This window comes from Marmota monax, unplaced genomic scaffold (assembly GCF_021218885.2).
Source record: "Marmota monax isolate L192 unplaced genomic scaffold, Marmota_monax_Labrador192_F-V1.1 WCK01_AAM20220418_F8-fsc00019, whole genome shotgun sequence".
Taxonomy (NCBI): domain Eukaryota; kingdom Metazoa; phylum Chordata; class Mammalia; order Rodentia; family Sciuridae; genus Marmota; species Marmota monax.
Genome location: NW_026695242.1, coordinates 9,048,037 through 9,118,188, shown reverse-complemented (window position 1 = coordinate 9,118,188; position 70,152 = coordinate 9,048,037). Strand labels below are relative to the sequence as shown.

Sequence of the window (70,152 nt, the reverse complement as noted above, 5' to 3'; positions counted from 1 at the left end):
ATTGGCGCCTTCTCTCTCCAGTTCACCTTGGTCTGTAACAGGAATGCCCCTGGCTCAGTAGCAGGCAAACATGGCCACGGTCAAGATACCCTGCTTAATGGGGAAACCTTGTCTGCCATTCCCACACTGATTCAGACCACATCACCCTCCCATTCTTCACCCAGAGCATCAGTAGCAACTTCTATGGCCATCCGCTTCTCCATCTGCTTCTCCAAAAAAGTCCGAGCTTTGCGTTGACTGCCCACTTCAGCCAGTTTCTGGCAGCCAGTGGCTGGGAAGGAGATATCAGCTTCATCTTGGTGCAGCTGATGGCCACAAGGCACCATGAAAAAGAGCCAGTTTTGTTTTGTATGTACCGTCATGCACTGCGTCCTGACGTTTTGGTCAATGACAAGCCACATACGGAAGGTGCTCCCGTTTGATGATGTCACCCGCTGATGTCATAGGCGACTTAGTTCTTGTAAGCACACTCCACGATGTTCGCACAATGACGGAAATTGCCAGAGACCACGATTCTCAGAATAGACCCCCATCGTTAAGTGACGCCTGACTGTACTCTGGGCTATAACATATTTCTGATAATGTATAAGCAAGACAGGTGTGGTGACATACACCTGTGGTCCCAGGTCCTTGAGAGGCTGAGACAGGAGGATTACTTGGGCCCAGGAATTCAAAGCCAGCCTGAGTAACGTAGGGAGGCCCTATCTTAAAAAAAAAAATGGTCTGATCAATGCTAAGTTAGAGGATATTCTAGAGCAGTTGATTTGGCTTCACAGGAAGAATGAAATTGCAGGAAGATTAGGATCTTTACTAAAAGAATTCTATGACTCCCTCCACCCTGAGATGATTTTTATGGGCAGGTCTCCTGAGAGCATTTGTGATACACTAACTGCTAAGTAGCAGGCTAGCTGGATGCTCACAGCGAATCTTTCCCCAGCACCCCAATTCCACCCTCTAAGACATCTAGACCAGGCCGGGGTCTCTGCAGTCCTTATGAAATGCTGCAGGACATTTGCTGGCCCAGGGAGTGGGAAAACAGAGCTTGGAGTTTGGAGGGAAGTTTGAGGCTGTGGGAGGTAGACACCGGCCCCCAGCTCCAGGCCCTGCGTGGATTCTAAAGGGCTGGGTGACCTTGGGCACACTTGTGACCTATGAGGGAGGATAAAAGAGCAATGAAGTCAACTTCAATGTTGCCAACAGAGATTTATATTTTGCTATCAGAGGGACTTTCTTTCTGGGCAAAGCCAAGAGGGATTTAGGTGTGTAAGACAGAAAGTAGGTTCTGTAGCCGAGCTGAGCTCAGGAACAGGAAAGAGGAAGTTGGAATGCCCTGTTGGGAAATACAGGAAGTAGAAAGGAACCTCAAAGTCTGGGAGCAGAAGACGGACCCCTCCTGGGGTCCCAGCCAGGTTTCCGTGGAATGCCCAGGCCACTCGATGGCTGACAGAAGCCAGGGAAGGCTACCCTGCAGTCTGATGTGGGGCTGCCAGCAGGGTCAGTCAGCCTGCATGGCCCAGGGGACAGCTGACTCATGGCGTCCCTGTTTAGTGACCATCTACCTGTTCCCAGAACCTATGGTGTCATCTGGGTCTTTTCCCCTCATTGTTTCAACCATCCAGCAGGGAAGGGGGCACTACCCAAATAAACCTAGGCGTGCTCAGTGTTCTAGTAAGTGGGGTGAAAGTATTCGGTCAACAGTGAAGTCACATTTTGGGGGGTCCTAGGAACACCAGCCCACAGAACACTGTGGCTCATCACCTTCCCTGCCGCCTCCCCAGCAGATCCATGTTTTCTGAATGTAAAAGCCTTCCATCCCTCCTGCCTGCCTCCTCTGTAGCCTCACTCCTTACCCCTAGCACCTGTCCTTGGCCCCTGCTGTTATTGGAAGGTTTGGCCCCAGAGGTCAGGTGTTGGTTCCTAATCCCCACACTCATATGCTGATGGTGTTTGGAAGTGGTGCCTCCAGGAGATAATTAGGATTAGATGAGGTCCTGAGGGTCGATCCCCCAGTGGCAACAGTGGCTTCCTAAGGAGAAGAAAGTCCCCCTGCGTGATGCCCTGTGCCATGTTATGATACCTTAAGACCCTCACCAGATGCTCAGCAGATGCCTGCACCAGGTTCTAGCGTTCCCAGCCTCCAGAATCATGAGTCAACTAAACTCCAGTTCTTTATAAAATGGTGGGTCTCGGGTATTTTATTAGAGCAACAGAAAGCAGACCCCTGGCTGCCCTGGAAGCCCAGCAGCTCCTCCAAGGCTCCCCTTCTCCAGCAGCACCCAGCTTTTCCTGAAGCAGCTGCCCTAACCTCCCAAGTGACAGTGGAGCCGCCAGGGTACCCAGCTGCTCCCAGTGTGAGTCACACAGGCCTGGCCCAAGATCCTGTCCAGCAGAGCTCCTGGGTGGCTTTCCTCGGACGCCTAACTGCACCCCAATAAAGCAACCCCAGCTGGTGGCTGGTTCTGAGACCCCTCCTCTGTCAAAGCTGGGAGACCAGCCTGGATCCCCTCAGCTAGAGGGGCCCCTCTTCTCTGGGCAGAGAGGCTCCAGTGGAATTTTCTCAGCCTGTCAGTCATTGGCATTGGCCTCTTACAAGAATCCATTACTTAATTGGAAAATGTGCAAAGAACAAAAACAGGAAATTTACAGAACTACGAATGATCAGTCATCATGGTAAAATACACCCAGCCTCACCAACCGTCAGGGTAATGAAAATTAAAACACAAGAATATTTTTCTTTTTACAGAGCATCTTAAAGGCTGGTTGTAACATGGTGGTAGAAGGCTTGCCTAGCATGTGTGAGGCCCCAGGCTCCATCCCCAGCACTACCACCACCACAGATGATGATGATGATGACGATGATGATGATTTTGGTACTGGGGATTGAACCCAGGAGTGCTTAACCATTGAGCCACATCCCCAGCCATTTTTTTATATTTTATTTAGGGACAAGGTCTCACTGAGTTGCTTAGAGCCTCTCTAGGTTGTTGAGGCTGGCTTTGAACTCGTGATCCTCCCGCCTCAGCCTCCTGAGCCACTGGGATGACAGGTGTGCATCGTGATGCCTGGCCAACAAAATATTTTGGTGTACAATAGCACAAATGAAGAAAAGGATGGCACATGAATATGCATATGTGGACACAGGCCACTCCTCTTTTGGCTACACTTTCTCTCTCTGTCCATGTGGTGTTGGACACAGTGACTTCTGAAGGTCCTCCCAGCCCTGGACTCCTGGCATCCCTCTGTGCAGTCTTGCTTACCTCTAGTTTCCTTGGTGGCCAGAGGGAATTGCTGACCCTCTCCGTTTTCTCTGGTAATAGAACATATAAATACCTGCCCAGCCTGTCTTGTAGCACTGATCTAGATGGCTCTAGAGTTCTGGAGAAGAAAGCCAGTCTGCGGACAGACACCAAGACAGGGTCACATGGGGCCTGGAGGGAATATATTGTTGTGGTGACCCGAGCTCCTGCCCCACCCTAGGTACGTTGGTTCTTGGTGCACCCACCCTTGGGGCTGAACAGAGGCTTGTGAGCCATTGGCAGATTTGACTCCCTGTTTTTAGTACCCACTTTATTCCGGGCATAGTGCTTGGTGACTTCATCTGGTCACCTTGCAGGGAGTCATTTGGTTCTGGAAATGTCCCATTTCACAGACAACATGGGTGTCCTGAGAGGGGGACCAACATCCTGTGTCCTCTCTCAGAGTCAGCTTGGATGTGGTAAAGTGGTCACGTGATCTCCCTTTTGATGCTGAGTGTTTTCACAGCCTTGCGTATTGCCTTGTGTGTTGTTGGGTGGGGGGCTGGACCCTCCCTGAGCTGTCCCACTGGTCTGGCCCCTGACTTAGGGAATCCAATGGAATCAGGGTCTCTCCTTCGCTGGACAGCCTTCTGGTAGCTGGAAGTTAGCCCACCCACGTTTCCTGCACTTTCCTTCCTGTTTCTCTCCTTTTCCTAGGAGGGGGCAGGCTCCAGGCCCTGTCATCCAGGCTACCCCGCTCTGAACATCTGTGAGATGGGGGCAGGATGGAAAGAACCAGGGTGACCAAATTGTCTTGGTTTTACCCAGGATTTTCCCAGTCACGGCACCTAAAGTCCTGCATCGGGGAAACCCCTCAATCCCAGGCAAGCTGTTCTGGTGTGCTAGGGTCTGTCCTGATTTAGAAATGTAAAGTCCCCAATGGCTGAAGCCACCCTCAGTCTGGCTGATCACCCTAGAAGACATCTTTCCCGGGCATCCATCTCATTGTTACCCCAGAGATCCAGAGGGTGAGAGGTTGAGAAGGAAGAGAGCCGGCACCTTCAGGGGTCCAGGGGTTGGATCCCAGAAAGGATTCTCCCCCTGGTGGCCCTGGGGAAGGCCTGGCCAGCCTCTGTGCACCTGAAGTCTGGGCTCACACTCACAGTTGGGGAGTCTGGGAGGACTTCTGGTGAGGTTGCTGAACGGCTGCACCTCACACCATCTTCAGGAATGTGTAGCCGCAGGCCCCTGTCATTTCACTGAAGAGAGTTGCTGAGGAGTGAAAAAGTCCCAAAGCACCTGGGGCCCAGGCTGGGAAACTGAGCCTCAGAGGAGAGGACTGGACATCTCTCGGTTTTCCATTTGAGCAGAACCCTCCCCCAGCTTCTCAAACAGCTCCCCTTCCATAGAGGTGTGACCTCACCCCCACACATGGAGGGGAGGTAAGGGCAAGTTATGATCCTATGGAACTTACTGTCGGGTGGCCTGTTCTCCCCTCTACCCCACCATAGGATGAAATGGCCTTATGCTCTAATGCGCAATGATCCCCTAGGCAGCCCCCAACTCATGTACCCATCTATCATCAAGGGACAGTGGGCCTTCAGAGCCCACCCCCTCCCAACCAAGCTCACAGGCCTAGCTGACTCAGACACCTTCTGATCCCATTGCCAGCCTTAGGACCCCTCCCTGGAGTGACCATCTTTTGTAAGATCCACTTGCCAAATCCAGGACCCTCCAGTTTGATTCTCCGTGTTCAACCTGTGCCACTGTCCCCAGGACTCCCTAGAAGCCCCTTTCTGAAGGCCCACAACACTTCCTCTATACGCTCCACCCACCTCTCTGCTCTTCACATCCCCTCCTGGGGAGGGAGGCCAGAAAGCCTCACTGCAGCCTTGCAGCCCAGACACAGGGGACAGTAGGAGGGAGGGCCAGGGCCTCCTTGATCTCAATGGGAGGGAAGCAACTGTACAGTTGCCAAGGTCATGTCTCAGGAGGGTTGGTGGGGGGCAGGTGCAGTGGGCCTCTAGGACAGGGTGGGCCTCTAGGACAGGGCCTTTGGTCCTGGCTACTCAGAACGAGGCGGGATACCCTGTGGGGTTTTGGAGGCCCAGAAACAGACACGAAGCCCAGGGCTGGCACCTGGGCCAGGAGGAAGAGTGTGGCCCTGGAGTGACTGGGGTAGAAACAGCCTGGGGTAGGGGCCGCAAGGAGGGGTGTCAGCAGCCAAGGGCAGGAAAGAGGCCGTGGGGTGCCTCCTTTGGGGGCAGTCAGCCTCTGTGTAGAACTCCTGGGGCAGTGGAGGGGAGAGGGCCGGGGAGCAGGGCTTGTAGAGGCAGCTCTCCACAAATGGGAATCCGCTCAGTGAGCAGTCCCTCTGAGCAATGAGCATTTAGTGTTTGGACATTCTTGTCCTGGGTTTCCTTGGGCCTCAAAATCACTCATGTGCGCCTCACTCCATGCAGGGTCCTAAGGGGGAAGATGACAAACAGGTCTTGTTGGATAATCATAGCAGAGAAGATTGTATACTTTTGCTAAGTCAAGCACGAAATGTAAATAAATAGTCATTATTGCCTTTAACTTTCCTCTTAAATATGGAGAGTATAACTCTTTTTTTATTTAATTGATTTCATTTTTTTAAATACACGACAGTGGGAATGCATTACACTTCTTGTTACACGTATAGAGCAAAATTTTTCACATCTTTGTATATAAAGTATGTTCATACCAATTCATGTCTTTATATATGCACTTTTTTGCATTACAGTTCTTATTACATATATATACCACAATTTTTCATATCTCTGTTTGTATTGACACCCAATTCATGTCTTCATACATGTACTTTGGATAATAATATCCATCACAATCCACCATCCTTGCTAATCCCCTGCCCCCACCCTTTCCCTCCCACCCCTCTGCCCTATCTAGAATTCATCTATTCCTCTCATGGTCTCCTTCCCTATCCCACTATGAGTCAGCTTCCTTATATCAGAGAAAACATTCGGCATTTGGATTTTTAGGATTGGCTAACTTCACTTAGCATTATCTTCTCCAACGCCATCCATTTACCTGCAAATGCCATGATTTTATTCTCTTTTATTGCTGAGAGTATAACTTTGAGAATGTTGCATTAAACTCCTAAAGAATTAGGAACACGTTGAGGGGGAATGCGCATTTCCCAAAGCGCATTCTGAGGGAGGAACACAAGTTCCCTGAGATGTTAACAGCTGGTAAGCACTCAGTTCAGGGCACAGGATCCCAGTACTGTTATTAAAAATAAATAAATAAATAAAAGAGTTCCCACACTTATTTGGTCTTTTTTTTTCCTTTTTCTAAACAAAACCCTTAGTCTCATAAAACTGCAACTTTGCAGAAATTTACAATAACTGTAACTCTATGAAAGTTTCAACTCTAACCAGTATTGGACTCTCAACTGACATTTGAGCTGAGTTGCATAATCCTCCTGATGCAGACGCAGAGATCATTGGTTTATCAAAAATTCTAGGCTGGGCTTGGTGGTGCACACCTTAATCCCAGTGTTTTGGGAGGCTGAGACAGGAGTTCAAAACCAGCCTTAACAATGACAGGTGCTAAGCAACTCAGCGAGACCCTGTCTCTAAATAAAATTTGAAAAATAGGGATGGGATGTGGCTCAGTGGTTGAGTGCCCCTGAGTTCAATCCCAGGTACTCTTCTCCCTCCCCCAAAATAAATCTGTGCACCCTCAATACAGATGTTTTGATTTGGCCTTCTTTTGGACCTATCTTTAATTTTTGCAATGAACAATGTTTTAGACATATAATTTTTGAATAACTATATGATGAGGACATATCTGGGTTGCAATTAAATACTAAAAAAAAAAAAATTGGGTTTATTCTCTTTGTAATCTATGCTGGGGATACACGGAGTCCTGAGCATCCTGTTGAGGGAATTGGAGAGCCTTTGTTCCAGCAGTGAGAGCTCTGAGGAACGACTAGACTCTCCCAAGAGGTTCAAAGCACAATGGCCGTGAACCGTGACAGAGCCGGAAGAGGCTGTTAAGAGAAGTGGTTTTGTGGGAGGTTAGAGAGGTTAGTGGGGCAGATTCAGATATCTTTTGAGGCCATGAAATTGCCCTACAGCTGCTGAGGGCGCCATGGAACGACTTCAAGGAGTGTTCCAGGGAGACTTTTGCAATGTGAATAAAGTTTTCTGGCCAGAGACTTAGCTTTTGTGGAGTGCCATGCTACTAGAATGCACATTTAATTTTCCTTAATTTCCTATGTCACTTTGTAGGAATGGGTCCCCAGGAAAAGTGGAAACAACTGTTAAGGACATTTAAAATTTATAGGGGACCAGGATGACTGCTGGTGTGTTCCTGATATAGTGGCCTTGAGGCCTTTTGTTAAGATTTCGTGGTTGTTGCTTGTTTGGCTTTCTGACAAAATGGATAAATAGTTATTGTTAAAAGTTCAGAAAACATAGAAAAGTGAATGAATCACCCCAAAATGTCATAGATAGCCATGAACAGTTACCATTTTAATACATAATCCTCTGACTCTTTTTCAGTGCATACAGATTTGCAAATTTTTGCAGGATAATGTATTGGAATACCTTCCCAAAGTCTGTTCTATACCACATAGTCTTTAGCAGAAAAGTTTCAATAGCTCCCAGCTGAGGGCTCAAGAGCCCTGGGGAGCCAGGGGTTATACAAGTGTCCTGAAATCCAGATGCATATCCAACATTATCTATTTCCAGAACAAACTAATCTATCACACACACACATGTCCCACCATGAGGTAAACACGCAGAGATGTTATTCAACGAGATTAATGAACACAAAGTCATTCAGAAGTCCTCCTGAATTGGGGGCCACGTGCCACCATTGTGTTCATTCAGTGAACTTTCAATGAGTTCAAGTATTTTACATTAGGTCCACAGAAGAGCTGATGTCCCAAAGGGTCCTGTTGGTGAAGGTGAAAGAAAATCGGAGGAGAGCACAAGAGACTTGCGGAGTCACAGCTGTTTCCATATCACCCTGGAGGCCACCAGTTGTCTGCTCCAGAGCACCTCCTTTCCCTTCACTTTTCCTTTTTAGCTCCTTTTCCCTAAGGGGAAGCAAACTGCTGACCCTGTTGGTGATTCTTCTTCCATATTTGGATCAACAAACCTGAACTGTGTCACTACCTCCAGGAAATGAAAGATTCAACTCTCCAAGCAAAAATATTCTTGAAATGTGTGAGTGAAACAACTCAATGATGGCGATTCCCTCTTCACCCCAAGAGGACCCTGAGAGTCATGCAGCTAAATCCATATTCACTAATTGCTTCATTCTTTTTTTCTTTTTTGAGGGGTACTGGGGCACGCAGGGGCACTCGACCACTGAGCCACACCCCCAGGCCTATTTTGTATTTTATTTAGAGACAGGGTCTCACTGAGTTGCTTAGCGCCTTGCTGTTGCTGAGGCTGCCTTTGAACTCTCGATCCTCCTGCCTCAGTCTGCCAAGCCGCTGGGATTACAGGCTGTGCTTCTGTGCCTGGCAAGCTTCATTCTTACTAACAACTCCTGTAGTTAAAAATAATCTGTATGAAGAGAGCAAACCAATAACTTGAAAAATAAAACAGATTTCCCATTTGCCATAAAAATATTTCACATTTTATTAAAAAAAAAAAAAGCTCTTATGAAGGTCACGGATGACTCCCCATCTGTCAAAGCCAAGATTTATTCTTTGTTCTTCCCACACTTGACCTCTGAGGACGCAGTACAAGCCTTGGTGTGTGGAGGGAGACCCCGTGACACCACAGCCTGTTTTACTTCTCATTCAACTTCCCTAAGCACCCCAACAGCTCACTGGCTAAACAACCTCCCCCTCCTCCCCCTCTTCCCCCTCTGGCAGTACTAAACTGGAAATGCCTCTAGCCCATTCACAGAGCCTACAAGCATCTTCCTAATCTCTGACCCCGCCTCCTTCTCTCCCTGCAGCCCCAGGCTCTCTCCAGGGCGTCCTGTCTCAGGGACTTTGCACCTGCTGATTCTTCCATGTGGAAGCTCTTCTCCCAGATCTCAAGCAGGCACCGCATCTGATGCATCCGTTACTCTTTTCACGTGTGTTTTCCTGTGTTGCATCTTCCCACAACCCCCACTTCCCAAGGGAATAGGACAGAAATTCTTGTGGATGTTATTTGAAGCATCTCCCCAGAGCCTGGGCAGACTTGATTTTTTCTTGATTCCTAGTAGCATCTTAGGATATATTTTTCAACTGATCCATATCTGATCTACATCTGCAAACTGTGAGGATTCTATAATCCAAGATTGTCAAAGCTGGAATAGAATCCGCCCAACCCCATTGTTTCACAGATGGGAAAACAGGCACAGAGTCACGTGCCCAGCTGCACTGATGCGGATTTACCCAAGCAGGTCAGCCGTGCGTGATACTTAGCCTGCCCCCCCCTTTCCGCGCCCCCGTCAGCTGTCATAACCACAAAGGCAAGGGTTATTTGCTTCTGAATCTCCCTGCCGAGTTTTCTTGAACACAGATCTCAGAACACATTTTGCTGCCCATCTATAAAACATCTTTATTAGCACAAAACCAGTTCATATAACTTCTTCTGTAATATCCGTGCAGGCCCAGCTCTGAGTCCTTTAGTAGATCTATTACCTTGCAGGAAGGTTCTGCTCAGGAAAATATAACCTTCAACAGGCAGGATTGATCCACTAACGCGGGCATCAAGGTGATTTGCACCATCTCTAAGTGAAAATCAGCCATTACTTGAGAGTCTTTAACTCTCTTTGAACAATAAACAAGTGGAGTCTCAGCCAGTTTAGCCAATTTATTTATCTTGAATACTATTACTTTTGCCAGAGAGTCATTTCTAACATCTGACAGGTTTTATTAATAAGTGGGGAATTTCATCAATGCATCCACGATGCTAATAAGTGAAGCCTTGGGGTGGACTGAGATATGGAAGACTGTGTCCCCCCACCCCCACCCTGCACTGGGGATTGAACTCAGGGCACTTAACCACTGAGCAACACCTCCAGACCTTTTTTTTTTTTGGTATTTTATTTAGAGACAGGGTCTCACTAAATTGCTGAGGCTGGCTTTAAACTCATGATCCTCCTGCCTCAGCCTCCCGAGCTGCTGAGATTACAGGTATGCGCCACCAGCCCAGCTGCCCCTCTCTTCTTAACTCTCAGATTCATTGACTTCAAGTTGGTAACTTAAAGTTAGATGTGGTAGAAATCTTTACACTATGGAAATTAATAACTGCCCCCTCCCCGCCCCCAGTTAGCTCTTGAACATTTTCCAGTGTACCAGAGGAGAGCTAAGTGATCTCTGGATTGTGGCTTTCTAATAAAATGTTAGCTGACCTCCTCCCCCTCACAACTAACTACTGCTATAACCAGTCAATCTTGGCTGTAGGTTAGAAATTACCTGGGGAGCTCTAGATTAATACTGATTCCCAGGTCCCCATTGGTGAGGTTCCACCTTGACTGGAATGAAAGTTTTGAATATCAGGGTACATTTAAGTTCACCAGATGATTTTAATCTGCAGCCAGGGTGGCATTCATGCCTGTATGTCACACTATGCCACACATTCTGACAGTGCCACAAAAAGGTAATAGCCAAACCAGGATGAGATGGGCCTGCCGACCCCTCAACCCAGGGCTTCTGGGCAAAGAAGAGAGGAGTGGAAAAGAGTTCCCCATTTCTTCTGAGGGCTGTTTGCAAATGAGTCAGAGAAGAAGACATAGCATCTGGCATTGCAGGTTCGGAGTGGACAGGGACAACAAAGCAGCCCTGTGCCCGTTCAGAGCTCCAGGCTCCCTCTCCAGGGACATCTCACCCTCATTCCTCAGGGCATCTCATGGGGAGGGAGAGCTGAAAGGGTCTGATCAGAAGCTGTGTGTCACCAGGCAATATCTGAAAGACAACAGGAAGGAAAATTCAGAGCAGAGAGGAGCAGGGGTAGCTGGGGCTGCAGCTTCATCCCGGGCCTGGGGAAGGAGGTCAGGAGGCTGGCCTCTGGGAGGCAAGGTGCTAAGCTAGCCGTCTAGGGATGGAGAAGGCTGCAAACTTCTAGGGGCAGGGACAGAGACCAGTGCCTCAACAGTGGCTATCTCTGCAGGGCCGGGGAGGCTGTAGCCCCTGGAGAGAAACAGTCAGTCTTTCTGGCTCTTGGCTGTTCATTTTAAGGTAACTGGCATGGGCCCCTGGCTCCACTTCTCTGCCCCAGCAAACACCCTGCAGGGCCCCTTTCCTACCAGGAAGCTGGTTTCTTTTCACCCTTCCAGGAAGGACATTGCCTTCTTCACACCCCCACCCTGACTTTCTTCCTGCTACGACAGAGACTGAGCGCTAGGACCAGCCTGGCCTCTGTGTCTTCACTTCTGTTGGTGGGTGTGTGCAGAGGGTGTGGGAGAACCAGGACAGGGCCCTTGGAGAGGGTGCCATTCCTAGAACCACCACTAGGGACCCCACCCAGCACTGCTGGAGCTCATGACCTTTGGGCCAGCGTTTAATTACTGAATGCCACAACCACAGATGGCCTGGCTCCCAAGCCCTAGGCTGAGCTGGGCCTGGCAGTCAGGAAAACAGCAGTTGAGTAAAGCTGGGGCCATCTAGCGTGGAAGACAGACTCAATGGCACTTCTGATCCCTGGTGGAGAAAAGGCCTGGTGGGGGAGGCAGGGTCAGAACAGGCTGAGAGTGCAATGAGAGAGCTGCCTCCCCACCCACCCCGCAGCCTTGAGTGTGGGTCTGTATAGTGGAGGGTTTCCAGAAGGAAGAAGCCTTGGGGGCAGGGCTGGGACATCACCAGGCGCCCAAAAGGGGAATTTCCATGGTCAGTTGGGGAAAGGCCAGGAGCAGATCTGTTCCAGGAGACTGCAGCTCTACGGGGGTCCCTGAGCCCCATCCTGGACTGCTCCCCTTCTTTACTCCATTCACCTCTAGGACAAGCATTTGCACTCCCTCTCCCCCCATCCGTACTGGGATTGAATCCAGGGGTGCTGTACCACTGAGCTACACCCCCGCGCCCGTCCTTTTTATTTTGAGGCAGGGTCTCATGAAATTGCTCAGACTGGCCTTGAATTTGTGATCTTCCTGCCTCAGCCTCCCTAGTTGGTATTACAAGCGTGCGCCACTGCGCCTGGCCTATTTGCACGTTTAGCACCTTGAAAGTTAATTCCTGCCCTTTCAATTCACTTCTCCCCAACCCCATCCCCGTGCGTGTGTGTGTGTGTGTGTGTGTGGGGGGGGGACTAGAGATCAAACTCCCGGCCTTAGGCTGCAAAACAAAGCTAAGCACCCCGCCTCCGAATGCGTGTTTTCCAAGCCCGGGGTGAAGCAAGCTCGCGCTCTCTCTAGCGCGCTTCTAGTTTACTCTCTCCCACGCCCCACTCTACGCTTGGAAAATAGGCACTGCCAGAGCTGAATGCCCGCTCAATTGCAAACCCGGCCCCCTCCTCTAGCTCTGTCTACCCCAATCTCGAGCCGCAGCCCCGCCCCCGGCCCGTCACCTCCCAGAGGCTGGGCCGCCGCCTCTCTCCCATTGGCCGCCGGGGCCGCTGGCTCCCCGGCGGGGGCAGTGATTGCGGCGCGCCCCTGTCAGTCCGGAAGAGAGCGCTGGTAACTGGGCGGGCCGCCGGGTAGCCGCAGGTGGAGCCTGGAGCAGTGGCCAAGGAACGGAACCCGAACCCAGAGTCCCCGAAGCCCGGAATCCCCGAAGCCCTGCACGGGGACCCGCCAGGATGCCCCGCGGGGACTCGGAGCAGGTGCGCTACTGCGCGCGCTTCTCCTATCTCTGGCTCAAGTTCTCGCTCATCATCTACTCGACGGTGTTCTGGGTGAGTGATCCCAGTGGGGTCCGGGCCGAGGTGGGTGGAGGTCCGCACTTCCTCGACAGCTCCCACGCGGGGCCGGGAGTTGTTTCCAGATTTAGCTGCTCCGGGGAGAGCGCGGGGAGCGCCTTCTGGCTTCTCGCCAGACTCTCCCTGGGACCGGGAAATTCTGCCCGCTCCAGTTCAGCCCTAATTTCAGCTGCTTCATCTGGAATGTTAGAGCCAGTTTGCCGACCAAGAGCAACTGTTACCTGAATGGTGGTTGAGTCTGCCACCCGAGCCCTCTGCGCATCAGCTGGCAGGCTGGTAGGCGGTGGTTACGTTGTTGGCCGCGCCCACCACGCCTGTAGGGTGTTAGAGTTTGCCTCCGATCAGCGGGTGAAGAAGTGGTTAGTCTTTGTGATTGGAGTCACTTGGATTCCGGGTCTGGTCCCCGCAATTACTTGCCTGTACCCCAGGTCAAGGCACTTCCCCCTCTGCATCTTGGTGGCTTCTTGGGTGGAAGGGGGATGCACGTGCTTCCGCCCTGAGTGGAGGATTACAGTGGACAGAGGTCTCTTCAGCTCCCACATGCTCAGTTACTGTTTCCACTGTCACTGGGCTTTCCCTCCTCTGCTGCCTTGTTGAGGAGCAGAATGGCAGTAGTTGGACACTAACTAGGCTTTGAATCTTGTCGCTATCATTTTCTAGCTGAGTGATCTTGGGGAAGTTACTCTGGGCCACAGTTTCCTCATCTGCAGATGGAGGCAGTAATTATTTTCACCTTTTAGGATGCAGGCGGAGATTAAATGAAATGTAGTGCTTAGTATGGAGATCAGTGCAGAGTTCAAGAAGCAGGAGCCATTATTCTGGGCAGGGAATCTGGAGATAAAGTAGTGTAAGCTCCCTAAGAGCCTGGTTTTTATAAGGGCATTTTCAGACGACCTGGGCCTTAGCGAAGAAATCAGGATACTTTTCTACAGGCCGGCTCTACCCCTGCCCCTCTAGAATAGCTCCCCTGGCTGTGCTCTGCCATAAGGGCAGACACTCTGTGTCCCTCTGAAACTCACTCTCTCTCTCTCTCTCCTAGTTTCACCCCCAGCCCCTCACTGAACCTTTTCTGCTGACAGAAGCTGTTGAATTTGCTATCAGGACTTTTGATGGGACCCCTTTGTGGGTGGGAACCCACATCATGATTCTAGTCCTACTCTGTAACTGGCCCACTGGGATATCTTAGGCAAATCCCTCCTCTGTTTTGGGTCTCAAAACTGTTCATTAATTTTGCCATGTAGAAAACTCTAGCCTCAGGCCAGCTTCCAGTCCAATTTCCTGGCTCTAGGTACAGTGACAGAGAGATGCGTAGTACGTTTTGGGGCTAAAGGATAGGGCAAGGACCAGGGCAGAGGCTACAGAGAAGCAGTTGTGGGGTTGGGATGGGTGATTTGAGCTGTAATTCAGTGGTTCTCAGCCAATGTTGCATCAGAACCAACTAGGGCTTGTTTTTGCAGTGTGGGAGAGAACCCAGGGCTGTGCGCATGCTATAGGCAAGTGCTCTACCACTGAGCAACACCCCCAGCTCTCAATTAAAGAATTTTTAAAAACACTACAGATTCCTGTGCCCTGGCAAAGGTGTTTATTTAAATTTACTTAGGCTCCAGGTAATTTTAGTAGGCAGTCCAGATTAAAAACTGCTGCATTAGGGGCTGGGGCTGGGGCTCAGTGGTAGAGCACTTGCCTAGCATGTGTGAGGCACTGGGTTCGATTCCCAGCACCACATAAAAATGAATGAACAAATAAAATAAAGGTATTGTGGCCATCTACAACTAAAATGTAAAACACACACACAAAACTGCTGCATAAGATGGTCTTATGTGTCCTGTAAGTCCCCAGGGATTCTTTGCCCACCCTTGTCTAGCTTAGAACTCTTCTTTCTTTCTGCAGTTGAAAGCAAAGGCCAAGGCTGATCCTTCTCCTGGCCATCTCTTCACCTCCCCATGCCTCTGTTTTCTCATCTGTGGAATGGATAAGTGATCCCCTACCTTCCACCCCACAGGATTAATAATGTAGTGAGAGAAAAGTACTATACAAGGATAAATTATGCAATCGCAAATTTCAAGGACTTGTTCTGTCATTGTCCTTTGCAGCCACCAGAGAAGCCCACCCCTTGGCCCTTGCTTTGCTTTGCTTGAGGCCAGGCAGGACTCAGAACTTGGAAGCCTTCTTCTGGCCACCTGAGGTTGCTTTACTGCTGTCCCTGGAAGTATTTCTGCTTAATAATCTTACCACCGTTGCCAAGAACTCAGACACCTGCTGGCTCTGCCGGGCAGCTCCAGGTGCCAGAGTTTGACTGCAGGGCAGAGACTCAGGATCTGAGTTAAGTAATTTGTCCTGAACTGAGTCTGCTGTTAATTGGAAACCATTTGCAGGAAAGCCCATTATCTTTGTTCCATCCCTCTACGAGAGGAGGGTGGGGCAAGGGTTATTTGCTTTATAAGCCCAGAGTGCTAACGCTTTCTGTCTTTAGGCCTGGGGTTGGGACCCTAAAATTTACCATATAGCCATGCACTTTCTGTAAGACTCCCCTTAAAAATTATTTTTGACAGGAAGTGCATGCCCTCTGTGCAAAATTTGAAAGCAGAAAAGCATCAGTAACAACCTCCCTTCTTCTCTCCTAGCTTACCCCGTCCAGAGGGACCCTCGCCACAGGTTCTTGTGATATCATTGACTGAGGTGTCCTAGGCAAAGGATGTTGTAGGCACAAACATCCTTGCCTATAAAATAATATAAATAGTATATACAAAATAATATATAGTATGTGTATAATATATATATATATATATATATATATATATATATATATATATATATATATATATATTTTTCCACATAAGGCAACACCGTACCCAGAACCATGTATAGCCCCTTACTTTTTCACTTAAATCCTTGGAAAGTTTGGTGACCTGCCAGGGGCTGCCTCATTCTCGATGGTACATAGATGTCACTCCAGGCTATGCCAGAATTTATTTGAACAGGCCCCGCTAGGGAATTCTGAGGTTGTTCTAATCTTTTGTGGGAGCAGGCAGGTGATACTGTGGGGTTTTTTTTTTTGTGTGTGTGTGTGTGTGCCTGTCTGCAGGGTGGTTTCTAGAAGTGGAGTTGTTGGCTAATGAGGATGTGAGTGTCTACCGTAACGCAGAAGTTCAGCTAACACAGCCACATGCGGCTGGATGAGTTTTTGAAAAGTGAGAGCTGTGCACCATACGTCAACTCCAGCGCCAACCAATGGAACAGAGGAAAACGGAGGGGCCCTCCTACTCCCTTCAGTCTTTTCCCTCCCGTTCGCTGCAGGGCCAGTCACCACGGGAACCTCTGGCGTGATAGAATAGGGTTGCTTGGTTTTGCGTGGGTATTTACATTTTTCTTTTCTGTTTTGCAATGCTGGGGATGGAACCCAGGACCTTGAGCATTCTAGGCAAGTGCTCTACCACTGAGTTACACCCCAGCCCTTGATTTTTTTTTCTTTGTATTAAAGATTGAACCTAGGGATGCTTAACCACAGAGCCACATCCCCAGCCTTTTTAATATTTTATTTAGAAACAGAGTCTTGCTGAGTTGCTTAGGGCCTCTCTAAGTTGCTGAGGCTGGCTTTGAACTCGCAATCCTCCTGCCTCAGCGTCCCAAGCCACTGGGATTACAGAAGTGTGCCACTGCGCCCAGCCCAGCCCTTGATTTTGATGTTGTTAAATTTCCCTAAAGAGAGGTGATACCAATTGTAATATTTACTTCATATATTTCTTTAAACTGACTTCAAATTTAAAAGGGGGTGCTGTATCTTTTCTACTAACGGAAAACCTGTCCCCTCAACATAGATAGCAGATAATGGTTAAAATAAAATACAGGGATAATGAGACAACTTTATGAAATACTAGCTACATGTTGTGGGTGCTGGGGTCACCCTCTCTTTTCAACAGGCAGGTTGGCAGGTACTTTAGCAGCTTGAACTTTAGACTGAGACTCATGTGATTGGAGGGGTCAGAAGGGAATTGACTCCAAAGAGAAGTTCAGGCCTTTGAGTCAATATGAATGAGACCCAGAGCCACCTACAGTGATCTCTGGTTTTGCACCGGGGGCCCTTTTGTTTGCAGAGGGGGCTGAGAGACCCAATGTGTTTAGGGTCTCTAGGGGAGCTGGCCTGAGCCCCCCAGATCTCTTTTCCTCTGCAGGCCAGTTCTCCCAGCTCTTTCCAGAATGTTGCTGAAATGGTTCCATCAGAAATGGGCTCTGCCAGAGACACTCGGAGCAGGCTCTTCCCGCAGTCCAGGGTGAATCATTCTGACACATGCACCCTCAGACCACTGGGGACACGCCTCTAATTTTAGCACTGCCCGGGGTATTCGAGAGATCTGCTTACATGGCTGCTTTTCCTTGCTGGACTGTGGGCTCCTGGAGGCCAGGGGTGTGGCTCATTTGAGTCTTCCTCTGAATGCTGGGCTTGGGGCTGGGCACATAGTAGGTGCTCAGGGAACGCTTGTTGCACGAGGGCCGTTGAGTCCTAGCTGTGCTACAGGCAGGCATTGGGCCTGGGGCAGAGGCTGGCTTGCCGGGCAGCCCTGGTAGTCGGGTAAGCAGAGTGGGCTGGGCAGACCGTGCAGCCACTGGCTCTCTAGGATGCGCCAGGCCCCGCTGCCGTGGCAGTGGGGCAGGGTTTCCAGCTGGGTAAGGGTGTCAGGGCTGGGGTGTCGCCTGATAAGGGAGAAAAGAGCCCAGGGGGGCCGGAGAATGGGGAGGAAGCGCGCGTGGACAGGTGGCAGCGGAAATGAGTGCCAGAGGCAACCTGAGCTCTCTCTGGCCTCCTTCCGGGATGGACGGGTTCAGCGGAGCTTGGCCCATGAGTTTTGTACTTCCCTGTGGTGCCGTGGTTAGAGGGTGGCCTCTGTCCCAGGCTGCGCGGGTCCCACATCCTAACTGGCACGCACAGGTTGAATGGATGAGGCCCTCACTCCCCGGGCCTCCTTTACCTATGGATGTTAGAACCTGCCAGAAGGCTAAATGGATTCAGATGTAAAAGTGACCTTCCCAGGCCCCCAGCTCATCTTCCAGGGAGCAGGAGAGGGTCGGAGGTGGCCTTTGGAGAGGAACCAGGTCCCTGGCCTCCCCCTGTGTGGGACCAGGTGATGACAGACAGAAAAGAATGTGGATTCCGTTTCCAGCTCTTGGAAAAAGAGCTTTGTTGTTTTGGTGAAAAATAATACGGGCACCTGGTTATAAACCGAGTTCCAGCCACTTGGCAAAGCACCTGGGGACGATAGAAGTCCCCTCCAGTTCTACCCCCGAGGGAGCTGCGGTTATTTGTTAGTGGACACCCACCCGGGTCTCTTTGTGTGTCTAGGTAGAGGTTTTATCTCCTTACGTTGTTTTTCTTCTTGCGCTTGGTTCTTGGGCAAGGCGTCCTCTGTGCCAAGCAGGTACTTCAAAGGGGAAATTAGGAAGCTGCTGTTGGAAGTGGGGCAGCTTTCACTTTGGAGAAGTGGTCAGCATGCCCAGTGGGCTGTGGGATGGGGATGGCCTCACAGCCTGGGGCTGACCTTGGACTTGAGCACAGAGCAGTCCTGTCTTCCTACAGGGCATGTTGGAAAGCCCCCAGTGCCTTCCTCGTACAGAAGGGCAAAGCAAGACCCCAAGAGAATTCCCCCACTCAGTCTAGGTTCTGTGGGTGGCTCCTCCTGGGGGGAGACTGCTTCATCCTGCAGGACTGGACCCTGGACCTTTGGCTTTTGGTTCCTGGAGAAGCAGGTATAACCAGCTGCCTGCCTACCCCGACTTTTCTCTCTATGTGACTCACAGTGCCACCCTGGGTGGGGCTCCGAGGCAAGCAGATAAGGGCCTGATAGTGAAATGTCGGTACCAGTCGGCTCCACTGGCAGGGAACGATGTTGTCTGGGTGAACCGGGACAGAGGGCCATTCCCAGACATGTGAACGGGTGTGAGTGGGTTAGAGATGATATCTTGCTAGGAGACAGGAGGGGCTAGTCTAAGGCAGCCATTCTTGCTGGGTGGGTGGGGACAGTTCAGTTGCTTATTCATTCAGTCGATAAATAGTTACATGACACCTGTTGTATGCACTGTGGTAGGTGCAGGAAAATACTGTGAACCAGAGAGGCTGCCACAAAGCAGAAAACAAACACTCTTGCTGAGGAGGGAATCAGGGAGTCATTGGGGAGGGCCGGGGGTTCCTACTGTAGATAATATGGTCAAGGAAGGCCTTAATGAGGAGCTGACATCTCAGCTGAGGCTTAAAGAATGAGAAGGAGCCAGCCATGGTAAAAGGCTTGTAGACATCCCACACAGAGGGGACAGTAAGTGCAAAGGCCCCGAGGCATATAGGCGAGTAAACCTGAAACAGAAGGGGAGCTCTAAGAGGGACCAAGATGTGGGTGGAGAGCGTGGCTGAGACCCAATATACGTATGAGAAGTTTGGAGTCTAAACAACTGAAAGTAGAGGTTTAGTTATCATGACTGGTGGCAGGGCCATCTGGAGACCTAGACCAAGTGTCAGCTCTTCCATGTGACCCTGGGTAAAGGATCACCTCTCTGTGCTTGATAGCCCCTCATCTGTGGACATCCCAGCAGGTTATGGGGAGACCCCTATGAGAGCGAAGGTACCAGGCCCCGTGCCCCGGGAGGATGGAGACTTTCCTGGGGTGCCTTGCATTGCTTAGGGGGAGCTGGGGACAGAAGATGGGATGAAGACTCTGAAGTCAGTTCTGCCAGAGGAGGCTGCCTCCTCCTGGGGATGCTTGTCTGCCTAGAGCAGATGGTTGTGGTGGTGTCTGTAAGCTGAGCTCTGACCCCTCTGCGCACATGGCTTTCCCAGGGGTTGGTCTGTTCCTGCCCTTTCCGCCCTGGACTGGTTGTGGGCCAGGCAGCCGGGTCCAGGCAAGGCCGTGAGACCACCCAGCACCCAGAGCAGTGGGGCTGCAAGAAGCCCCTGTGGGAGCCTGGGGCCAGGGTCTGTGCTGTGTAAGGGGTGCCATCAGGTGGCCGTGGATGTGGTGCGTCTGTTTGGCTCCAGGCGAGGCCTCTGGGGCCAGAAGAGGTGAGAGGGAGCAGTCTAAGGTGTGGTCTCCCCACATAGAGGAGGGGAAGTGGGTGTCAGCAGCAAAGGCTACCTTTCGGACAACCTATTATGTGCTCTAAAGGAAACATTTATCTGCAGTTTGTAACTTGGAGACGGTTCTATAGAATCAGATTCCAGTCACAAATTCTGGGGGTGATCTGTGATCATTTTTCCCCTTAAATTAGGTCTCCCATTTGACAGCTACCGATTCAAGGGTGTCACACAGGGAAGCCCACCTGATTTCACAAGTATCCACCACCTGTCATTCTGACCACCCAGGAGAGATGCGGCAGGGCCTCGCCTCCTTTTCCAGATGTGGAGATGCCCGGCGAGTGTGAGGACCTTCTTTGAGTTTTAGCAAGGATGAGGACTGGCTTTCTGACTCCTGAGCTCTGTAGTCGTTTGAATGGTGACCTGCCAATGTCACTGAATCTGTGAATGTGACCTCGTTTGGAAAAAGGGTCTTTGCAGGGCTGGAGTTGTGGCTCAGTGGCAGAGCACTTGCCTAGTATGTGTGAGGCACTGGGTTCGATCCTCAGCACTACATAAAAAATACATAAATAAAATAAATGTCAATTATAAACGACTAAATATATTTTTTAAAAGGGTCTTTGCACACACAATGAAGTTCAGGGCACTGAGATTCTATCATGGCTTTCCTGGGCATGCCCCAATCCAGTGACAAGTGCCTTTATGAGAGAAGGGCAGGGGGCTATTTGAGAGGGACAGCAAAGACACAGACACACGCTGGGGATGGCCACCCGTGGGCAAGGGCACACAAACTGGGATTGCCAGGAGCCCCCAGGAGTTCAAAGAGGCTGCTGCTCCTCAGACCCCCGAGTTGAGGGAGGAAAAAATCTGTTGTTCCAAGTCCCCCAGGTGGGCCTGGGAGCCTGTCACAAACTCTTTCTGCTTCAGCAGGTGGCCTCACTAGAGAGGGGCCCAACTGAGCAGGGCCTGGACCCTCGTCTCCTCCTGGACTGCCCTGACACCGAGGGAAGGAGAGGGCGGAGGGGGGAGGTGTCGGGGACAGCGGGGGTGGCAGGGGAGGGGCTGCAGTGCCCTGCACAGGCCCTCACCCAGGTCAGGGAGTTTCCTGGTGTCCCCGCTGAAGGAACACGGTAGACAGAGCGTCAGAACCGGGGAAGGGAATGTGGGCTGAGTCTCCTCAGGAAGGACTTCCTGGTTCTGGAAGCAGTTCCGCTGCTTGCTATCAGGGCTGTTCAGTATTTGGGATTCGCATATAACCTTCTGGGGGGGAAGCGGAGGTGGGGTGGGGGTCAGCATATGCGCTGGACTTCCAGTTGGGCTGAATGTCCAGGGGCCGTACCGGGCATCTGGTCTACCCCTTTCTCACAGAAAGGAGGATACTGAGCCTAGGCCACATGGCAGTGCCCCAGTTTCTAGAATGCTGGCCGAGGACAACCTCCAACCTCCTGAGGCCCCGTGGGTACTCCGCAGTGCCCCGTACCCCTGGTTTTGTCCTCTCCAGCCAGGATGTGGGTGTCCACTCTGCAAAGGGGACTGCTGCCATGCCTGGGGACAGATCCCTGACGTGGGACTCTCAGAGGGAGGGAGAGTGCTCACTGCAGGACCGGAGCCCAGGCAGCAGGACCCAGCTCATCCTCTGCTGGGTTCTGCTCAGCCTCTGACCCCCGGGGGTTGCTGTTTGCCGGGCCCTGTGATGGTGGCTGTGGGGACAGACGAGCCGGATTTGTCACTGTCCCTTGAGAAGCTGGCTGAGTCTGAGGGGTGAATCTGCAGACTTAGGTGATCTGGGCATGTTGGGTGGGTCGGGTCAGCAGCTCCCAGGTGGCCCTGGCGGGGACACTTGGTCAGAGCTGGGTTCAGGGCTCCCCCAGGGTCAGCCATGGCCACTTAACTCTTTACATCCCTAAGGGGCAGGGGACGGGTTTGTGGTCAGAGCAGAAATGAGACGAGGGCTGGAGTCGTCAAGGTGGGCCGGGGCCTGCTTCTGGTCTGTGTCTCCCTGTCTTCCTTCTCCCCTGAGCTCTCCTCTGCTGCTGGCCTCACGTGGACTTGAACTTGACTTTTCCGCCAGGAAATCCCCCTATGCTGCCCTCTCTCTGCCTGAGTCCTGCCCCCCACATCCTCTTCCTTTGTCTTTATGAGCTAACGTGCGCCCTTCCTGTGCGTGGCTCGGGCTGGGTTCCTCTGTGGACATCCTTGCTAGGGATGCTCTGGCCTGGGAAGCAGCTTGTCCCTGTCCTGCTACTGAGCAAGGAGGCTCGGAGAGTTTGTGACTCGCCAGTGCGTGCTTTTCTCTTTTAAGTACCCGGGATTGAAACCAGGGGTGCTTGACCACGGAGACACCCCCAGCCCCTTTTAGAAAAATTTATTTAGAGGCAGGGTCTCGCTGAGCTGCTTAGAGCCTCGCCAAGATGCTGAGGCTGGCTTTGAACTCACGATCCTCCCTCCTCAGCCTCCTGAACCTCTGGGATGACAGGTGTGTGCCACCACCTGTGCTTGGTGGGAACTTTTCTCTCTTAAAGGCAGGATTGGGGTTTTGCTCATTGTTCAGTTGTGTAGTCGCTGGTCACACATTTCCTTGACATCTGGGTGCCTCCAGTTCTCCCAGAGGCTCTGCTGGAGGAGCAAGGGCGCTGGAGTGGAAGCCTGGTCCTTGGGGTCCCCCAGGAAGAGGGCTGATGGGTGCCCTGTGGGGGGGCAGGGGGAGGGAGCACGCAGACCTCGAGGGTCGAAGGCTCTGGGCCCTGGTCTCCTCAGGCCCTCCAGAGCTTCAGGGAGGCAGAAACGGAGCTGGCTTCTCTGTCCTTCAGAAAAAATTTTTCTTTTTCTTTTTTTGGAGAGGATGTGCCAGGGCGTGAGAACTTTTGCTCCTGATTGGGGGGCGGGGGAAGGGGGTTGGAAGCTTGCTGTGGAACGAGCACTGGCCTGGGAGCCGGAAGAACTGGGTCACAGCTGCTGACCGATGGCTAATTCGCTGTGTGACCTTGTGGGAGTGACAGTCTCTCTCTGGGCTTCAGATTCCCATCTGAACAATTGGGGGTTGGGCCAGGTCAGGATCCATCTGCGTACTCCTGGGGGGTCCACAGACATTCGGTGGTCCATGGGAGATCGTTAGAAATGTCCAGCGTGTCTGTATTCAGTGTAATGTATCTGAAGACAGCAGTTAGTACCTCAGATCTGTGACAGCGCAGGTGTTGATTAGGTTAGGTCAGGACCCAATTTATTTTCAGAGGAAAAGTCAGTTGGTTTAAAGAAAAATATCAAGTCGATGGCATTGAACTTGACTTCTCAGCCAGGAAATCCCCCTGTGCTGACCAGAGGCTAAACAACATGGGAAGAGAAGGGCCAGAGCTTTAGAGGCATGCAAATCCCAGGTGGCTGCTCCTGGCTCTTTCCCGGGGACTTCAATACTGTGATGTGTTCAGTCCCAACACAGCCTGTACTTTGCTGACTTTGAAAGAATGGTGATGCTCATTGTGTGTCACAGTACTTTACAGTTTACCAAGGAGCTTGGCTCTCTCTGGGGATCTTCTCAGTGACCATTCTATTCCTGTTTTATAATAGAGAGAAACCATGCTCAGAGAGGGATACAGGATATCCAGCATCACACAGCTCCTGAGGGGCGAGTGCCTTAGCTAGTGGGTACTTATTATTGGGTCACTTCCTCAGGGAAGGCTCACTGTGGCCTCTCCTCCTCTCTCAGCACTGGGGTTTTGTGTCAGGTGGCTTTGTTGTATTTATCTTCTCTGGTCCTGATTTTTTTAAATAGGGGAAGAAAGATTTAAGGCGCCAAGCCTTCCTCTTCCCCTCCAGGTCTCTTGCACAAAGAGCGTGTTCAGAAGCTTTCTAGTAGGTTCACTTATGTATAATAGTTCGGTTCTGGTTCTAGCCTGTGTTTAGCGGCAGTTAGCAGTTAGTAAATACCTGGGTAGGCATCAACTCTGGCTGGAAGACCCTCAGTTCCCGGCTGTGGCCCTCGAGGTTTCCTGCTGGCCTCCTGCGGGGTCTGGAGCAGCAGCCAGAGCTCAGGCCTGGCAGAGGCCTCCTCTTGGGCAGCGCGGGCCTTGGATCCCGCTTGTGTCCTTATCTTTTTATTGAAAAGCAAATTCAAACTTATGGAAAAGGGAAAGGAAAGAAAGTTGTGGTTTTTGCTTGGATTGTGCCTTGGTGTGTCCTCAAAGTGGTTCCAAGAAGTTCTGGGGTCCCTTTCAGGGGCCCATGAGGTCAAAACCACCTTCCTAGGAATACTAAGAAGCCCCGTTCTCCTTCCCCTGGGGCACCTGGTGGGGTATTTCAGGGCACTCGGCTGATGTGACAATAAACAGAACAAGGAGCAGATATGAGAATCTCTTGTCGCCTTAGCCACATGTTAATATTTGCAAAAATGCAAAGTCCGTGCGACTCTTCTCATTCATTTTTTTTTTTCTGGAAAAAATATTTCTAAAAAATATGCTGTGTATGTTAACACATCAATCTATTGTCATTTTTAAATAAGTTAATAAATATTTATAACACGTCTCAGTTTTAACTGACTTATGGTAAATCATTGGTGAATATTATCCACGGAGGAGGAAAGCTCTAGAGGCCTCAAGATTTTTGAGGTGCGGAAAGGAATTCTGAGACTACAAACTTTGAGAACCCCTGGCTTCCAAGAAGGCTGGTGCCTAATAAGTGCTCCGTGAGTAGATGTTGAAAGAATGAACTAACTTCTTGGCTTAACCCATGAACCAGGCTCCGGTGGCTTCTGAGAGCCTCCCCGGCCCCCTCCTCTCTCTCCTCCTCTGTCTGTCCTTGGCCCCAGTCCTGCTGATCTGCTGTCCCCGTGGCACCTTCATGTGCACGTGGGACTCCTTACCCCTTGTGCACTCGAGCAATTCCTGCTTGTCCATTAAATATTTCAGTTCAAATACCTCCTCCTCCAGGAAGCCTTCCCAGATCCTGCCTGTCTGACTTAGCATCTCCTCCTCTGTCCCTTCTACACCCTTTTTGGCATGCGCCCCAGAGTTTCTGCCACATTTCTTGGTGTGCTGGTGACTCTTGCCAGGCTGGGCTCCTTGAGGACGGGAACTAGGTCTCACCAGTTCATTTCCAGTGCCTGGTCTATCGTAGATGCTTAATGTAAGTTGAGTCAGTGAGTGTGGCTTGGAATTCAGAACAGGTCCACCTTGAATTAGGTGTGGACCAAAATGGCTCTAAAGGGGAACGGTTTCTGGTGTTTGGTTGGGTCTTGAAATGTTTGAATTACAAAAGTACCACGAGATCACTGGGGGGAGAAAAATAAGGAGCTCCCGTTGGGTCCTGGGAGCTCTGGTGTGACATCTTGCTTCAGGGGCATCTTGGTTCATTGAGCCATCGTGACCTGGCTTAGCTAATCCGTTTCCCTGTGGCAGCAGTGTGGTCTGGGTGGTAAGTTACCAAACTTCCTGTGAGCTTCCGGGAGAGCCTCCTGTATTAGCTGTCGAGGTCAAATTTGCATGTGTGTTCTGGGTCCTGCCTCCAGGCCCCGCCTGCAGTAGGTAATAAATATCTGAATGAGCTGTTCCACAGGCGTGGTTAAATATCACCCCACTGAGTGCTTCTCCTTGTTGGTTTCTTAAATAAAGAAGTGGAGGGAGGTCCTTATCACAGGGGTGACCCAGGAAGTCTTCCTGGGGGAGGAGGACTTTGAGTTGAGCTTTGGAGGATGGTTGAGCGCCCTTTGGCTGTATGACAATGGTCTTTCTTCTGGGGCTGTTGTGGGACAAAGTGCTGGCAGTGTGTGCCTGATGATCGAGGATCGGGGAGCGGGGGCGTCTCTGCCCCCTTTGGGGGTTCTTTGTTCATGCAGAACTGCGACACATCCCTGGGCCAGATGGGAAATCAGGACTGCACCGCCTCAGCCAGCTGATGTGCGGCGACTCCCCGACCCAGAGCGGGGAAGGGGCTTGTCCAGGATGGCGGGGAACGAGTGGCAGAGTCGAGCACCCTCACGGTCCAGCCCAGTGCTCCGTCCAGTCCGACGCTGCCTGCTTTTCCCCTGTGGCCTTAGGAATCAGCCCTTGGAGTGCACACTCTGTTAAGTCCTCACAGGTGATCCGATTGTCCCTTCCAGCTCCAATAGCAAAGGGGCAGAGGCGTGGCATTCTGAGCAAAGAGGGAAAGAACACCCAACGCACCCCCCCCCATACATGTAAAGCCATTGATTTGTTCTTTTCTTACATATAAAACTGCATCTTGGGCTGGGGCTGGGGCTCAGTGGTATAGTGCTTGCTTAGCATGTGCAAGGCCCTGGGTTTGATCCTCAGCACCACATAAAAATAAATAAGTAAAATAAAGATATTTAAAAAAAAAAAAAAACCCTGCATCTTGTATTCAAAACAGGAGCCGTGATTTCGGCAATGATAGGGCATCTCTGCAAGCCCTGCCATCGTGCTAAAATTGTGTAGAGACGGCCCCTAATTTATGTGTGGCCAGCTCAGCCAGGTCTCTCCCTACAGGACACGCAGCCCTGCTCTGGGGCCTCAGCCCCCTGCACCTGCGGCTGGAGTCTCCTGTCTCTCCTTCCCTTCCTGCCTGTCCCTGCCCCCCCCGCCCCCCCCCCCCGTTCCTTTCAAGAGCTCCCAGGGGCCCCTCCCCCGTTCCTGAAATTCCTCTGGTCCCCACTTTGGGTTCCACAGAGGCTCCATCTCTGGTAAAGACCCAGGCCAGTGGGAGGAGAAGGGGTGCCTGGGCCAGTCCCTGGTGGCCAAGTGTGGGCTCTGAAAGGCTGCTGGGACCTGAACTGGAGGGCATTGTACAGGACAGATGTCATTCTGTGACCTCAGTGTGCCTGTATCTCCTATTAAAGGGTCTGTGGGGACGGTCTTGTCCACTTCTGCTGGAAGCTGCAGCAGTGAGCACCGGGCCTGGGCGGTGGACGCCGGGGTCTGCAGGGGAAGGCAGGCCTGGGCCCCAGGAAGACAGGGGAGGGCTTGCCCGCAGTGGGGTGGCAGAGGGGTGTACCCCTGAGTGCTGACCCCAGCCGGGAGCAGCCCCCTCCCCACAGAGCTCTGCATCCCGGGGTCCCCAAGCCCATACAACAGACTCCATTCCCCGTCCCTCCCCTCAGAGCTCCACCTCTATGCCTGGGGTGCTGCTGGAGGTGGCCTGAGCTGGGGACTTCCTGTCCCATGGTCAGACATCTAGGGTGCACCTAGAACACTGTCTTCTGCGCTGGTTGGCCTCTGGCCAGTGAGTCCACTGGCCTGGGCCCTGCAGGCCTGAGCCAGGACAGATCCTCTGCTGACCCCATTAGCTGCGGACGGAGGGGACACAGCCCCCCGAGGCAGGCTCTGGGTCTCACGGTTCAGACTCATGGGTGGCAAGACAGACAGGTCTGGGGAGGAAAGGAACCCGGGGGGGGTGTGGGTGGAGGGGCCTTGTTCTTGACTCCCCTCTTTCCCGCGGCTGTCTCCATGGTTTTCAGACTCAACATGAGTCACCCTCAGCCCTCAGCTCCCAGGGCCGTGATCCAGGAGAGTCACCACGAGCTCCTTCTTTGGGCTTAGAGGCGGCTGAAGCAATATCATTTCTCACATTTATTCGTCCTGCAGAAACCCAGGCCAGTTCCTGAGCCCACAGCAGGCCGAGGAGCGTGAAGGAGACTCCGTGCGCCCCCCACTCTCACCCCAGGGCCTCCTCTGATATCCCCAGAGGACGTAATTTCCTTGCATCTGGCCTCAGAGTGTCCTGGTCAGCTACTTCTTAGACCCCGCCCACTCACCTGCCCCCGGCTCTGCTGCCCAAGAAGGGGCCGGGCTGGGCCAGCTCAGGGCCTGTGCTTCGTGGTTGTGGCTGTCCTTGGTCGGAAAGCCCACTCTGCCCTGGCTGGATGCATAACCAGGGCTGGCAGAGCTTCCAGTTAGCTCCGTCCCAGCCTGGAATGTGCTGCGTGCGGAGGAGTCTCTTAAATCAAGTTTCTGCTGAGGGGAGGTTAGCACAGCGGCTGCACGGCCCACTCTGCTTCTGGATGGGCCTGTGTTCCGAGGACAGGGTCTCCCAGGGGCTGGCTCCACAGGCGGGCCAGGCGGACCCTGCAAGGCCTTGTCGCGCTCTGCCAGCCAGCGGGGGTGAGCGGGGAGGTAGGTGGGCCTTATTACTGAAGACGACACAAAGAGGACATGCATAAGGAGCGATAGGCCTTGCTCGTGGGCCAGAGGCCTGAGAGGATCCAAAATGTCGCTTCTCCCTAAGGGGATCTATAGATTCAGTGTAATCCCAATCAGTGCCCTCTCCTACATTTTTTTTTTTTTTTTTTTGGTGCTGGGGATTGAACTCAGGGGCACTCGACCACTGAGCCACATCCTTAGCCCTATTTTGTATTTTATTTAGAGCCAGGGTCTCACTGAGTTGCTTAGCGCCTTGCCGTTGCTGAGGCTGGCTTTGAACTTGTGATCCTCCTGCCTCAGCCTCCCGAGCCTGTGGGATTGCAGGCGTGTACCACAGTCCAGCGCCTCTTCTTTTATTCACAGAGATTGATATGATGATTTTAAATTACACATGAAAGAGTCCAGATCCAAGAATATCCAGGACACTTGTGAAAAAGGCAGGAAGTGGGGACTCTGCCTCCGAGATGCCGAGATTATAAAGCTACAGTCACAGTAGGGAGTTTTGTTTAAGAACAGACAGAATGACCAGTGAAAGAGGCAGAGAGTAGACCAGGCAGGTGTGGTCACTTAGGGAATGGCAGTGGGGTCACAGCAGATCAGTGGGGACAGGAAGGCTGGCTAATAAATGGTACCAGACATGACAAAAGTAACACAGAAGCTACCTGTGCCAGAGGATGTGTCCGGGAACAATCAAGTTCTCTGTGCCCCAAGTCCAGCTTTTATTTATTTTTTGGTACTGGGGGTTGAACCCAGGGGTGCTTTATTGCTGAGACACATCCCCAGCCATTTTTACTTTTTATTTTGAGACAGGGTCTCTCTAAGTTGCTTAGGGCCTTGCTAAGTTGCTGAGGCTGGCCTTGAACTGATATCCTCCTGACTCAGCCTCCTGAGTCACTGAGATTACAGACATCATTATAGGCACCAAGTTTGATGTCCCGTTTTTATAAAGGGGGGAAGTTCTTCCTGTCCAGGCTCAAGACAGTTGGCAGCAAAGTACTAGTGACAAAGTCTAGGGACCCAGCAGGGGGAGGTAGCCTCTGCTGCTTTCTCAAGGACTGGCTGTGGGTTGGCGCTGGAGAGGAGCCAGGTCCTTAAGCACAGGCTGCTTGGAGTAGAGCTGGAACCTGCTCAGGAGGTCCAAGGTCCAGGTCTGTAGAACTTAGGATACTCTGTGGTGGTCCTGAAGGTGGGCAGGTACCTTCTTGGGGCAACAGAGTGGCCCTGTATAAGTTTGGGTTGGGGCACTGCTATGATTCCCTGGATCTGGTTGTCTTGCTTTCCCTGGGGACAGAGCTCTGCTGGGAAAGGGGAGAAGAGATGGTTTCCTCCTGAAGGAAGTGGGTACATGCTGTCCAGTGTCCTCTAGGTAGCTGAAGGCTGACTGGGCACGTAATTCTTCTCTGCTTTCCCAGAGGAGCCATGTGGGAGTGGTGAGGCTCAACCTCCAGGGCAGGTGCTCTAGGTAAGCCACCCGGTAGTGGCCACCAGCTACATGTGACCAAACTGAAATGGGATGCAAATGAAAGAAAATGACAAATCCAGGCTGGAGTGCAGTGGCGGGTGCCATACTCCTAGCTACTTGGGAGGCTGAGGCAGGAGGATCTCTTGAGCCCAGAAGTTTGGGGGGGCCTGGGCAACAAGGCATGGCCTCATCTCTTAAAGAAAAAAAAAAAAATGACTGACTCAGTTCCTCAGGCACCTGAGCCACATTCCAGGAGCTCACTAGGCACCAGTGGCTGGTGGCTACCATGTTAGGCATTGCCATGGTCACAGACATTTCTATTGGCATCTTTGCATTTTGAAAGCTGTTTCACTCCAAGTCTCTCCATCTGGGGACTTTAGTGACAGGCCAGAAGACTGGTCGGAATCCTGGATCTGGCTCTCACGGGCTCCGGGTTGCACAGTCTCTGCTCTGGGAAGTGAAATCCGGTTCCCTGAGTGTGAGGAGGAGGTGCGGCCTCTGCAGCGTGATGCACGATGATGTCATTGCCCGGTGACGGCAGCAGGCCTTCCGGCTTCACAGGTGGAAGAGAGGCCAAGAGAGCATGCCCAGGCCGTGGGGACTGAGTCAGTAAACCCAGGTCCAGGGCTGCTCCGGCCTCTCACTTTGAGCTGTCCCTTCCTGCACCCTGACCTCCTGCAGGGAGAGAGGCTGGGACATAAGGGGCGGAGCCCGTGGGTGGCTGTCTGTAGAGTGGGCTTGGCCCAGGGCCAGGCAGAGCTGGCCTCGCGGCAGAAGGGCTGATGGAGGGGCAGCCCTGGTTTCTCTGGGCCAGAGGCAGGGCACCTGCTGGCCCCAGGTTATTCACACTCTCTGGCTGCGGAGTCAGCTCTGTATTCCCCACCCCTTGCAAGCTGGGAACTCTGAAAAGTGTTTTGCTTGGGCTCAACATGGCTTTGGGGCCTCAAGTGCTTCCTGAGAAGGTTCTAGAGTGAGATCTCGGGGCTTCCTAGGAGAAAAGCTGGGGGTTCTGTCGTCTCCCTCCTCCCACTCTCCATGTCAGTCCCACTCTCCATGTCAGTCCCGCCTCCACGTGGGACTTGTTGGGCTTCCCACAGACCAGGGGACTTCACTTTTGGAACTGGGGAAGCCTATGGACCCCTTCCCCAGAACAGCATATTTATATGCATATAATGAAATGCACAGTATTACAAAGTAACCAATTACATTGTGATAAAATTATTAAAACTTTATAAAACCAAATTTGTGATATAGTGGCAATATGCTCCTTTACTAATACATTAAATCATGAGATTTAGCAGTGAGTCTAATACTACTGTAATTTTGAATTAATATACGTGATATAAATACATATATACACGATATACATATATAGTACTGGGGATTGAACCCAGGGCGTTTAACCGCTGAGCCACACCCCAGCCCTTTTTTAATATTTTATTTAGAAACAGGGTCTCACTGAGTTGCTTAGTGCCTTGCTAAATTGCTGAGGCTGGCTTTGAACTCATGATCCTCCTGCCTCAGCCTCCCGAGCCACTGGGATTACATGCCTGACAATATTTTAAGGTACTTATAAGGACAACAGTATGATTGCTACTGGTGACTGTTGCAGGTCTGTTAACTACCTCCATTTGTGGCCTACATTCACATAGAAAGGAACATTGCCATCAGAGGTTACATTAGTCATTTTTCTGTTACTGTAACAGTTAAGGTCACCAACTTATAAAGAGGAAAGGTTTATTCCAACTCACATTTTTGGAGGTTCTCATCCGTGACCTATTATGCCAGTTGCTTTTGGGCCTGTGGTGAGGTGGCACATCGTGGAGGCACCGTGTGACAGAGCAGAACCTCTCACCCTGTGGTTAGGGAAGCAAAAAAAGATGGAGAAGAAGGGATAGTGCCCATCACTCCCCTCAAGGGATGTCCCCAGTGACCTTAAGACCTCTCCCTCGGCCCTACCTTCTAAAGCCCCACCGCTTCCTGTAGGGCCATGTGGGGAGAAGCCTGTGCCGTGGGCCTTTGTGGGGACACTTAAGATCCAGGCTGTGGCAGAGGTTAGTGATGTTTTTCTTTAGCTCCTTTATTTACTGACTTTGTTTTTCGGTGCAGGGAATTGAGCCCAGGGGCACTGCCCGCTGAGCCACACCCCAGCGCTATTTTGAATTTTATTTGGAGACAGGGCCTCACTGAGTTCCTTAGCACCTCACCAACTTGCTGAGGTTGGCCTTGAACTCCCAGTCCTCCTGCCTCAGCCTCCCGGGCTGCTGGGATGACAGTGTGCAGCCCCGCTCCTGGCTTTTCAGACCCCTCTCCAGGCCTCCTTGCATCCACCCCAGCATGTCTCCAGCTGCCGCTCTCCTGGCCTCAGTCTGGCCTCTGTCTGACTCGGTGTAACCCCATGGAGCCTAATACACAGCCTGATTTATCCCTTTAGGAGTAAAAATGGACCTAGTGAAGCCAGATTTAAAGTTAGGTAGTCAGTGTAGTTAGGTAAACCGGGTCTAATATCGAGTGAGATCTAAATGGAGGCCATGCTGAGAATGAATTCCGGGAAACACAGGACAACTCATGGAATGTTAATAAAGTCCCAGAAAAGCCCTAGGCCCAAAGCCCATCCCAAAGAAGTGATAATGAAGTCCCTCCTGCCCAGATTACTCCTCTGGCCCACCTGTGTCCCACCCCTCGGGCCTTCCCACCTACATTCCATCACCAAAAACTATAAAAAGGGGAGACAACCGCACTTCCACGGATTCCACCTCTTGGGTCCCCTTCTTCCTCCGGGAGAAGTCTTTTCTGCTGTCCTTTAATAAACTTCTACTTTCCACTCTGACCTTGCCTCTGCGTGCTTCTCTTATTCTTCAACATTGGGGAAGCAAGGACTCGTCACCGGCCAACAGCGGTAACACTACCAGGTCTCTTCTGAGTGTCCACTTGCTCCAGCTGGGGCTGAGCCAGCCGGATGGTGACCAGATGTTTCCTGAAGGACACCAGGTGCCGCGATGCATCCTGGGGCCTCCTGCTTCCCAGAGGCTGCCTGGGGTTCGGCCTCTCCCCGCAGAGGAGGCGGCTGAGCTCCTGGACTCGGGGGAACTCTGGGTCTGGGTGGCTGGATGGCGGGCTCCCCTACCGCCTGCTGGAGACGCTGCGAGGTTGCCAGCCTCAGCTCTGGGCCGGGCCCCTGGCCTGCCCACAGCGTACCCTTCTGTCGCGGCCCCACCGCAGCCGAAACCATCCTGATTGACAGCTGGGCCCTCTGCTTCCTGGCTGGGCTGGGGCTGGCCCCTGGGGAAGGGCTATAATTAGCAGGCTGGGATCTTGCTGCCTGGGGCCAGTCATTCTGTACTCTGATGGATAAGCTGATGTCACTAGAGATGTAAATATCATTTGGAAACTTTGAAGTTCCTGGGAAGGTTCTGCGGGCCCCTCTCCATCCCTCTGTCCCTGAAGCACTGTGTGGACAAGGATCCCGGGTGGACCCTGCTGTGTGGGAGGCCACGCGGGGTTTGCCTGCAGGACCAGGAGGAGCTGGCTGGTGACAGCTCCGTGCGGGGGGGGGGGGGGGTCCTGGAGCCTTTCCGGTGGCTTCCGTGGTCTGGAAGTGTCACTAGGCGAACTAGCAAGGAAATGTGGTGCTCCCTGACAGGGGTGAGATCAGACCAGGGGGGTTCGTTTCCTGCCCGCAAAGCTGTCTGGAGGGTCCGGTCCCTGGGGAGCCTGCAGAATTAGAAGGTGGCCCCGACTGCCCTCCTGGCGCTGGGGATGGTTTCCAGCACTGGGCACCTCACGGCAGGGACAGGGCCGGGCAGGAAGGGGGCCGATGGGGGAGTGGGGGAGACGTCAGATGTCCTCGTCCTGCTGGGGAAGAGGGACCCTTTCTGCATCAGGAAACAGGTCCCTGGGAAGGGTGTCCATCTGGAGGTGATAGGATGGAAGCCTTGTGTGGTGTAGGGGCAGGGGACACTCCCACTTTTCATCCAGATGGAGGGACCCCCCCTCGGCCAACCCTAAGAAGGTGAGGCCTTTAGATGTCTTCCTCACCCCAGGCCTGGGCTCGGGGGCTTCAGGGCTCCGTGGGGACCTGGGGTCCTTGGTGGTGGGTCTCTGGGCCCTCTGTGTACTCAGGTTAGGGTTTAGGTAGTGATTCCTCGTCACGAGGGTCATTTGGAACCAGGGATCTGGCATTTTGAAGTCTGCTTGCTGTCATTCTCGGAGGACCTGTGGGGCCAAGGCCGGCCTTGAACCGTGGGTTTTACCATGTTCTGGGTTTTGTTTGTTTGTTTTGGTACCAGGGATTGAACCCAGGGACACCTGGCCACTGAGCCACACCCCCAGCCCTGTTTTGTATTTTATTTAGAGACAGGGTCTCACTGAGCTGCTTAGGGCCTCAATAAGTTGCTGAGGCTGGCTTTGAACTCAGGATCCTCCTAAGCCACTGGGATTGCAGGCGTGAGCCACCTCACCTGGAATGTTCTGGGTTTTGGAGCATGAGTGACCGTGCCCTAGAGAGAGGCCTTGAGAGGCCTCGGCGGGGATTACCTTTCCGAGTCAACAGGCAGGCACTTGGCCATGAACTACCGCAGGGTGCTGGGCCCAGGAGAGGGGGTTTCCTGGTAACCTTCAGTGGCGTGTCTCCATCGGAAGCCCTCTTTGTGTGACTCCTGGCGTCCGTCCCCGTGGCTTGTCAAAACTTGGGAGGAAGTAGGCCCTTCCTGTCAGGATAGCCTTGGCCTGTGCAGAAGGAGGCCAAGGGATCTATTGAGGGGATGTGACGCTCAGCAGGGGACCTGTTACATCTACCCCTGTAAGTAAGCTCAGGCAGCCTCTCAGTGGCCGGATGGTGACACTGGGAAAGCTATGGCCTTGGCACATCTTGTCAATGCCGCCTCTGTGTGTCCCTCACCTCCTACACTCAGACCTTCACTGATAACACCAAGGCTTCTGGTTACTCTCCCACAAGGCCTTGAGCTCAGTGCAGAATCAGTCATCTGATTTCCCCCGTCCTCTGGAAAGTCAGGATCCTTGCACAGGAAGGAGATTGGGTAAATAGGGTCTGACTCAAACCCGAGAGTGGGTGGGAAAGCCCAGCTCTGGTTCATACAAGTCCTTGATGATAAATATCTGTTGTACTTTGCCAGTGTCAGGAATGTCAGGGTGCTGGAACGATTAAAAAAAATCCTCCTTGGCAGGGAGCTTATGTTCTGGTGGAGAGGACAAAAATAAATAAGTAAATAAAAATAAAGGAAATAATGTTGTATGTTAAATACTGATAAATACAAAGGAGGGAAATGGAACCGGAAAAAAGGGATTTGATGGGGAGGGACTTTCCACTTCTAAATAAGGTGTCCAGAAGGCCTCAGTGAGCAGGTGACCGTTGAGCAAAGATGGAAGGACATGGGGCTTGAGGCATGTGGGTGTCAGGAGAAAGCGCATTTCAGGTAGTGGGAACTACCTGTGCAAAGGCCCTGGGGTGAGCACATAAGGTGTGTTTGGCAGCAGCAAGGAGCTTGGGTTTTCCTGATGGTGAATGACAGTGTGTGTAGTAACAGCGTGGATCATCTCTCCGTTGTCAGAAAACTTGAGAATAAGGGAATTATTTTAAAATCCCCTCAAAATTCCTCGTTTCAACCTTCAGCCTTCCTTCTGGTCATCCTGAAAGTAAATTCCTTATGTTTCCTCTTCGATACCCTAACCCTGACCCTAATCCTAACCCTAGCCCTAACCCTGACCCTGACCCTAACCCTAACCTCCAGGGCTGCCGTAGCATCCAGGACCACCATTAAGTCCCTCAGACTTGGTTTCCCAACAATCTGGAGGTCAGAAGTCCCAGGTCAAGGTGTGGACAGGGCTGGTTCCCTGGGGTCCTCCCTGTGATGTGTAGTGACTCTTCCTGTGTCTTCCCATGGTCTGTGGGTTTGTACCACGACCTCAGTGTAAAAGGACACTGGGCGTGTTGGATGGGGCCACCCTGATGACCTCGTTGTAACTTAATCACCACTTTAAAGGCAAATCTCCAAATACAGTCACATTCTATGGCTCTTCAGCAGAGGGATCAGGGGGGTCACAGTTCAGCCCATAATGGTGTCCCCCAGGGGAAGCCCCCCGGTGGCAGGTACCACAGCCCTGGACGGGCTCTTCATGGGAAGGTCAGCCCCTCTCCGCTCTCCCCTCTCCCTCCCTCCCTGACTTCTTTCTTTTTGTTGGGGTGGGGGACGGGTACTGTGGATTGAACTCAGGGGTCCTCGACCACTGAGCCCACCCTCTTCTGTATTTATTTAGAGACAGGGTCTCACTGAGCTGCTTAGCACCTCGTTTTTTTGCTGAGGCTGGCCTTGAACCTGTGATCCTCCTGCCTCAGCCTCCTGAGCCGCTGGGATGACAGGCCTGCGCTACTGCACCTGGCTCCATCCCTGACTTCTTTTTTCGTTTTTGGTCCTGGGGATTGAATCCAGGGGCACTTAACTACTGAGCCACATCCCAGCCCATACACACACACCCACACCCACACATAATATTTATTTTTAAAAAATTTAATTTAGAGCCAGGGTCTCTATAGTTGCTCAGGACCTCCCTGAGTTGCTGAGGCTGGCTTTGAACCTGAGATCCTCCTGCCTCAGCCGCCCCGCCCCCAGCCTCTGGGATTGCAGGCGTGACCCCGGGCCAGCTCATTCCCTGCCTTCTGCTCCAGCTGATCGGGGCCCTGGTGCTGTCTGTGGGGATCTACGCTGAGGTCGAGCGGCAGAAGTACAAGACCCTGGAGAGTGCCTTCCTGGCGCCCGCCATCATCCTCATTCTCCTGGGGGTCGTCATGTTCCTGGTCTCCTTCATCGGCGTGCTGGCCTCCCTGCGGGACAACCTGTACCTTCTCCAGGCGGTGAGTGAGCCTGGCCTCTGCCGGGAGGTGGTGCTGGGGGGTTCCTGGGGTCTCCAGGAAAGCCCAGGAGACACCCCCAACCCTGGTACAGCTTGGTTTCCTCAGTCCACACCACCAAGCGGCTTCTCCCGAGGACCCCCTGGGCTAGCCCACAGATCCTGGTGGCCAGGAGAGCCCGGGCCACCCTGCCTACTTATAAAAGCTGATCTGAAAACTGTTCTTGCTCCTTGAACTGTCCCCCTCGACCTCAGTTGCAACAGGAGAAGCGACACTCAGGGGGCAACAGGCAAAGCCAGACAGGAGCATCAGCTTGTGCGACCAGCGGACCACACTGGGGGGGTTAGCGGTGCCTCTGGGTAGGGCTGGGCTGTCTCTCTTGCCACCTCCCAGGGGACGGCTCCTGCCTAGCGCTGTCCTCTGGCTTTCTGTGTAGGGGTCACACTGCAGCCTCGGGCCACAGAGTCCTTAGAGTGCTGGATCCCAGGCATCTCTCCTGGCTGAGTCTCAGGGTCCCGTGGGCCTGGCTTGAGTCATGTCACATGGGGAGAGAGGCAGGGGGTGGCATCAGCCCCACCTGAATTCCTGTACCGAGGGTGGGAAGCATCCAGGTAGCAGATCCTAGCAGATCCACCGCTCCACCCTCGAGTGTCCGGCCTCCTCTGGGAGGCTTCCCGTCCCCCACAGAGGGGTTGGTCCTGCCCGAGGCTGGAGGCGCTGGGATCAGCTGGAGGTGGCCTGTTCTCCGCTGAAGGGGTGGCATCAGGTGACCCCTCGCCACTCTGGGTGGATTGGGAAGCCACTTCTGAGGGGTCCTGGCGGGAGTGGGAAACACTGCCCCAGCCCGCCCATCGAGCCAGGGCTGTCCCCTGTGGCTGAGCTGGAGTGAGCCCAGCTGTCCTCTTGGTGGAGTGGGGACCTAGACCACCGAGACCCCAGTGAGGACCCGTGGGACCAAAGGGGGTGACAGCCTGCTTGGGGCAGCTGAGTCAGTCTTCCTGCCTCATGGCCCCAGAGACGGGCCTCCCGGGCACAGCTGGGCGGATCCCGAGTTCTCCTGGGAGGAAAGGCCGAGGCCAGGGAGCCAGCGGAGCTGCCACAGGTGACACTCCCTGTTGATCTGCTTGCTCTCGGGGCAGATGAAGCTGAGCCCCACGCACGTCCCCTGCCCGCCCCAGGTGAGTCGCTGAATTCTGTCTTCCAGTTCATGTACATCCTTGGCATCTGCCTCATCATGGAGCTCATTGGTGGCGTGGTGGCCTTGATCTTCCGGAACCAGGTGGGCCTGGGGGTTTACTTATCAGCTACATGTGTGCTGTGTACCTACTGTGTGCCTGGGCTGTCAGCGGGGGCTGCGGGGAACAGGGCAGAGCATCCTCACGGGGCGGGGCTTCCACTCTGCTGGGGTGAGGAAACAGGTGACCTGAGAGACCCGGGGGCGGGGTGGGGGAGGACAGGGCCACAAAAGGAGAAGGAACCAGCCAGGCATGGCCTGGGCAGAGGGGGCTGAGCAAGAATGAGCTCTCAGGTTTGCAGAGCCTCATGGAGGCCTCTTGGCTGATTGGAAGGGGGATGGGGAGGGGGACAGAAGGGGGGCCAGGAGGGCCTGTCTGGGGACCACTGGGGGTGGAGGGGGGCTCAGAGACTGCGGGTTGGGAGCTTGAAATGATTTTAAAAGCCACTGGGAGCCTTTGGAGAGTCTCAAGCAGGAATGGATGAGGCCTGATTTGATTTTACTCTGGGCTCCAGGTAGAGGGTGGTGGGGGGCAGGCGGGGCTGCTGGAGGAGACCAGCTAGGGGCCTTGGTGGCCAGGGCAGAGGGGCTGGCGGCTGGGGGGCGGGAAGCCTGGACTGAAATGTGGGGTTTGGTGTGCACTCTGGAGGCGGCCCCGACAGGGCTGTTGTGATGGGTATAAAATCGAGGCCGTTTGAGGGGCGGTGCCTGACGTCCTGGCCCCGTGGGTTTGCAGAGCAAGGGCCCATCCAAGCTGGGGAGGTTCACGGCTCTTGGTCTCTGACCCCTTCATGTTAGTCTCCAGACGTGCGTCATCCTAGCTGAGTGACCTTGGGAAGGTCACTTGACCCTCAGCTCCTTGGGGGATCACCATTCCTAGCTCTTGGGGTTGGGGTGAGGATGAAGTATGGAGAACTTGGCACAGATTGGGCACAGGCTGGACCCTCACTAGCTCCTCTGGCCCAAGGCCCTCAGGCAGCCCCATGGTGTGGTAGGGCTGCCTTCCCACCTGGGGTCTGTCCTTTCTCCCAGGATCTCCTGTTGTCTCCTCCTGCTTCGGGGTTGCAGGTGGGACCCGAGGAGCAGGGCACATTTGCAGAAGCCTAGTCCTTTCTGTCCAGTCCTCTGCCTTCATGCCTACCACCCCAGATAGTGTGTTTCCTGGAGGTCCATGGCTGTTGGGAGGTAATTCAGGGCTGAGGTCAGATTCTCCTCCTCAGAAGCTGAGCCCAAGGCAGCAGTCCCCATCCCAGACCCTGGGTTGTGCGGAGCCCTCCAACAGCTCAGTGTCCCGTCCGTGCCATGCTCTTCCTGGGTGTGGCTGGAGTGCCAGCTCAGGTGGGGGCAGTGACCTCGCCTGCTTGGGCTTCCTGTGGTGGGACCTGACCTCAGGCAGGTCCACACCCTGAGAGCCAAGGGTCTGCATTCTGTTGGGTGAGCCCCAGGAGAGGGCGTCATCAGTGCACAGAGAGGTTAAGAAATTCTTTCAAGAGCACACAGCGGACAGAGGTGGCTCAGGGCTACATGAGTCCAGTCTTGCCACCTGCTCCTTCCCTTGCTCCCTTGCTAATTTCCGGGTCGTCTGCTCTGAGCTGGCAGACCCAGGACACCGGGAGAGCCGTGATCATTTCATCTGTGCAGGCCGCAGGGCCCCTGGCTGGCTGGGGACCTTCTCGGGGTTATGGGTCAGTGTTTTCCGGGCCAGAGCCCAGTCCAGCTCCTGGCCAGCAGCCTCTGCCACCTTAATAACCAGTCCCCTCCTAAGTGAGCAGCGGTCTTAGTTCCAGCATGTTTCCGCCAGGCGGCTGGCTTTGTCATTTCCCAATGTCCTGGAGGTCAACAAGGCCATGCTGTGGCCTCCTTTCAACTGAGGGAGCTGAGCCCACTGAGGGCCCTGGAGCCTCCTGGGGCCTTCCGCTCTCTGCTTGGGAAGCCACAGGCCTGAGGTCACTGGGAGAATTTCCAGCGGCCCCCAAGCCTTGCAGGAGCCACGGCCTGTGGAGCGTGTCCTTCTCTTTTGATTGGGTGTCCCCTGGGGCCATGGTGGGCAGGGGCTGTGCTGCGTGGAGGTGGGGGAGGGGCGTGGAGAAGAATCAGCTCAAAACCAAAATCAGTTTCCCCTCCTGCGTCCTCGAGGCCCAGGTCCCCCCTGTGACCCCAGTGTGAGGGGTTCCCCCCACATGCCACACGTTCAGCCATCGGGTCGGTCGTGGACGCCGGCGGGGTGTCCTGTAACACAGTTCACTGTCTATCTGGAGGTAGCGGCGGACTCCACAGGCTGAGGGCTCCGTGCCCAAGACTGTCCCCTCCCCTTGAGATGCCAGTCACAAGTCCCAGGTGGTTCTGCGTGTGCTTCTGACCAACCAGCTCCCAATCGGGGTCCCACAGCCCCCCCTGCAGGTCAGCAGATTGCTGGGGAAGCTCACGGGACTCGGGGGGCGTGGTGCTGGCTTAAGGGACATTGGGAAGGAGGGGAGATGCACAGGTGAGGTCTGGGGGAAAGGGTGTGGAGCTCCAGCCCTCTCAGGTCCCCCCTGCAGGGCCTCGCTGTGCCCCGCTCTCTGGAGGCCTCTGAACCTGTCCTTTGGGGCTTACGGAGACTCTGGTGCGTGGGCACCGTGGAGAGTGGCGGGCAGGCACCCAGCGAGGCCTGTGCAGGCCTGTGTGTTCAGACTTCCAGCATGGCTCCCTCAGGGGAGTGGGGCAAGACCCCTGGAATGAGGAGGGTGTGGTGACCTGCCTTCACACCTGGGTAGGTTGGAGGTGTCTTTGTGTCCTCGACAGATGGGGGAAGATTAAAGTTCCTATGGCCTGTGTCAAGAAGAAGAAGTTTGCATTTCTTGTGTGTGTGTGTGTGTGGGGGGGGGTGGGTGTGGGTGTGTGTAGCACTGGGGTGGAACCCACGGGTGCTCTACCACTGAGCTACACCCCCAGCCCTTTTTATTGTATTTTGAGACAGGGTCTCACTGAGTTGCTGAGGCTGGCCTTGAACTTGTGACCCTTCTGCCTCAAGCCTCTGGAGTAGCTGAGATCATAAGTGCACAGGCCATGCCTGACTCAAAAATTCCAGTTTCTTTGACCTCCCATGGGGAGGGAATGTATATCTATCTACATACAAATACAAGTAAAAGTACAACAGTCTCATGGTATCAGAGAGCTGGAAGGCAATTTAAAAAATGTTAAGGGCAGCCAGGTAGGAGGTGCACGGCCCGGGACCCAGAGACCAGGGAAGCCGTGGGTGATTTTAAGTAGTATTTATTTTAAAATAAAATAAAAACTAAAAAAGGATTGGGGATGTAGCTCAGTGGTAGAGTGTTCCTGGAGTCAATCCCTGGTACCAATAAATAAATAAATAAATGATGATGATGATGATGATGATAATAGTAATAATAATAACAGCAATGGTAATAAATAAAAATATTAAAGCAGGATACAAAATCACAAATGCAGTAAAAATCTTCACGATAAAAAAATAGGTCTGGAAAAGACTCATGGGAACAGAAATATGAGCATTAATATAGCCCTTGAAGGATGGGATGCCTCTCTATTTTTTTCCCTAGTTCTCAGATTTTCTTTTTTGTTTTTTAAAGTTAAGGGGAAAACACCACATTAAAGCAAAACAAAACAAAACACTGTTCCATCAAGTGTGGTGGCACACACCTGTAATCCCAGCCGCTCGGGAGGCTGAGGCAGGAGGATCATGAGTTCAAAGCCAGCCTCAGCAACAATGAGGCGCTAAGCAGCTCAGGGAGACGCTGTCTCTAAATAAAATATAAAAAAGGGCTGGGGATGTGGCTCTGTGGTTGAGTGCCCCGAGTTCAATCCCCAGTTCCTCCCTCCATCCCCAAAAAACCACTGTGCTTTACAACTCTTAATGCAACATGACTTCGTAAGGCAAGAGATGGGCCAGTGTTGGGGACACGGCAGGAGGGCTTGCCTGTTGATGGTAGGAAGGCGGAAGACCAGCGAGGAGCCATCCAGGCCAGCTTCCAGGAGGAGGCAGGTTCCTGGTTCCATGTTTCCTTCATCAAGAGAAGACAGATCTCTCTGAGCCACCATATAACAAGTTCGGCCTCCAGCACCAGGAGCCACCCGTTAACTCCTAGACCATCTGTGTGGTGACAAGTGAGATCAAATGATCAGGCTGAAGATGCCATGTGGGTTCTCAGGGAGGGGCTCAGACAGGGGCCAGGTCCCGGTGGCCAAAAATCAGCCCTTGGTGAAAGGCAGGGACTCCTCAGCGGGAGGTGGGCAAGGCTTCTGCTGACGCCCCGAGCTCATGGTGGGATGGAGGGGTGAGCAGCCAGGCAGTGCGGGGCAGGGCCATAGCAGGTTTCAGAAGCCGAAGTGGCTGTGGCACCTTGGCCAGGCCAGTGGGAGGAGGACCCTGTGACCCCCCCACTGTCCAGGTCTCGCCCCTCTTGACACTTTCTGCCTTCCCCTTAAGGAGGCCAGTGGTGGGGCACCTGGAGCGCCCTGGGCTATGGCAGGAATGTCTGTCCCCGTGCCAGCCTCCTTCCCTCTGCCTTTACGGAGGGCAGTGGCCTCTCTTTTACTCTCCGTTGAAGGAGGCCCTGCTTTCTGGTTGTCCACCTGGTACCTGCGCTGGCTGTGGACACACCAGAGGTCGGGGCAGGAGGACTAGACCGCGCCACGGCTCCTGAGCTCCTGAGCCCCTCAGCACAGGGACCCTTCCCCGGAGCCAAGCTGCTGGGCTCCAGGGTGGGAGAGGCTCTGGACTGGCCTGGCCAGACTCCCCAGCAGGCGGACCTACTGTGGGGCTGCTGGGGAGTGAAGGCTGGAGCCCCAAGTCTGTGGGACACTGAAGCATAACCTCCCCCCCCGCCCCCCCCCCCCCCCGCAGGGACCAGCCTGTGACTCCCAGACGGACCCCAGGGAGCCTCGGGCCAATGTTCCCCGAGAGCCTTTCAGCTCTGACCCCGGGATTCTCTTCTGTCCTGGGCTGTCAGACTGGGCCTCTGTCAGGACTGGGCAGAGGCTGGGGTCTGGGGCAATGAGGATGAGTCCCCACCTTCTAGGGGGACTGGGGGACATTCACAGGTGACTGCATAGGCACTAAGGGAGGCAGGAAGCCCAGGCCAGGCTGCCCTTCCTCCAGGATCTGAGGCCCAGGCGTGCAGCTGGGCTGCCAAGGCAAGGCCTCCCCAGCCTTTGGTCTCAAAGCTAATAAGGAAGTGCAGGAAGCCTTGGGCAGCCTGCAGGGCCCAGGACGGCTCTGTCCCCGCAGGGCAGGCTCCTGCTAGGCTCTTTGCTCTTCCCTGCTGCCAGGGAGCTACAACCTCTATGATTCCTCATTTAAAAACTTCCAGGCAGGCAGGTGGCACACGCCTGCAATCCCAGTGACTTGGGAGGCTGAGGCAGGAGGATTGAGAGTTCAAAGCCAGCCTCAGCAACTTGGTGAGGCCCTGAGTTACTCAGTGAGACCCTGTCTCTAAATAAAATATAAAAAAGGGCTGGGGTGGGGGCTCAGGGGTTGAGCGTCTCTGGGTTCGATCCCTGTACTTTCCACACCTCTCTCCAGGGAGGGTGATGCAGAGGTTCTACAGCTTGAAAACTCCATCTCAAAGAAAGATCTAGAAAGGACAGTTCTTTGTCTTATCTGGTGGCTGCAACAACGTGCTCTGGAAACCCCACGGCCTCCGGCCTTCGCTGACTCCTGACATAACCTAGCCCAGACCTCGTGAGCCCGGTGCCTGGGGAAAGGTGGCTTTCTGGACCCACTGGAGCTGCCCCCGTGGCGTGACCTGGCTCGGAGCTGGGCTTGGGTGGCCTCTGGGTGTGGCTGCAGAAAGCTGAGTTCTCTCTGGCTGCCACACTCCCAGGGCATGTCCTCCGACTGGCTCGAGTCCCTTGGAGCATGCCCGGTGCTGGTGACATCAGTGAGCGCTGTACAGTTCAGAAAGGCACAGCCTGCCCCCGCCTGGGACTTCCTCCCTCACCCCCTCCCCAGCTGCCCCTCCAGTGTCCGGCTTATGTCCCCAGCGTGCTCATGTGCAAACACACACGCACGCATGTGCACTCACAGTTCCAGAAGCAGTGCACGCTCACAAGAGCCAGCCTGACCCAGAGAGCTCCCTCCTGGGAGCTGGGCAGCTGCTGCCCATGGGCAGGACCATCTGTCCCTCCCACGACTCCCAGGTCCCCAGAGGCCTCCAGCAGGCCCCCTTTCCCCGCAGGGCAGCTCAGTTTCCATATGGATTTCCACAGAGGCCTCCCTTGGGGTCAGTGCCCTTGGAAGGCGCTCAGTGACAGGGTGGGGAGAGGCCGGGGAGGGAGGCCAGAGAGCCAGGGAGGACCTTCCCTTGGGGCCACCAGCTCCCCTCTACGCTGTCTTCCTCCTGCCCTGGCCTCCTGGCTTGTCCACCTGTTGCCAGTTCTCAGGGTCCAAACAGCCCAGTGGCCCAGGGGAGGGCAGCGGTGGCCCAGGAGGGTGTCCCTAGTGCCTTGAGGGTGGAAGGAAGCCACACACCACATCCCCACCCTGTGGCCCCAGGCATGTCCCTGACCTGGTGTCACCAGGCACGCAGCTCAGCCAAGTGCCCCTTGCACAAGTCACTCAGTGCTGTGAGCTCATTCCCTGGCCCCACCTTGGGTGACAGACTGACCCACCCTGGTGTCCCGTCCCGTCGCCATCCCCTGCCAGGCCCCGGCCACTTGGCCTGGCCCTTCACACCCAGATGGACGTTGGAAAGGCTTCGTCACTTGGGGGCCTCTGGGGAGGGTGGGCCAGCGGCCAGGCCGGTCCTCGCTCCACCTGGGCCGTGTGGTGAGCAGGCCTGGTCCAGCCGCCCCTGCCCCGGGGTCCAGGGCCAGACCGAGGGGCGAAGCAGGCTGGTGAGTTCAGAGACTCGCCCACAGCCTCTGCCTTCCCTCCCGGGCCGAGGCCGGCCTTCCCCTCGGCAGGTCCGCTCTGGAGCTGCTGTTGATCAGCAGCAGAGGGCGGGCTCTTGCTTCCCAGAGCCAGGCTCCTGCATCACCTTGGCTTTGAGCAGTTCGGATCTCGGGCAGGAGGTGGCCATCTTAGAGAGATGACCTCAAATCTGAATCTTACGTTCTTTGCTTGGTACTTTAAAGTGTCAAGGGGGGAGTTTGACACCCTGGCGACAGCACCTTCTCCCGTGTCAAGTAGGACAGCAAAGCTGCCGTTGCTCTTCCTGCTTTATAGAGGAGAACTGGAGGCCCAGAGAGGCTGATCGACTTGCCTGCAGTCACACAGCTGGGAGTGGGGGTAGGAGGATTTGAACTCATGGGCAGCTTGCATCTCTCTGTGGGTCCCAGGATGCATGCAAGGATGGCCCTGGGACTCTGCCCCAGAGGCTGCCTCTGTTACAGTGGGTCTTTTGGATGAGAGTCGGGGCCTCCGTTCCCCTGCTGTGACCACGGTGTGGAGTGTCTCACGAGGTATTTGTCTCCTGGAAACAGTAGTGAGCCGTGTGCCCGCGTCCTGTTAGACGCGTCCAGAGCTTTAGCTATTCTAATCTCACGGCCTCTTTATAAGCCAGAGGTGTTGGCCTCTAGATTTTGGAGGTGAGGAAATGAAGGCTTGCAAGTCACCGTGCCTGCCGTGGGGTGGCCGGGGCTGTCCCCTGGACCAGGAGGCTGGACAGTCGAGGCCCTGAACTTCGATCTTCAGATCTGGAAGGTTCCTTGAGGACAGCCTACGGGTTGGCTTACACGTGGGAGACTGAGGCTCAGAGAGGGGACGTGAGCTGGGAGGGGCCTGGAACCTGGCCCCTCTGTTGCAGTGTGCCCCGTGGCCCCACTGTCCCTCTGTACCCTGTGGCTCCCACTGTCCCTCTGTACCCCGTGGCCCCACTGTCCCTCTGTACCCTGTGGCCCCACTGTCCCTCTGTACCCCGTGGCTCCTGCCCCGGGAATTGTCTGGCTCCTCTCTCTGGCACTAGAGCCAAGAATGCCCCTTTGTCCCCGGCCTCTGCCGGTCCCCGCCTCAGTGCTGTGAAAGCTCTGATTGTCCCTGGAGCCCCTGGATCCGGGCTGCCCACACTGCCACCCCCGCCCCTGCCTGCTGTGGGCCCTTTGTGTCCCCGGATCTCGGCACAACAGCCGGCTGTTGATCCAGAAAGCCCAGCGTGACCGGGAGGGGGCATGCCAGCCCACTGCCCGGGAGGACTGTCCCTGCCCCGCTGGCCATGGGCACCACAGAGAGGGAAGGAGGCCCAGGCGGGGGGATTCCAGGGTGGCCAGCCCTGGTCAGCGACCCTGTGACTCCCTGCTGGTCCCTTAGTGTCCTCCTCTATGAGGGGGATGGGGGGCAGAGGGGAGGGGGTTTGGAAGGCAGAGGAAGGTTCCAGCTCAGGTCTGTCCCTGGGCCATCAGAGAGCAAGGGGCTGGGGGCCAGTGTGCCCCGGGCCCAGCTCGCCCGGCTGCTTCCCGGCCCAGTGCCTCCAAGCTGGGCCCAGCCTCTCGGGCCTGGGCCTGCCGCAGAGCCGGGACATTGCCCTGCTGGGACCTGGCGCCCACTGGGCCTCGGGGCGTAGGGAGGGTGCCGGGACTGGGAGCTCGGGGAGCGGAAGGGCGTCGGTACCGATCTTCCTTCCAAGACCTGGGGGTGGACCTGGCCTGTGGCCTTCCCTGTGCCCCCTCTTCTCTTAGACCATTGACTTTCTGAACGACAACATCCGACGAGGGATTGAGAACTACTACGACGACCTCGACTTCAAGAACATCATGGACTTTGTTCAGAAGCAGGTGAGCCCCGGGGCTGGGGCCAGAGGGGTACCTCGAGGTCCTTCGTCCCCCTGACTCCCACCACAGTAGGGACCCCTGCTCCAGAAGGGAGGGGGTGTCAAGGGTCAGGTGACGTATCCATTCCCAAAGCAGGCGGCTGGCCCAGTTGGGAGGCGTGGCCACCAACGAAGCCAGGGCCCAGCTGGCCCCCGAGTCCTGGCCCAGGTGACCGTATCCTACCCACTCTGGTTACATGGACCCTCCCCTGTCCCCTCCCACCCCCAAATAATCACCCCCACAGCAAGGCCAGGCGGAGCTACGGGCCACCTTGCAGGGTCCTGGGTACACCTCCTCCAGGGCCAGGGACCCTCCTCTGCGGGATGAGGTGGCCTCCCCAGCCTAAGCCTCCTCGGCGAAGTCCCCTGGCTCCAGGGAGCTCACCTGCTAAGTGACAGTCCTGATGGCAGGACTCTGCACCGGCTCATTCCTCCAGGTCGGGCACAGAGCCACCCCCGCCCCCACCACGCGTCCCCCAGTGTGATGAGAATCCTGTGCCGTCTGGGGTCCCCGGCCTCCCCAGGCCCACCCGACTCTGTTGGTGCCATGAGAGCAGTTGCAGGGCCGCCAGTGTCCCCATGCGCTCCTGCACCTGTCTCCTTTGGTCCCGGCTCACGGTCCTCACTCCCTGAGCGCTGCCCTGAGGGTCACCCAACTTCTCTCAGGAACAGAGCCTGGCACAGCACGTGCCAGCAGCGAGGCCGTCCTTACACTCTCCTGGTTGAGGCCAGCAGAGTTTGAAGGCTGCAGGCCCACTCGGCCCTGGAGGCCTGTCCTGGGACATGACCTTGGGGGTTGGGCTGGCCCTTGAGGACCAGCCTCTCAGCACACCCAGGGCCCTTGGCTCAGAGCTTCTCTGTGGTCAGAACAGGTGCAGCTTCTGGGAGCCCTGGCTGCCAGGACGTGCCTGCCAACGCTGGCCGGAGCGTCAAGTCAGACTCCAGGGAGAGCACGATGTTTTTATTGGAACCAGCCTCTTGCTGGCACGGGGACTCCATCTCCTGGGTGGGGCAGGGCTGACCAAAGCTCACTGGGCCCCTGCTGTGCACAGCCTCTCTTGTGATCACAGCTTAGTTCTGCAAAGCTGCTGTTGCTCTTCCTGTTTTATAGAGGAGAATTTGAGTCCAGAGAGGCTGATTGACTTACCTGCAGTCACACAGCTGGGAGTGGCAGTATGAGGATTTGAACTCAGGCAAAGCAGATGTCCCTTGAACTGCACAGAGGCACTTACAGATCCAGAAAGCTGATTGCTTAAGAGGCACTATGGGGGCTCTGGAAGGGTGTCTGGTTTCTGTTTCTACCAGGACCTCCTACTGAAGCTCTCCCCAGGGATGCTCCACTGCTCCTGGACCTAATCCTGGCTCCCCGCTTACTCTGGCTGACGGGGCTTGGCGGTGCTCTGCCTCCTTCTCATAACCTGCCACTCGCTCACTCTGTTCCAGACTCGCTGGCTTTTGTGCCCACTGCTGAAGTACAGGCTCGTTTCTGCGCAGGGCCTTTGCACATGTCAACGGGCTTGTCCTTACTTACTTTTCAGATGAAATGTCCCCTCCTCAGAGTGGCCTTTCTGGACCTCCCAACCTGTAGCCACCCACCCTGCTCCCCCCCCACCCGTCTCTCCAAGTCCAGGGTGCACAGAACCCCACCTGATCTTTTCACTTAGCACCTACTGTCTCCCTCGGTGCTTTTGCTCACCCCTTTCTGCCCAGAGCCCCGAACAGAAGCTGGCTCCGCCCACTCCTCAGAGCTGCGCCTGCTGCCCATGGAGCTGGCTGCTGGGGAGGAGGGCGTGGGGTTGACCCGAGGGAGAGCCGGGGCAGCTGCTCGTGCCCCAAGGCCAGTGGACGGGGACTTCCACAGAATCATGGTCTCTGGTGCCGTGAAGGTCCTCCTCCAGCCCAGCGCCTGCACAGGGACACGGGGACACAGGGACACAGGGATGGTGAAGTTGTCAAAGGAGGATTTTCCTTTGGTGCCCAGGTGTTGCCCTGACCTGGGGCACTCACTGCCTCCCGATGGCTGAGCCGCTCGGGGACAGCTCTGGCCCCACACTGCACAGCCGATGCCCTCTAGGGCTCCCTGCCTCAGGGCAACCCCCGTGGTAGACCGCTGTCCCCTGGCCCCTTACCGCCACCCGACCTCCTCGGCAGTGATGGCTCCCTGTCCCGCTTGTGTCCTCCTCAGTTCAAGTGCTGTGGCGGGGAGGACTACCGAGACTGGAGCAAGAACCAGTACCACGACTGCAGCGCCCCCGGGCCGCTGGCCTGCGGGGTGCCCTACACCTGCTGCTTCAGAAACACGGTAGCTGCTGGGGGGGAAGGGCAGGGGTGCACCCCACGCTCAGATCCCGGGTCCGGGGTGGTGGCCAGAGCCGAGCTTTCCTGAGCTCCAAGGGCTCCTGCAGGGGGAGGCCAGGGAGGGTGTCGCCTTGTGAGCCAGGTCAGTTGGCCTCTGTTGGGAACGAGCCCTTTGATTGGGTGAATTCACTTTCCACTTACAGCCTGTGAGCAGGCCCTGGGATTGTCCCCACTTTCCAGATGGGGAAACTGAGGCACTGGAAGGTTGGGCGTCCTGTCCAGACTTGGCAGGGCTATAGGGTAAAATGCCCGCAGCTGTGCCCTGGAGAGCTGTGGGCAGGGACGGGGCAGGAGGAGGGGGCCCTGGCGGGGGGTGTCTCCCGTGACCTTGAGCTTGAGGTTCTGGGAGTCGCAGCAGCAGAGCACTGGGGAGAAGCGGGTCTGGGGGTGTGAATGCCTGCTTCTGCCTCTCCCCGGCACACCCCTCTCAGCTGTCACCTCCTGAGTCCCCTGGGCTGCTGTCCTATGCAGTCACCGCCCGTCAGTCCTCGGGTGTAGCCAGTGTGCGCAGAGCTGCCTGGTTTCTGGATCGGAATGGAGCAGACGGCGTTGCAATTACTCAAGCCACCAAGAGTCATGGAAAATTCCCCGCTGACACCTCCGCTCTCTGTGCCCGCGGGTTCTGTAAACGGAGCAGTGGCGGGCGGGGGCCTCGCCCTGAGCCGGAGCCAGCGACAGTGCATCACCCTAAAAAAGGCCAGGCCAGGAGGGGAGCCGGCATGGCACATCCAGCTGCCATTTTAGGGTAGATCTCTGGGCAGCAGGAGAGCCGTGGAGAGCCGGGGTTTTCAGAGACCTGGAGAGGTTCGTCCAGCACTCTTAAGTGGCAGAGAAGGAGCTGGATCCATTGAGGGTGATGCCGGAGGCCACAGTAGCCTCTCCTTGGTCACTCATGGCCCCCTGGCCCCACAGCGTTCACTTAGACATAGAGGGACACGCTGGACAGGCTGAGCCTGGGGGCCCACCTCTCCCCTTATGAATGGAGATGGCATCAGGCAGGGCACAGGTGGTGACAGAAAGTTCCCCTGCAGCCTGTGTCCTGGGGCCTGTCTGGAAGGGATGGGACAGGGCCTGGTCATAGCTTTCTCTGTGCCTGAGTTGACCAGCAGCCAGGAGTCCTGGGGACCACTCTTCCATAGCGCTCCCTGCTGCTGAGGCAGGGGACGTGTGGCCAGTGGCCCAGGGAAGGGTGGACCCAGCGGCAGGGTCCCAGCTGTGGTCTGAGGTTTCCCTTCATAGGAACCAGTGGAGTAGGAAGAGCCCGGTCCCAGCCTCTTCGAGGTGTGTGACCACAGTGGCTCTTGGAACAGCTGGGGATCCTGAGACAGCACCGCCTGGTTACTGCGGGTGGAGGGGACAGTTTAGGCACAGACTCAAGCCAGGCCACTTGGGCAGACCCTCGGCTCCCTCCTAGACGGCGCAACTCTCTGGGCCTCAGTCCTTCCAGCTGTAAAATGGGTGGATTGAGGGTCTTAGTGTGCACCCTGGAGGGTTACCGGCCACACCTTTCTGTTTCAGACAGACGTTGTCAACACCATGTGCGGCTACAAAACCATCGACAAGGAGGTAATGTCTTTGAAATTCCTTTGTCCCAGAATTTGGCTCTTCTTGTCCTTCCCCCAGGTAGACAGAGGGGTTTCCAGAGGTGGGGTTCCTGCTGCAGTGACTCCCCACACTCCTGGCTGTGAGCCGAGGACAGGCCTGCCGGACACAGAAGGGCTCAGGGAGCCAGGAGTCCTCGTGTCCCTGGGTCTGGGAGAGGCCACCTGCCAGGGTTTGCTGAGCACCTAGTTCAGTCTTGTGCACATGAGAGACGGTGGCCCTTGCAGGCACCCCCTGTACACTGTGTCCCTGGCTCTGCCCCCTCCCAGCCTGCTTTTGCCCTTGGAGTTGCCAGTTGGCAGACGGCTCATCTCTGCCTGAGACCCAGGAGGACAGTGAGCCCCTGGGGGTACCCCGGGGTCAGCTTCCTGAGCAGTAGGGGGTCTCTGCAGCAGCTGCCCTGTGGGAACACATTAGAAAGCACATCATTTGGGAGCATTTCAGATTTGGGGGTTTGGATTAGGGATGCTCAACCTTTATAATCACTATTCGATTTACATAGTAGTCGTTCTAGACGATTCCTTGTATATTAAAACCATGCAAAAAAACCCAAACCCTTTTTTCTCCCTCCTACGTACCTGGAGTTAGGCTTTTGGCTCAGGTGGCCGTAGGCAGGCCAGGGGTCCACTTGAAAGGCGTGCACACGGGCCAGTGTTTGTGGACTAGGGTTACCCTGAGCTTTGCCATCCTCCAGTACCCAGCCCCAATCATTTGGACACCAAGGTGCCACCGCCATGTCCCCAGTACTCTTTAGGGGAGTGATACTAGAGAATCAGTGGTCTGCGGCCATCTTCCCATATTGCATGGGAGAAGCGGAGGCCCAGAGTGGCCAAAGGATTGACCTGGAGCTCTGGTGAGTGGCAGAGGGGATGTGCTGTCGGGCTGACCAGCCTCCCCCCTACAGCGCCTCAGCGTGCAGGACGTCATCTACGTGCGGGGCTGCACCAACGCTGTGCTCATCTGGTTCATGGATAACTACACCATCATGGCGGGCCTCCTGCTGGGCATCCTGCTCCCCCAGGTGGGAGCCCCCAGGGTCCCCTGTGCAGCTGGGTTATTGCAGGAGTAGTGTGGGAGAAGATGGGGGGCTCTGGGAGGGCTGGAAGAGAGGCCGGGAGGCTGGAGCGTGGGGTGTTGAGCTCTGAGGTGCTTCACAGGCACCTCCTCCTCCGGCTCTCTGTGAGGGAGTGGGACGATCATTCCCATTTTGCAGAGAAGGAAACTGAGGCTTGGCGAGGTGAAGTGACGTGCCTGAGCCCTGCTAGATGGGCCACGGCAGAGCTGGGTGGGGAGCAGGTTCCCAGCCTGCAGGGACCCTGGCTGGTGGGACCCAGGGAGGCCTCTGAGGCTTCTGGGGGGGGGGCCTGGGGAGGCCTAGGCTGGGGCTGCTGGGTCGTGGGGTGCAGGGAGGAGCTCCCGGGAGGGCTCTGCACTGGCTGCTCGTGTTTCTGGAGCCGGGACCTGCCAGGGAGGGCCGCCCTGGGGGCCGCGAGGCTCTCCCCAACCTGCCCCTTCTTCTTAGTTCTTGGGGGTGCTGCTGACGCTTCTGTACATCACCCGCGTGGAGGACATCATCATGGAGCATTCTGTCACCGACGGACTTCTGGGCCCGGACGCCAAGCTCAGCGCGGACACAGCAGGCACAGGCTGCTGCTTGTGCTACCCCAATTAGGGCCGGGGCCTGGACACCAACTCCAGCAGGACCTGGCTGGGTGGCACCTCTCAGTCCACTTTAGGGGCTGGACAGGCTGCACCACGGCCCTGTGCCCGGGTGGAGTGCCCCTGTGGGCGGCATCTCCACGGCCACACACTCTGGGTTCCGTGCCCACCCTGCCAGGAGAGAGAACGTGGCGTCCCTGCTCTGGGTCTGGGCCATGAGGGAAAGAGGAACTTGGGGCTCAGCTTGGGGCCCACTTTATTTCCGGCGGTGCCCTGGGCTTGTGGTCAGTAGGCCCCCCTTCAAGGGCAGTTTTGCTGTGATTTGTCAGTTTGGGGAGACAGTGGCAGGAGGGGCAGGGGGTAGCCCTCCCACGCCCCAGATCAGGTCGGGCCATTTCTCAGCCTCCGTAGGTGCCTTCAGCCCTCTGCAAGGGCAGCTGTTTTGCTGACCTGTTTTCATGTTCTGTGCAGAGCCGGGCATTTTCCCGCTTTGGCTCCAAGTCAGTTCATTAATCAAACAATAAAGACAAGATTTTTTTTTTTTTTTTGTCTTTCATCGCTGTTGCTTTGGTGGGGAGGGGAGGAGGAGGTGGGCTCAGCCTGGACTTGGAAGCCCCTTGTGGGGGCAAGGCTAGAAGGAGGACCACCCAGGGGTGAAGATTTGGTAGTTTGGGACATGGAGGCCAGGGAACATCTCAGAGGGGGAGGCAGAGAAGACGACCACACCCATTTTACAGATTGGGAAACTGAGGTTGGGTGATGCATAGCACACAGTCCCATGATGAGGAAGCAGGACAGTCAAGGGTCTGGGGAGGAGCAGCGCCTTTAAACACACCTGGGCCTTCACAAACTAAAAGTTCAAGTATGTTTCTCCCACTCTGCGGCTGGTGCCAAGGAAAGCTTGGTGCTGATCGCCCCCTGCTGGAGAAGCCAGGGATTGCACACTTCAGTCCCCCACTCTCCTGCCTGAGGCAGTTGTAGACTTCCAGGGAGGTTCTTGGTAGCCAGGGCAGACCCCACCGGGTGCCAGGAGCTTGTCTGGACGTTTTCTAAACACGGCCTCCTCGCTGGTAGTTCTTGCTGTCTCCGCTTTGTGGACGGGAAACTGAAGCAGGGTGGGGACGTCCCTTGCCAAGGCCTGTGGCTGGCTGCTGCTGCCTCCCTGGCTCTGTGTGCACCTGCCTCTGGGCGTGCACAGCGAGGTGTGGCTGGGCTGCCATGTCCTGCCTCCCATGATGGGGCCGCTGCAGCCTCTGCTGGGCTTCCGGTCCCTGTTTTGACCCAGACACCAGGCCAGGGCAGGCTCTGGGTGACTGGTGGCCTCACGGCCCCAGCTGCACTCTGGGAATTCTCTTGGTGCCCATAAGAGAGAGGGTGAGTGCCTTTGGGGACAGCAAGATGGCAGAGGCCCTGAGGAGGGCTTGGGGGCTGCTCTGGAGTCTGCTTGTGCAAGTCAGGTTAGGGCTGAGGACGGGATCAGTGGAGACCACCCTGTGCGTGAGGCCCTCGGGTCCTACCTGGCCCTGCAAATAATAATAATAGTGTTACTCTGAAACCTGGAGACCAGGGCACCTTGTATTTCCCTTTCCAGGGTCACTCTTTCCAATTGCCACTCCTGTGCTGTGGCGAGGACCCTTGTTCCTGCCCCTTTTTGTGCTCCAAGGTCAACGTCATCACCTTGCCACCTTGTCTCACTGAGGAATGGCCCTCCAAACGGGTGCTTTTTTCAATCCCTAACACACATAGGGAATGCCAATGTTTGTGCCATCCACCATATATGTGAAAGCAGAGATTTCTGGGTTTCAATTTTAGGTGTTTTGTTGTTGTTGTTGTTAGAAGAAAAAAAATGCATTAAGGAAAACTCACAGGATAAACACTCCAAAGACAACTGGATTTTTTTTACCTGTTTACTTTTTTATTTAACCTGTTTATTGAGGTACACTTGACAAAATAAATGGTCCATATTTAAAATGACAATTATAGGTGTCCAGGAAACCTTCAAGGCAGTCAAGATAACCAGCATGCCCACCACCTCGAAGACCTCCTCCTGTCCCTTTGGAATCCTTTATCACCCTCCCGAGCATTGCCCTCCCCTGCCAGCATCTACTTGCTCCATTAATTACTTTGAATTTTCTATAATTTGTATTCCTGGCTGCATGCAATGGTGCACACCTGTAATCCCAGTGGTGCTGGAGGCTGAGGCAGGAGGATTGCAAGTTCAAAGCCAGCCTCCATAACTTAGCAAAGCACTAAGCAACTCAGCGAGACCCTGTTTCTATATAAAATACAAAAAAGGGCTGGGGATGTGGCTCAGTGGATAAACACCCCTACCTTCAATCCCTGGTACCAAAAAAAGAAAAGGAAAAAAGTGGGTTCGTCCAGTATGCACTCTTTTTTTTTCCCTGGCTTCCTTCATTTGACACAATTAAGATTCATTCATTTTGTAGCATATATCAGTAGTTCCTTCTTGTGGAACTATGTAATCATCCTGTCCAGTGAATGGAGTTAATTTAGCTCCTCAACAATTGATGGACAATTATGTTTCTTACAATTTTACTATTAATACAAATAAAGCTGGGCTGGGGTTGTGGCTCAGCGGTAGAGTGCTCGCCCAGCACATGGAGGCCCTGGGTCTGATCCTCAGCACCGCATAAAAATAAATAAATAAAATAAAGGTATGTGTACATCTACAACTAAAAACAAAATATTTAAAAAAAACAAACAAAAAAACTAAACAAAGTTGCCATGAACATTTGTGTACATGTCTTTATGAAAACATGCTTTTATTTCTCTTCAATAAACACCTAAGAGTGGAATGGCTGGATCACCCGGTAAGTGTCTGTCTATTTAAGAAACTTCTCAACTGCTGTCCAACAGAGTGGCGTGATTTTATGTCCCCACCTGCAGCTCCCAGAGTCCCAGTTCCTCTACACTTGCCAGCACTTGGCATGGTCAGCCTGAATTGGGGTCATTCTAATCGGTCCATGGTGATAGTTCACTGGGGTGGTGAATTGCATTTCCTTAACAATTGTGCTGAGTATATTTTCATGGGTTTATTTGACATCCATATAATTTCTTTGTAAAGCATCTATTGAAAGCCTTTCAAAAATTATTTTGTTTTCATATTATTGAGTTTTGAGATTTGTTTATATGTATATTCAGTCTGTAAGTTCTTTTTTTTTTTTTTCCTGGTACCAGGGATTGAACCCAGGGGCATTGAACCACTGAACCACATCCCCAGCCCTTTTTTAATTTTATTTAGAGACAGGGTCTGAGTTCCTGAGGGCCTCACTAAATTGCTGAGACTGGCTTTGAACTTGAGATCCTCTGGCTTTAGCCTTCCACGCCACTGGGATTACAGGTGTGCAGGATGCAAGTTCTTTATCAAATATATATGATCTGCAAATATTTTCTCCCAGACTGTGGCTTGTTTTTTCATTTTCTTAATGGTGTTTTTCAAAAAGCATAAGTTTTTTCTTTGGGGGGGGTAGAGGGCGGGTACAGGGGTTTGAACCCAGAAGTGCTCTGCGACTGAGCTATGCATGTCCCCAGGCCTTTTTATTTGATAGATAGATAGACAGACAGACAGACAGACAGGGTTTCACTCAGTTGCCCAGGTTGACCTTGAATTTGCAATCCTCCTGCCTCAGCCTCTCAAGTCGGGGTTACAGATGTGCACCACTGTGCCCAGCAAAAGAAGCAGAAGTTTCTAACTTGATGAAATCCAGTTTACCAATTTTTCTTTTCGGGGCATCTCGTTTTTGGTGTGATAGCTAAGCAATCTTTGCCTAACCCAAGGTCACGGAGGTTTTCCCCTGCATTTTCTTTTAGCAGTTTAGAGTTATGTCAGTATATAAAATGATGATGTTTAAGTCAGTGGTTCATTTTGAGTTTGTGTTTTGAATGGTACAAAGTATGGCTCCGAGTTAACTTATTCTGTGTGTGCAGATCCAGTTGCTCCAGCCGGGCCTGGGGAGAGATCCTATCTTCACTGAATTCCTTTGTGCCTTTGTTGGAAATTGATTGCCGTGTACTCGTGGCTGTTATTTCTGGACTTTTCCAATCTGTTTCATTCCACATTGGGTAGAAAGAGTGAGAGCAGACATCCGGCTTGTTTGTCGTCTTAGGGGACAGCATCCATCCCGATCATCAACTCTAATGTCATAGATGGGTTTTTCACTGATGCATTTTATCTATTTCCAGTATTCTAGTATTTCTCATTTATTGAGAGTCCTTATCAAGACTGGATGTTGGATTTTGTCAAATGCTTTTTGGCACCTTTCAAACTGTGTTAATCTGGTGGGTTCTACCGATTGATCTTCCGATGTTAAATCAACGCTGTCTGTATTCCTGGAATGGGCCCGAGTGTAGCTCAGTGAGGACCTACCACCCTTTCAAGACATCATTAGATTTGATTTGCTTAAATTTTGTATAGAAATTCTGCACCTTTGTTCAGGAGGGCAGCGCTCTCACCGGGTCTCCTTCGGTTTTGGCAGAGCTGCGCTGCCTTCGTAGAATTCGATGGAAAGCATTCCTTCCTATTCGATTTTCTGAAAAAGAGTTCGTGTCGAACTGGAATTATTTCTTGCTTAGAAGTTTGATGGAATTCACCAACGAAGCCACCTGGGCCTGGAGTTTTCTTTGAAGGAAGATTTTCTAACTTTGAATCCAATTTCTTTAGTGGACATAGTCAAGGCATTTAGGTCCTTTCTTTCTTCCTGAGAGCCTGCCCAAATTCTTGAATTTCCTTCAAGAAATGCATCCACTCATCCAAGTGGTCCCATTCGGGGGACACAGCATTGGTCGTAACATTTCCTTCTTACCCTGGAATCTGCAGTGATGTCATTTCTCATTTTCCTGACGCTGGTCATTTTCTCTCTTTTCCCTGCTGAGTCTGGTTAGGACTATTTCATTTGTATGGATCTTCTCAAAGAACTGGCTGGACCCTATTGACAAGCTAAGATTACTCCATCTTGAAACTAACGTAAAAGCAAGGCTCTCTGATCTTACCCCACCCCCCACTCCCTGTCACACACAGCAGACACTCTGAAAGGGTGCCCACCCTATTCACTTTTTTTATTTTTTTTTGGTACCAGGGATTGAACCCATATCCTCTGAGCCATATCCCAGCCCTTTTTTATATTTTATTTAGAGACAGGGTCTCACTGAGTTGCTTAGTGCCACACTATTGCTGAGGCTGGCTTTAAACTTGCGATCCTCCTGCCTCAGCCTCCCCAGACTCTGGGATTATAGGCATGCGCCACCACACCCAGCCTCATTCACTCTTGAGCCTCCCTAATTAGACCCTTGTCACCACACTGCTATCCAAACTGCTCTTATGGCGATCACAGGTGACATGCACCTTGCTAAGCCCAGTGTCCATGTGGCATCCTGACCTCCTGGACTCGCTGCAGCTTGTAGGATTCCATCACCTCTCACCAGGGTCAAACTCGTGGCCTCCTGACTGGTCTCTCGATAGCCCGATTCCTACCCAGCAGCCACCGCGATCCAGTAAAAACACCCAGGGCCAGATCAGGGCGCCTGCACCTTCTCCCTCCCTCTCCCTCAACACCCTCCATGGCTTCTCACCTTCCTCAGGGTGAAAGCTGAAGCCTTTGTCGTGTCTGGCACCTCAGATCCCTGGCTCTCGGTGCCCCAGCCGCACTGGCCTCCAACCTCCCCGAACGCTCCAGACTTTGACACGTGCGGTTTCCTCAAAACTGTTTTTTTTTTTTTCCTTTCTGGTATGCAAACACTCTTCCACTGAGTTACATCCCCAGCCTTTGATTTTTTTTTTTTTTTGAGAAAGTGTTTCACTAAGTTGCCCAGGCTTGGCCTCACCCTTGTGATCCTCCTGCCTCAGCCTCCTGAGTAGCTGCACCATTGCACCTGGCCTCAGACTAGAGTCCTGTGCTCTCAGATATCATCAGGGCTGGCTCTTGGTTTTGTCTGGCCATTGTCATCTCTTGGTGGGACCATCCTTGGCCACCCTCTGTGACATTGGTCATCTCTTTATTTTTATTGTGGCATTACATAGCCTGCTGTAGGCCTTACTTATGTTTATCTTCTGTCTCCGCTCCTAGGGTGATAGCTCCGTGGAGGTGGGATCCTTGTGTACTCTGTTCGCTACTCCTCTGGGCCTGGGTTCTCCTAAGGCTGACCTGAGGCCAATGCTTCATGCAGGTGATTTACTGGGGATGGGATCCCAGGGAGCAGGAGTGAAGGACAAGGGGAAATGAAGGAAGGAAGGACACGCAGCTAATTTGAGAATGCTTTATTGGGTCAGCCCCTACAGCAGGGTGGCTCATTCCCGGGTGGCCCCTGAAAAGGATCAGGAGATGGGAAGGAACCGTCTACCCAGAAGATGAAAGAAGGGAGACATTTCTCCATCTGTTGCCACTAGCCAGTGCACATGGCCTCTTCCTGTCATCCCAGCTACTCAGGAGGCTGAGGCAGGAGGATAGCTTAAGCCCAGAAGGTTGAGGCCAGCCTGGGCAACACAGCAAGACCCATGTCCTAAAGAGACGAGGAAGTACCCCACAGCCATGAACTCCCCTGCCCTGGAGATTGCACATGCATGAGTACCAAGCTGGTTACTGTGGCATTTCGAACCACACTTAGGGGAGCCCCAGAGCAGGAAGAGAGAGATGTGGGGCAGACTGGAGACGAGGCATGTCCTGATCTCACTCGAGGAGCTGGACTCTGCAGCCCTGGATGGAATAAGACACGAGGCTCAGAGGATTCAGAATGAAGCCTACGGGTGTCTCATCCCTGTCGTATCCCTGCGCCTAGCCCCGTGCCTGACATACAGTGACAGAGTTAAATGACAGAAAACAGTGAATGAAAATAATACCATCTGTGGGGAAAATACACACGTGCTGACCGTGGGGCCAGCCCCTAGATTTGTTCTCGATGGCTGAGGGGTGGACAGGGTCTGTGCTCACAGCCTGGATCCCAGGTAGTGCTATGTGGTACAGCGGCTCTGGGATGCTCATGAACTCTGTCCTCCCGATCTTTGGGACAACATGATTTTGGGGGTGACCTCTCTGTACCATCCCACAGCCTATCAGGTAACACCTGCCTCCGCCCACACTTAGTGTGTGCACGGGCTCTGTATTCATCTATTTTCACCCATAATGGTCCAGAATCACTGTGTTCTAGGAAAGGGGTCTGTGCAGCGGAAGGGCTGCGGGCTGTGCCCAGGGTCCCCTCTGCTAAGTGGCACAACCATGGTCTGGACACATGTCTCATTCCAAGGCCTTGCTCCCTCACGTTTACCTGTCCACAGCCTCACCTGGGCATCTGCTCCAGCCAGCAGGTCCCCAGCTCATTCTTGGCTCACATAGTTCATTTCACCAGAAAAGATCCAGCCACCGGCCCCTTCACAGTCCCCATCCCATCCCCTCTGAGTCTCACTTCAAATATACCTGTGAAGGCACTTATTTTATACTCACCCATTTTGCAGAGGAGGGAAACGGAGGCCAGACTAGTTTAGTAAGTGGTATATCAATAGGCTCTGCCACAATCCTGGATTCTCCAGAGCCTTTGCCTCGACTACTATTCTTATGGGGCTTTGGAGGCACTAAAAAATATGGGACTGCTGGCTCTGGATGGGGCCCTTGAGGGAGCCTGAGTGGCTTCTTGAGGATCCAGGAGGGCAGAAGGTACAAGTATGGAGTGGACATGGCAGCATGATGCCACTAGATGGCGCTGCCCACCCGCTGCTCAGAGCCCAGCACCCAGCGACTCCTCTTCACCCCCCTAAACCCTGCCCTGGTAGAAAGTGTGCCCCACCCCTAACCCAGAAGAGCAGAGTGCAGGGTGAGGGAGCCTAAAAGCATTATAGGTACCTGCATATATATATAGCAGATGCTTAATAAATGCTGGTGAATGAATGGAGGAACGTTCTGTGAAGTAGACACGGATAAAAATTGTCCAAACCCATTTTATAGACCAGGAAACTGAGGCTGAGCCCAGACAATAGTCGTAGCAACCCAGGTTAGCATTATTGGCTACTTTTAGGTCACTAGGTTCCAGACACTGTGCCAAGCCCACTTTAATCTCATTCTAGTCTTTGGGGCAATGAGACAGATGCTTTGCTGCCCCCTCCCACCCTTCATTTTGTAGTTGGGGGCCTAGGGACTTAGGCCAGTCATACAGTTAGGAGACCAAGCCAAAGAGCCAGGCCCTGAACCACTCTGCCCGCATCTGAGTGACAGCAGGGTCAAGGCCACCTATTGGCCCAGTGCTACCTCCCTGCCCCACCCCTAACAGGACCCCAGATGAAGTCCCCCTCAGTCAGCACAGCTCAGCTCCAGGCATCAAGGGACCAGCAGAGGGGGTCCTCTAGACAGCGTGGAGGGGCTGGGTGAGGCCGGGAGAGTGGCTGGGGCTTGGATGCCAGAGAGTACAGGTGAGGGCGCCTGGCTCTGGAGGATGGCCACTCGTCTCTAACAGGAGGATGAGAGTCTTCCCCGGGTCTGTCTCTGACCACCACATGCACTGGGCAGGCTGCGCTGCTAGGTAGCAGCAGGGACCTGGTGATCACTGAATTTGTTCCATACTGTTCTGCTCTGCGTGTGTCGGGGCAAGTGTCCCTGCTGCTGGGCAGGGTTTTGATCTGCCCTGGGCGCTGCTGTCTCCCTGGGCCAGGAGCATGGCGGTGCTCAGTGAGCAGGCTCCTTCTGAGGGGCTAGGACTGGCCTGGGGTTCGTGGCACCTGTCTGGCCAGGGACTGAGTCCCATCCCCAAGCCCTGGAAGGCCCACTGGACGTGCTGCCCTGCCCGAGGGCAGTCATCCTGCTCAGATCTTGGTCCCTCTCTGGGCCTCTGTCTCCTGCAGACAAGAAGGAGCATCTGGGGTTCCCAGGTGTGTTGGCTCAGAGCGTGGCTGTGCCAGATGTGAGGATGTCCTTTAATGCCACCAGTGACCCTGCTGATGGCTGCACTCTCTCCTTCCTCTCCCTGCTCCTCTCTCCTCCCCTTTATCTGCCAAAGTAAGTGTGCCCTGGCTGCAGCGTCCAGCGAAGATCCCAGAGAGATCACACAAACAGGGAAACGTCCTCATGGACTTCAGTGGGCCAAGCCAGGGCTGCAGCAGGTCTGTGGCAGCTTCTGGCAAAGACCAGACCGAGGCGCTGGTGGCGAGGGGCGGGCTCTTCCGCTGGCCCCAGCTGCCCTGCGCTGACTTGGAAGGCTGATCAGCAGGAAGGCAGATCCCAGCTTAGACTAGTAGAGCCACCCACAGCATCCTGATTCCTGTTCCCTGCAAGACTAGAATGGGTCTCACACCCAGGAGAACCAACATGTGCAGAAGGTCTTCCAGACCTTATCTGAGAACATCACCCCCCACCTTGAATCTCATCTTAGAATCAGTCACCTCCGTTCATGCCTCACAAGACACATAGTAGTAGCTCAATGAGTATTTGTCAAATGAATACCTGCCTCAGGTCATAACCTTCCTCAGCAATAGAACATTCTGGCAACGTTGGAATGTTTGGACTTCAGGCTCCATGAAAGGTGGTGCACTGTTTCTATTAAATGAGGGCTGCGGTTGATTAAAATTGGTGTAGGTACAGTACCTAGCGGACTAGAACATGTAACATGAAATGCAAAACGCGGAGTCCCGATGGAGAACGTTCCCAGGATGCAAAGGAACAGGAGAAAGGACGGAGCATCCCTGGGAACAGGTAAGAACAGGGCCACAGGAGGCTGGCTGAGTGACGGGTGCTCACTGCCCCCCGCCAGGCACGCGCCACCGAATAAAGAAGTCAGAGGCGAGAATCTAAGTTGTCACAGAAGTGAGTCTTTGCCCGAGAAAAGAAAAAGGCCCAGTAAAGTCCCAATGCCCGTTCCCCCACCTTCTTCAGTCTCATGGAGAGAGCCACATGTCCCCGGGCTCCTGGGGAAAGGGAGCCGCACCCCAGGCCCCGGGCTTTGGCCTTAGATCTTGGCTTCTCAGGGTCCACTCATGGCCATGGGGGGGCCCTTGAGACACTCACGCCGGGCCCTGGAAGACGGCCAAGAGCGTGTCCGAGGCCATGACGATGGCAAACGGGAGCCGTCCCAAGGGCTCGCAGAAAGAGCTGTGGGCAGCTGGATGGTGTGTCCTGCTGGGGATATCTAAGTGAGGGAGCGAAGCCTTCAGCGCCACGCTCAGGACCCAACGTCGAGGGGAGGAGGTCGGTAGGTGTGAAGTGACTGACACACAGGTCATAGCCATAGATACAGAAATGATATATCACCTTTGCATGATTCTAGAAGAAGGAAAGGGGAAAGCAAGGACCGTGTGTCACTCAGCTTTTCACTCCTGTGACCCAAATACCCAAGAACGACTTAGAGGAAGGATTTACTGTGGCTGGGGGTTTCAGAGGTCTGAGTCCACGGTCAGTCGCTCTGTTTATTTGAGGCTGAGAAGAGGCAGAACATCGTGGCGGAAGGGTGTGGTGGAGGAAAGCAGCTCATGGCACTGGGAGGGAGAGAGGGCAAGCGAGAGAGCGAGGAAGGGGCCAAAGAGAAGATAAACCTTCCAGGGCAGGCCCCAGTGACCTACTTCTTCCAACCAAGTCCCACCTCCCAGAAGTTCATCCAGCTATCTGTGGATTGATCCATTAAGTGGATTAATCCACTGATGAGATCAGACCCTCATGATCCAATCATTGCCTAACAGCCCCACCCGTGGACCTCACTGCACTGGGGATCACTCTTCCAACCATGAACTTTTGGGGGACATTCCAGATCTACAGCACGGAAGGAAATACACAGAATTCATGAGACTCTGAGGGAACAGAGGGGCGGGGTGGGGCTGGGAGCCCAGAGGGGTTTGACCTTTACTGAACAGCTTTATTTATTTTCTTTTAAGATTGGAAACAAAAAATGTCTCAGTTGTGACTATTTAAATGCCCATTCAGGGCTCCCATCAATGAGCTTCTGTTGTCCTCAGCAGCTTTTGGTGCCTTTCCGTCCTTTGGTTTTAGTGAACCATTTTACTGTGGTAACACACATGTAACATAGCAGTGACCGTTTTAAGCATTTTAAGAATATGAACCAGTAGCATTAAGTACAATCGCAACGTCATGCAACTATCATCACTATTTCTAGAATGTTGTCATCATCCCGAACAGAAGCTCTGGACTCACACACACACAAAAAAAATCACCTCCCATTTCCTCCTTCTCTACCCCCACAGCCCTAGAAACCACGATTCTTCCTGTCTCTATGAACTCGCCCACTCTGGGCACCTCCAACGAATGCGATTGTGCAACACCTGTCCTTCTGTGCATAGTTCATCTCCCTGAGCGTGATGTTTCGAGGCTCCTCCAGGCTGTCTATCAGCATTTCCTTCTCTTTAAGGCTGAGTGACAATCCCTCGTGTGCCTGGGTAGACCAGGTTGTGTCCGTTCATTCCTCCACTGAAAGGTGTCTGGGTTGCTTCAACCTTTGGGTGACTGTCAATTACTGGAAACTTTGGGGCACAAGTCATCCACGTGAGTCCCCTCTGTCAACTCCTCTGGCCATAAACTCAGAAGTGGAATTGCAGGGTCTCGTGGTGAGTCTAGGCTCAGCTTTCTGAAGACCTGTGACCTATCTTCCACAGTGGTCGCTCCATTTTACGTTTTCATTAGTAATGTACATGGCTCCCATTTCTGCACATCCTCACCGACACTTACAATTTTCCTTTAAAACTAATAACTAGGGCTGGGGCCAGCGGTAGAGCACTTGCCTGGCACGTGGGAGGCACTGAGTTCGATCCTCAGCACCACAGAAAAAGAAATAAAGATCTGTGTCCATCTACAACTAAGAAGAAAAATTTAAGAATAACCTAATAACTATCCTAATAGGTATAAAATGACCTCATATGGTTTTGACTTGCATTTCCCTAATGATTAGTGAGTTTGAGCATCTTTTTATGTGCTTATATTCTTTGCAAAATGCCAATTCAAGTCTTTGGCCACGCCTAGATCAGGTTGTTTGTTGTGATTGTTGCGTTGTGGGAGTTCTGCGGTATTCTGGACACTAATTCCTTCTCTGATACTCGATATGCAAATATGTTCTCCCTTCCAGTGTGCCCATGTTCTTTGATACACAGAAGTTTTAAATTTGGGGGAATTCCATTTTTTTTTCTTTTATTGCCTACGCTTTTGTTGTCATAACCAAGAAACCATCGCCCAATCCAGTCGTGGACCTTTCTTTGTGTTTTATAGTGGAAGCTCTTCCTTCTGGGTCTTTGATTCCTTGTGAGTTTATTTTTGTGACAAGAAGTAAGGGTGGAACTCCATTTTTGTATGTGGACAGCCAGCTTTCCCAGCACCATTTGTTGAAAAAAATATTCTTTCCTCCTTAGTGGTCTTGGCACCTTGTGGAAAATCAATTGACCGCCAATGCGAGGATCTGTTCTGCGGGGTTATGTGTCCCTCCTTAGGCTGGCACCACACTGTTTTGATTACCGTGGGCCTATAGTGAGCTTTGAAATCAGGAAGCGTGAGTTCTCAAAACTAGTTCTTCTTTCTCAACATTGTACGAATTATCTGGAGTCCCTTTTTATATCCTTTTTAATCTGCTAAAACAACGGGGATGGAGTTGATATGTAGACTCAAGACTCATTCTGTAGCAAGTCAAATTTTAAGAAGGAAATCCACAATTAGATATATCCTGGTGGGTATTTTAAGTGCCACAAATTAATAAAATCAGGGCAGTCTCAAAGAAGATGGTTCCGTATTAAAACTTCTAATTATATTGTGGCAATAGACCAAATCTAATATCAGCTCCTAGAAGGAAAACTCTTTTTATTCATGAAGAACATGAAATAGTTATTAATCATCTTTCTGTTACTATAATAAATAGCCAGGATAATCATCTTATATAGAAAAAAGGTTTTTATGAGTTCATATTTAGAGCTCTGCAAGCACAACATAGCAGGTCCCACAGTCCCTGTTGGGCTGCCCCTCCCACTGGACCCTCCTCTTAAGGGTTCCCTCACCTCCCAAGCTTCCCTGGGGACCAAGCCTCTCATACACGGGCTTTTGTAGGACACTCAAGATCCACACTAGAGCAACAGGCTTAAGGCTTTGTGTGTCAAACTACCCTACACAGTTAAACAAACTTCAAAAATACATCTATAAACAAAACTTAAAAAAAAACAACCTTAAAAAAGAAAACCACAGTCCCAGCAGGTGATGTAAATAAAAGGTTTTTAGAATTCGACAATTCAGTAGACAAAAAGGCCAGGAAATGGAGGATTTTAATTATATACAAAAAAAAAAAAGAGAAAGAAATCACATATAGATGCAGCATATAATGCGCATCTCACCCTTTATTTGGTCTCCTATAAAACCGTGAAACAATAATAAAATTTACTGTATACTTGATCCAAAAGATGACTTCAATAAATTCCAAAAAGTAGATGTTGAAAAACTAAGCAGCACTTTTAAAATCGCCATAGTATCAAAGAGTGAAATCAAAACTCTAGTAGAGAATTATCAACAAAAGAAGAACAAAATGTATAAAATTCCTAAGATACATTTAAAATTCTGTACAAGAAAAAATATATAAACTGAAAGATGTTTTATTATTAGAATTGAAAGCAAAAACAAATAGCTGAATATTTAAGATAAAGAACAAGAAAGAAAGAAATATAAAACACATTAAAAGGAGTTTCAAAACAGGTAAATGTTGAAATGAATAAGCAGAGAATGAAAAAAATAGTGAAAACGTCTTCAAAAGATTAATAAAATTAAACTTCAGCTTTCATTTTTTTACTTTTTTGGTACTGGAAATTGAACTCATAGACACTCGACAACTGAGCCACATCTCCAGCCCCTTTTTATGTTTTATTTAGAAGCAGAGCCTCGTTAAATTGCTGAGGCTGGCTTTGAACTGGAGATCCTCCTGCCTCAGCCTCCCGGAGCTGCTGTAGGCATTCACCACTGCGCCCAGCTAAACTTCAACTGTTATAAAAGGCAAAGGTGTTAACTACTAAGAAGCCTAATCAGGAGAATAGGGGAAGAGCTAAAATATACAATATTGGGAACAAGAAACGTGATATAAACACAGATATGAAAGAGATGAAACAATTATAAATAAATATGATGTGTAACTCTGAAGAACTGGAAAAATGATTGATTATCTAGATGCATATAAATTAACAAAACTAATCCAAAAAGAAACAGTAAACTTGAATAGGCCCATAATCATATATCAATATGTGATTAAAAATCTTTGACTTGGCCAGGTGTGGCTTACACCTGTAATTCCAGTGGCTTGGGAGGCTGAGGCAGGAGGCTTGCAACCTTAAAGCCAGCCTCAGCAGTGAGTCTTTGAGCAACTCAGCAAGACCCTATCTCAAAATAAAAACTAAAAAGGGCTGGGGATGTGACTCAGTGGCTAAGCACCCCTGGTTCAATCCCAATAGTGACAACAACAACAACAATAATAATAAAAAGCTTTGACTTGGTACAACTCAATAATAAAAAGACAACCGAAAATCTAAAATCAACAAAAAATCTTAACAGACATTTCTCCAAGGAAGATATATGAATGGTCAATAGGCACATGCAAAGTTGCGTAATGTCATTAGCCATCCGTGAGACGTGGATCAAAACTACAATGGAGATGATGCTTCACACTCACTAGGGTGAGAATAAAAAATCAGATAATAATAAGTGTTGGCAAAAATACAGAGAAACCGAGACCATCCTACATTGCTGTAGCCATGGAAAATGACGCAGTCACTTTGGAAAACCTTGTGGCAGTTCCTCAAGTGACTAAGCCTACAGTTATCATGTGACTCTGCCATTCTGTTCCTATGTGTGTACCCAAGAGTAATGAAAATGTATGTCCACAGGAATATTTGTACATAATGTTTATGACAATATTTGTAATAGCCCCAAAGTAGAAACAACCCAAATGTCCATCAATGAATGAATGCACCAATCAAATGTATTATATCCAGGCCAATGGAATGTTATTTGGCCATAAAACTAATGAGCTTCTCATACTTGCTGATATGTGGATAAACCTTTAAAATGCTGTGCTATAGAAGAAGAAATATGATCAATTAACAAATATATGAAAAAATGTTCAACATCTCTAGCAATTAGAAAAATGCAAATTAAAACTACACTGAGGGGCTGGGATTATGGCTCAGCAGTAGAGCCCTCGCCTAGCACGGGGGGGACCCGGGTTTGATTCTCAGCACCACATAAAAATAAAGGCATTGTGTTGTGTCCATCTACAAAAAAAAAAAAAAAGATTCATTCGCTGTCTCTTAAAAAAAACTACACTGAAATTCCATCTCACTCCAGTCAGAATGGCAATCATCAAGTATACAAGTAATGATAAATATTGGTGAGGATGTGGAGAAGAGGTACATTTACACATTGCTAGTGGGACTGAAAACTGGTGCAACCACTCTGGAAAGCGTATGGAGGGTCCTCAGAAAACTTGGAATGAAGTCACCATTTGACCCAGTCATCCCACTCCTTCGTTTATACCCAAAGGACTTAAAAACTGCAAACTACAGTGACAGCCTTAACCATGCTTATAGCCCCTGAATTCACAATAGGTAAGCTATGGAACCGACCTTGGTGCCCTTCAACAGATGAATGGGTAAAGAAACTGTGGTATATACACAATGGGATATTACTCAGCCATAAAGAAAAATGAATTATGGCATTTGCCTGTAAATGGATGGACCTGGAAGCCATCATGCTAAGTGAAATAAATGAATCCCCCCAAAAACCAAAGGCCAAATGTTCTCTCTGATATGTGGATGCTGACAGACAATAAGAGGGGCAGAGGGAAGAATGGAAGTTCACTGGATTAGACAAAGGAGAATGAAGGGAAGGGGGATAGAGTGGGAATAGGAAAGGCAGTCCAATGAGTCGGACACAAGTTTCCTATGTTCTTATATGAATGCGCGACCAGTGAAACTCCACACCATGGACAGTCACAGAACGGGAAGTCACACTCCATGTGTGTGTGATATGTCAAAATGCATTCTACTGTCATGTCCAAATAAAAATTAAAAAAAATCATTCTAAATAAACTAAGTGGGTCTCAAGAGACCACCTAATTATGTGATTTGATTTATATGAAGTGTCCAGAGTAGGAAAATCCATAGGGACAGAAAATAGATTAGTGGTTGCTTAGGACGAGGGAGGGAGGGAGGGAGGGAGGGGCTGGAGAGAGAGGGGTTTCTTTCTGAGGAGGTGAAGAGTTCCCAGTAGACTGACGATAACTGCACTTATCTGTGAAGACGTTAGAAACCACAGTATGCGTCACTTTGCTGAGTGGCTTATGTGAAATATAAAATATATCTCGATAAAGCTGTCAGAAGATTAGGTGATTTTGCAGTTGGTCACAGCTGACAGTGCTGACACGGTTCACCAGCTGCTGACCCTTCCCTCCTTGGACCTCTTAACCCAAGAGGATTTTATCTCTGACTCATGGAGGGCAAAGCAGGTGTGCTCCACGGCAGGAAGATGCTCCCCATGGGGAATTCAAGAAGCTGTGCTCCTTCCGTCCTGTGTCTCCACCATCTTCACCAGGTAGTTTCCAAGGTCTTTGCAAAAATATAAAATAAAATAAACTGCAAGGAGAGTGGAAAATCAGAGGTTTTTATTGCTCAGAAGGTTCTGCTTCTGCCCCATTCCATGAGCAAGAACCCTAACGACAAGGGAGTCTGAGATCTGTGGCCTGGAAAGGACCCAGGAGTGTCCGCTTCTAGCTACGAGCTGAATTCAGACTATTCCAGATGTTTGGAAAGAATTGAAGGACGAGTTATAAAGCCAGCACGACCTAAGAACAGAACCTGAAGAATGTGATACAAAACAAACAAACAAACAAACAATGGACCAATGCAAAAATTCTGAGTAACATTCAGTTTAAAAGTGGGAAATCCATCCTTGTACGTGCAGGTAGAGGTCACAAGAGTTCTATCAATTAATGCTAAAAATGCTGTGGGTGAAGCGCCGCGGGGAGCCCCAACAACTACTCTGACCTAGGAATACAGAGACTGGGCCCCGCACTAGGAAGGTGGGAAGGAATACAGATAGCTCAGGGTAGGAACAGTACAGGTGAGGTGGAGAGCTGACCTCGATAAAAATGGGGCAAGAGAAAGCCAGCAGGGAAATCCAAATGAGCAAGTCCCTATACTTTAAAGTTTAAAAAATAACAGAAGAGAGCTTTATGTAGTAATATAAAAATGCCTGAGATCACCCTTCTTTCTTAAAGTTCAGGAAAAATAATTTCACAAAAAAATAAACAGCTGGGTGTGGTGGCCCATGCCTGTGATCCCAGCAACTCAGGAGGCTGAGGCAGGAGGATCACAAGTTAGAGGACAGCCTCAGCAATTTAGAGAGACTCTGCCCCCCCCCAAAATAAATAAATAAACAAACAAACAAATAAATAAATAATCTGAGGGTATAGCTCAATGGTAAAGCACCTCTGGTTTTGATCCCCAGAACTAAAAAAAAATAAAAATTAAAAATTAAACAGTCAAGAAACATTGATGGGTGCGTATAACTCAGTGATAGAGAGTCTGCTTAGCATTCGCAAGGCCCTGGGTTCAATCCCCAGCACCCCTGCCCCAAAAAGGAAAGAACTGAGATTAAACCTTAAAATTACTATTAAAAAAGAGGCACAGAATCACACTGCTACAGACACTAAAAGCATGTCAGAAAAACATACCTACATAAAAAATGTATAAAATCATAATCTATTACCTCAAAGTGGCAAAAAGTATACATTAAAGAGTTAGAAGGAGACATGAGAGACTAGGAAATTAAGATTAGAAAAATCATAAATGCAATGACAGAACTCCCAGAAAAAAAATTTTGAGATAAAAGGAAAACCTCTCTTCATAAGACTAAATAAAACAGAAGAAGACGATAACCCACAGACAGAATAGATCATGCCTAAGGGAAGGAGAAGAGG

At 52.6% G+C, this 70,152-nt stretch overlaps 1 protein-coding gene and 1 pseudogene across 1 annotated transcript; one reads left to right on the top strand and one right to left on the bottom strand.

Annotated features, from left to right (window-relative positions):
- The window catches only part of LOC124075949 (small ribosomal subunit protein eS6-like), an 816-nt pseudogene extending 454 nt beyond the window's left edge, over nt 1-362 (bottom strand).
- Nucleotides 363-12,828: 12,466 nt separating this feature from the next.
- Tspan15 (tetraspanin 15) lies at nt 12,829-52,761 on the top strand. The gene is made up of 8 exons (XM_046419785.2): nt 12,829-13,063; nt 36,418-36,603; nt 37,805-37,879; nt 46,469-46,564; nt 48,785-48,901; nt 50,476-50,523; nt 51,464-51,580; nt 52,082-52,761. Exons 1-8 carry the CDS (start codon nt 12,968-12,970, stop codon nt 52,229-52,231), a joined length of 885 nt encoding a protein of 294 aa, XP_046275741.1. The 5' UTR covers nt 12,829-12,967; the 3' UTR covers nt 52,232-52,761.
- Nucleotides 52,762-70,152: the final 17,391 nt, after the last annotated feature.

Bases quoted from the DNA above. Each gene is read 5' to 3' on its own strand.
- Tspan15 (XM_046419785.2), top strand. From the start codon at position 12,968: ATGCCCCGCGGGGACTCGGAGCAGGTGCGCTACTGCGCGCGCTTCTCC. The intron at 46,565-48,784 runs GTGAGCCCCGGG...TGTCCTCCTCAG, and splicing joins TGGACTTTGTTCAGAAGCAG to TTCAAGTGCTGTGGCGGGGA. The intron at 48,902-50,475 runs GTAGCTGCTGGG...TTTCTGTTTCAG, and splicing joins CCTGCTGCTTCAGAAACACG to ACAGACGTTGTCAACACCAT.